The 71,114-nt window shown below is 48.1% G+C and overlaps 2 protein-coding genes and 1 pseudogene across 2 annotated transcripts; 2 read left to right on the forward strand and 1 right to left on the reverse strand.

The window, feature by feature from the left end:
* The first annotated feature begins 25,439 nt into the window (after window positions 1-25,439).
* LOC147600919 (inositol 1,4,5-trisphosphate receptor-interacting protein-like 1) lies at window positions 25,440-26,441 on the forward strand (annotated as a pseudogene).
* A 30,139-nt stretch (window positions 26,442-56,580) lies between these two features.
* On the forward strand, window positions 56,581-57,495 carry LOC147600920 (inositol 1,4,5-trisphosphate receptor-interacting protein-like 1). Its single transcript, XM_086746149.1, has 2 exons — window positions 56,581-56,813; window positions 56,889-57,495. The coding sequence occupies exons 1-2, from the start codon at window positions 56,581-56,583 to the stop codon at window positions 57,493-57,495; spliced, it is 840 nt and encodes a 279-aa protein (XP_086602275.1).
* A 6,886-nt stretch (window positions 57,496-64,381) lies between these two features.
* On the reverse strand, window positions 64,382-69,186 carry LOC147600921 (trypsin inhibitor ClTI-1-like). Its single transcript, XM_086747654.1, has 4 exons — window positions 69,138-69,186; window positions 68,737-68,774; window positions 67,942-68,051; window positions 64,382-64,457 (listed from the first exon to the last, which is right to left on the reverse strand). The coding sequence occupies exons 1-4, from the start codon at window positions 69,184-69,186 to the stop codon at window positions 64,382-64,384; spliced, it is 273 nt and encodes a 90-aa protein (XP_086603780.1).
* Between the last annotated feature and the right edge of the window lie 1,928 nt (window positions 69,187-71,114).

Below are 71,114 nucleotides of genomic sequence, written 5' to 3' on the forward strand. Positions count from 1 at the left end.
CCCCATGGGATGGACTCACCGACTGCTCTAGGTATGGGTAAACATGCGGTAATTTGTGTTAGATTCTGTAAATTGGCAAATCCCTTGATCAATCCTACCATCAAATTTTCCTCTTGGGATTTCTTTGGAAGGTATATCACCTGTTCGTCACCTGTCCCTTTTATCAATTCAGTTTGTGACTCAGTTACAACTTTTGACCAAACTCCCACCAACATTACTCCCCAGATTAGAATCCATTTTCCCAGAGTTTCAGGATAATACTTATGATTAGACATGTCTCAGAGTTAGTTTCAAAGTTTTAGGATCCCTATTTACAACTTGCCAAGGTGTTGGAGCCCTCTTTACTCGGGTATAATGAATCCGTGCATCAGATTCGGCGATCTTAACTGCAGTGAAAGTAGTCAAAAGTACTTGAAAGGGTCCTTTCCAACGTTCCTGGAGAGGTTCAGAAGTCCACGTCTTCACATAGACATAATCGCCTGGTTGGAAATCATGCACTGGATTCTCCAAAGACAGAGGTCTGTTCCAGAGAACCGCACTCCAAAGTGCGGTTAATCTTTTCCCTAAAGAAAGCAGATAAGTATAGACATCTTGTTTCCCTTTCAAATGCATATTCAAATTTGGCTCTGGAGATTCATAAGGTTTCCCATACAATAGCTCATAGGGACTAACTGATGTTCCACTTTTTGGTTGAACCCGAATTCGTAAAAGAGCCAATGGGAGCGCTTCGGGCCATTTCAAATTGGTTTCTTGACATATTTTACTAATTTGCCTTTTCATTGTTTGATTCATCCGCTCCACTTTTCCACTAGAGTGTGGTCTCCATGGTGTATGCAAATCCCAGGTAATTCCCAGAATTTTGCTAACACCTTGGACCACCTCTGCAAGAAAATGGGGACCTCTGTCAGAGGAGATTCCAATTGGTACTCCAAATCTCGGGATAATCTCTTGCAGCAACCATTTAATGACTTCTTTTGCCTGATTGGTGCAACAAGGAAAGGCTTCTGGCCATCCTGTAAAAGTATCAACCCCTACCAGAATGTACCGATACCCATTTTGTCGAGGCAATTCTGAAAAATCTATTTGCCAATAGTCTCCTGGCTCTGTTCCTGATTTTAATTTTCCCATTCGAACCTTTTTCTTTACTACTGGATTGTTTTGCAAGCATATCTCACATTTTGCAGTTGTCATCTTAGCCATCTCTAGCATCTTTAATGACAGTACTTGTCTCCTTAATAAAGGCACTAATGCCTCTGCTCCCCAGTGACATTCCTTATGTTTTGTCTGTATTATCTCCCTCATCAACAATGGCGGAATTATTACTTGGCCTGTTGCAGTAACCCACCGCCCTGCTAGATTTTTCTTAGCATTTAATAATTTTCCTAATTTCTCATCTTCTTCTGAATATTTAGGCCTTTCTTTTGGTAGTGTAACGGTTTTAGTAGGAATCACCGCCAATTGCCAGGCATTTCTTTTGGCTATATTTTTAGCTGTCCTGTCTGCTAGCCTGTTCCCTACAGCTTCTTTCGCACTTCCTGATTGATGTGCTTTACAGTGCATGATTGCTACTGCAGTCGGTTTTTGGACTGCTTGCAGCAGATGCAAGATTTCCTCTTTATATTTTAAATCTGATCCTTGCGAGGATAATAATCCTCTCTCTTTCCACAAAATTCCATGGACATGTACCACACCAAATGCGTACTTTGAATCAGTCCAGATGTTCACTCTCTTCCCTTTGCTTAATTCCAAGGCTTTGGTTAAAGCTACCAGTTCTGCTTTCTGAGCTGAGGTGGTGTTGGGTAAAGCATTTGCTTCTATAACAGATTTCTCAGTTGTTACCGCATATCCTGCGTAGCGAGTTCCGTTTTCGACAAAACTGCTACCGTCAGTGTACAATTCCCAGTCCGGATCGTCCAAAGGTACATCCTTCAGATCCTCCCTACTGGAATACACATATTCAATGGTAGCCAGGCAGTCGTGTTCCAGTTGTCCTTCTTCCTGTACTGAACTCAAAAAGACTGCAGGATTAATCAGGTTAGTGGTTTTCAATATTACATCATCCTGTTCCATCAAAACCACTTGATATTTTATCATTCTGCTCGGGGATAACCAATGACCCCCCTTTTGCTCCAACACTGATATCACCACGTGTGGTACATATACCACCATCGTTCTTCCCAAAGTCAATTTTCGAGCCTCCTGTATTAGCATCACAGTAGCTGCAACCGCTCTCAGACAAGCAGGCCAGCCTTTACTTACAAAGTCCAGTTGTTTGGAAAAATATCCCACTGGTCGTTTCCAACTTCCCACCTTCTGAGTCAGCACTCCCAAGGCGATATGTTGTCTTTCGTATACAAACAGCTGGAAGTCTTTGGTCAAATCCGGAAGTCCCAAGGCTGGTGCTGCCATCAAAGCTTGTTTTAAGCTTCGAAAGGCTCTTCGCTGGTCTGGACCCCATTCGAATGGTGGACCTTTAAGAGCTTCATATAATGGCTTAACCAGCAAACCATAGTTCATTATCCACAGCCGACACCACCCAGCCGTTCCCAAAAATGTTCTCAACTCGTGGGTATTCTTTGGCTCCGGAATACTGCAAATTGCTTCTTTGCGATCTGTCCCCAGTTGTCTTTGCCCTTGTGAAATTTCAAAACCCAGATATATTACAGTTTGTTTTGCTATCTGAGCTTTAGTCCTGGAAACTTTGTATCCGCTTAGCCCCAGAAAGTTTAAAAGGTCAACAGTTACCTTTATGCACGCTGGTCTTTCTTCCGTCACTATCAGTATGTCGTCTACATACCGTAGAAGTAGATGAGCAGGTTTAGGGCCATCCTGTTTCCACATCTCCAGTTCTTTCGCCAATTGGCTTCCAAAAATTGTTGGACTGTTCTTGAATCCTTGTGGTAATCTGGTCCATGTCAATTGTGTTCTTCGTCCTGTGTGGGGATTCTCCCACTCGAAAGCAAACAACTTTCGACTTTCTTCTTCCAAAGGTATGCAAAAGAAAGCATCTTTTAAATCAAGCACTGTAAACCATTGATAATTCTCTCCTAAAGCTGTTAGGAGTGTGTATGGGTTGGCTACCACAGGGTGTATATCTTTCACTATCTGATTTATTGCCCTCAAGTCCTGCACTAATCTGTATTCCCCAGATGGCTTTTTCACAGGTAAAATTGGGGTATTCTATTCAGATTCACATTCCTCCAAAATCCCATATTTCAAGAATTTATCAATTAATTTCTTTATCCCCAGTTTACCCTCAGTTTTAATTGGGTACTGCTTCAATCTTACTGGCTTCACATTCTCTTTTAAGTCCACTTTTACAGGTTGTGCTGCTTTAGACTTTCCAGGTACCTCTGTGTTCCAAACTACAGGCATTACAGCATCATCAACGTCTTTCGGAATTTCCTGAATTTGAACCTTTTCTTGAATCATTAATATTTCTCCTGCCTTTGACTCTGGTATCTTTAAAAAAATTTCTCCCCCTTCAAAAACTATTTGTGCATTTAATTCAGATAGCAAATCCCGACCCAGCAAGGGTATTGGGCATTCTGGCACATACAAAAATTCATGTGTAATTGCCAAACTTCAAACTAAGGGGTTGAAGGAATGGTCTATTTTCTTCTTTCCCTGTCGCTCCAACTATGGTTGTGGTTTTATTCCCTAGTTTCCCTTTACAAGTATTCAAAACAGAATACACAGCTCCAGTATCCACTAAGAATTCAACTTTACCATTTCCCAGCTTAATTACAACCAGAGGTTCAGCTGGGTTCCCCTCCGGTCCCCTTCAGTCATCTAAAACCATCATGTTCATAAGCCCTTGCTGATTTGCTTGCAGCTTTGGACATTCCCTTTTCCAGTGTCCCTTCTCTTTACAGTATGCACACTGATTTATTCCTAGAGGTGCATTAGATTCTCGTGTACCAGAGTTTCTAAAATTTCCTTTTCCCCGAACTCGTCCCCTCCCTGCTGCTGCGTTCCCTGTTAAAACAGCAATAAGCCTATAGTCTCTCACCCTTTTCCTCTGTTCTTCCTCTCTCTCCCTATTATTATAAACTTTCCACGCTGTTTCTAACATTTTAACCAAACTTCTCGAGTCCTCTCCCTCCAATTTTTGGAGCTTTCGTCTTATGTCAGGTTGTGACTGTGCCATAAAAATTAAAGCTAATTGTTGTTCTTCTGCCTCTGTTTCCAATTTTAAATCAGTATATTTTCTAGAGGCTTCTTTCAATCTTTCCATGAATGCAGAAGGCGACTCAGTTTTGTCTTGTTTTATTTCATATAATTTAGGCCAATTCAGGGCTTTTGGCATTGCATGTTTTACTCCATACAGTACCCATTTTTGGTAACGAGTTAGCCTTTCCCAATATACCGGGTCATTCGGATCCCACTGGGGGTCTGCCGAAGGAAAATTCTGTTCCAGTGTTCCTGAGAACGCTCCACCCACACCTGTCGCCTCTGCTTGTGCTTTTCCAACCTTTAAAACCATCTGCTTCTCCGTGCTATCCAACAAATTATCTAGTATCACTTGTAAATAATTCCAATCAGGATCCTGAGTTCTAACAATTGTTTCAACCACTCTCCCTACCTTTTCTGGGTGCTCTCTATAAACCCCTGCTGCCTGTTCCCATGCCATGAGATCTGTGATAGAAAATGGTGTTTTAACGTATACCGGTCCATTTACTCCCACTCCTTGCCTTAAGGGAGCCAGCATCTGGGTTTGCTGACAAGTTCGTCTAGACACCGGAGAATGAACTACTACCTCTGATATTTCATCAGTTTCCTCCCTTGTACTGTCCGGTTCTATTCGCCCTGACTCACTCCTTCCTTGTGAGGAGAGAGACTCCGCTCCCCCCCTTCCCGGTGGGGCTACATCTAAGTCTAATTCCATTTCATCCTCTTTTGGCACCGTACACCTAATGCACCTCTTCCCAATATCACAAGCTGAGCAACAACTCTTAGTTCTCTTAGTTTTCTGATTTTCTGAAGTTAATGCCATCACCAAATTATCTCGACTTATCAACTTACACTCATTCTGCCAATCTGTCCTTTGTCTCAAGTAAAAGAACAAATCCACATACGGCACCTCACTCCATTTACCCTCTCTTCTACAGAACAGCATTAACTGTAAAATAGTATTATAGCTCAAAGTCCCATTAACCGGCCACTTCTCCTGATCTTCTAGGACATATAAAGGCCACCAATGATTGCAATATTCAATCCTTTTACTCCTGCGTAAATCATCATGCAGCTCACTCCAATGTGCCAACAAACATCCTAACGGTGATGTTTTCGGTATCTTTTCATTAAGACTTCCCGTACTATTACTCTTACTCTTAAACAACTTAAACAAGGACATTATAACAAGTAATAAGTATAACGAATATAGCGAATATAGCAAATATAGCGAGGATAGCAAAGATAGCAAGTATAGCAAGTACAGCGAGTATAGCAAGTATACACGTGTATATATACCAGAGTACCAGGTGTTTCCAAAAACCAAATGCCGTATTCCATATATCAGTTACCGTGTTCCGAGACCAAATATGTATCAAATGCCAGATACCAAATAATGCAAATGACAATTGTCCCCAGATACACAAATGTCCAACCCAGCAATAGCTTTCGCTTATGACTTACGGGCAGACGCCTAGGCTCCCAAACCAAACGGGTACCCTCTGAGCCCCAACCCTGCGAAGCTTTCGCTGCGTCTTATGGGCAGGCTATCCAAATTCCAAATAAAAGAAGTGCCTTACCCTAATCCCAGGGGTCTTGCTTCGAGCCCTTCGGTCCGGGGATCGGAGGTTCTCCCCGAGAATCCCTCAGTGCGCGCTGGAGGTCCCGCGATCCCTCGGATCCGTCGAGGTTCAGAAGCGGTGTCCCACCTGGGTCGCCAAAACTGTTACCGAAATCCGGAACAAAACTCCTTAACAGCAATGAGAAGTTCAGAAGCAGGCACTTCTTTATTGCAGCGCTGGGCGCACGGGGGATCGCTCCACCTAGCGTGCGCACCCATTTGATCAACAGCACGGGTTAAATACACATTAATTATACATATTCATTAAATTCCAAGAAATAACAGGCATAAACATAAATTTTCTGAGAAACCATTACATCATTTCCCCACCCACTGGCGCATGCCCAGTCTTTTGAGTCGAGGGTCTTTTGGTGGTCTCGGTGGTCGTCAAAACGCCCCCTCCTCAAATTCGCTGGTCAGACTCCTCCTTGAAATCTCCATATATGGTCTTGAGAACAGGTCGCGATGCTCCTTGGTTTTCCTGGCTCCAAAGTGATGGCTCAGGGCCCATTTCTGCAGGTGGGGTTTGGGGGTGTTTGGGACTTACCGTTGTATTAAAGATACGCTAGGCTAGCTTCTAACAAATGTCTATTATAAGATCTCTAGGGTCCCACTCCCTATGCGGCTACAGTTCTACAATTAATAAAAATTATCTCATTAATCTCCCTTATTTCTATTGTCTCAATTCCCAGATCGAGATGGAAAGGGTAGGGGATTTCTAGCAGCAAATTGGTGTCAGTGGCAGTTTCCTTCTTTTAAAGTTATAATTTGTAATTACTGTAGATTCTTAACACTTCTATATTCTATGATTCATTTTTACTCCTAATATCTGCAACAAGATCAGCCTGGCTGCTTTTTCCTCAGTCGCACGACTGCCAGCTCATGGTGCTGCCCTCCTCCCACTCCTGCAGGTTCCAGCTGACAAGCCCCTCCAAGATGAACATCTGCACTGAGATGACCTTTGCAGTGCAGCAAGGCAGCTCAGTGTCCTACCTGAGCCTGGAGTAGGCAGAGGCCGCCTTCACCAGCAGCACAGCGCGGCCGGAGAGCTGCGCTGCTGTCGAGGTGCAGCTTTTCAGACCGAGGGCGACGCCACCCAGCAGGACAATTTGCACGTGCCAGGTCTGCAGCTCTGCGCCCACGTGCTGGTGGCCCGAGGCTTCTCCAGCCATGCCCGTGACCCTGAGGACCTGCTTTCCTCTCAGACGGACGGGACCCGGGTGACAGTTTCGCACACCAGGCCAGGCTGATCGCAGAGACTGCCTGGGGAGTCTGCGCCGCAGATGTGGACAAACGAGGCGTGGAGATGACGCTGCTCGAGAGGAGCTGAGCGTGACGGGAGTTTGGGGAGTCTGCCCTGGTTCAGCTGAAGATGCCATTGCAGCTGAGAGTGCTGTTAGCACGTATAAGGGGATGGGACCAGCCATCCCACTGGAAAGAACTGATGGGCCCTGTGGGCCCTTTATTTGATACATTGTAAATAACAATATAATTTTTATTGTAATGAAAATAAATGAATTTGTTTTAACCAACTCTCTGTGAGTGTGCCTGGAAAGCCCTTGAAAGTTCTAGCCAAGCCCACGCAGTGGCTGCTGGGGTCTCCAGGTAACGAGCACGCCTAGGAGACCACCTTAACCAATGGGGGCTGACCTGACCGTATCGGACCACAAGCCCTGGTTTCCCTTGGGTTGTAACTGGCGTCTGCTGGGAGACCCCTTTGAGGCAGCGTTCCTTGGAGCAGCGGCTCTCAATTGGAGACTCTCGCCTTGGATCAGGATGCCATCCAAGGAAACCCTCCAGAATTCAGTGTCCTTACCTCACAGAGGAGTGGTTGCACGTTTTAAGTCATCGTTCTAAGCTTACATTTGGTTAGTTACCAAATCTAGACGCGTAAGTCTGTAGGGCCAGATGGGATCTACCCAATGATACTGAGGGGGCTGGCAGAAGTGTTCACCAAGCCACTTTCCATCATTTATCAGCAATCTTGGCTGAGGTCTTAAAGGGCTTTTCCAACCTAAATGATTCTATAATTCTATGATTCTTATTAGATAAACTTAATGTTTGATGTGAGTTTCCATTCACAGTTATTTCACTACTGCTTTGTGCATTCTAGTTATATTTATGTCTCCTAATATATTGTGGGGCAACCGTATCCATCAGTTTACAGAACACCACCTATTCCGTTTAAAAAAAAAAAAAAAAATCCCCAGAAAGTCTTGGAATCTCATGTTATTGCAAAGCTGGTGTTTTAGAAATTTGCAGTGAGAAACAAGCTACTTGGAGTTTCCCAATGCTTTCCAGAAGGTAAGAGTATGCCTGCAGATAGCTATTGCAGGGCAGCCCCAAAGCTTCCCAAGAGACTCACTCTTCACTTTGACAGATGCTCTTCAAACAGAGTGAAGAGAGAGGGTTCACTCCAGGTGTCCATTTACAGACATCTGCGGCTTGCTGGGTGTCCAGAGGGTACTGGCAGGTAAGAAAAAGAGTTTCCAGGAAACTCAGGCCCTTCTGGGCCAGCAGTTTGAGGCTGCTGCAATATGCCCTAGAACCTACAGAGACACAGGACTATTCCTAGACAAGTTCAACATCTCAGTCCCAGCCCTATTCTCTGCTCCAGAGAGCCTCACAGTCGCATTTTTCATCCCCTTGGCCTCTGTCACTGGGAAAAATTGAAACAGAGTAGCTGAAGTAGGAACAGGTTTAGACCAACTCTAAATGCTTTTGCATCTAATGTGAGAAAGAGTAATTAAGAGCTGCTTAAAAGGTAAAATAAAACAAGTGTACCAGAATCTTATATAGTTTCTCGCCAGTTGACAAAAAAAAAGCACTTAAAACGTTAATTTTTCTGCAGTGTAAAGGTGAGACTGATTCACAGAAGAAGGCCACTTTTTCTCCTGAGGTCGTCTAGCTAAGAATGCTCTGTCCAGAAACCTGTGCTGCTTCTATGAACAGGGTTTGAAGCAACTGCTGCGTTACCAGCTAGACGGCCACAAAGCTAAGATGGAACTCAGTGCAATCCTATGCATGACAATGAATGCCACGGGTTCATCTATGAGATATCTGCCCACTGAATAATTTTTTTTTTTTACAAAATGATGTACTGCAGATTCCCTTCGAGCAAACACACTTGGATTCAATGATTAGGAAAAAAGCAAGTTAACTTTGCCAAGTAGGTGAGGTTGACTGTGTACCAAAGACACTAATAGTACAGATGGAAAGAAACAGCTTGTTCTGGTTTTATTTAGTGAGGGGGGGCTAAGGTGGCAGCTTCTGGGACAAGCTGCTCTAGAAGTGGTTCCCCTGTGTTCAGTGGACTCGGCCGGGCTTAGGGCGGACCCGCTGCTGGCTGAGGCCGAGCCAACTGGTAGCGGAACTTTCCGTGATAATGCCTCTGTGCTAATGTATTTAAGAAGGGGAAACCAGAAAAAAACATAGGAGAGAAGATGTGAAGACACTGAGCAGGGGCAGAGAGGGAGAGAGCCATGCACGTGAACATAGAGACTTAACGAATCATATTTTAGCTAGGAGCGTGTGCATGATATAGTCAACCAATTAGTAGAGAGCTTGCGCATGATACGGAATTAGAAGGGCTATATTAACCGGGATGTATCAACAATAAATCGGCATTTGCTTGATCATATTGGTTGTCAGCAGTGTCCTGCCGGCTGTCTTGCCAGCTAACCTCCCCGCACACACCGGAGCCGCGCTCCGGGGAAAGCAGGGCATCACACGGATACCGTCAAGCCAAGCCTTCAATTTAATGCTGTGCAACACAGGGTTAAATACCCGTACACCCGCTACGCACGCGAACGCACCCGCCCCCTGCGCCCATGAATCTATCCGTGCCTGCCACGCACCTGCCCCTGCACCCGTGGACTTATCCGTGCCCACCACGTACGTGGACGCACCTGCCCCCTGCGCCCATGGACCTATCCGCGCCTAGCGCGCGAATCACTGCAGACTGCCCCTCCTGCATACATGCAGCCCTGCTAACGTTACCCCACAGGGTCCGTTACTTCCGCGTCAACAGGTGACGCCCGAACAGGGACCCTCGGATCGGTGTTGGACATCCCGATGGAACCGAAGAAGGAAAGAAGAAAAGAGGGGGCGGAAGCCGGTCGAAGGCGAGTGCTGCCCCGGCACTCGGGAAGTCGCTGTAGCGCAAAAAGGTACAAAAGGTACGGAGGGAATCTCGTCTTGGCCAGGCGAGCGGCCGGGGAGGAGATGGGGTCCACACTGACCAAAGAGGAGTCAGCAGTGGTTAAGCTCCTCCAGCATATGCTCTCTATGAGAGGACTGAGGTATGACTCGGCCGTCCTAGAAGCTTTGCTGCAGTGGGCAAAGAAAAGGGAATCAATCTCCACAGTTGATGATGCTTTTGAACTCCCGACATGGGAAAAGATAGGAAAAGAGCTGTGGGATGAAATAAGTAAAGGATCAAAGGAGGCGAGCAAACTCTCCACCGTGTGGAGGCTAATTAACGAAACACTGATAAGCATGAAAGCCAAGCATTCAGTCGCCACATCTGCTTTTGCGGCCTTAACTCCAGCCGACGGGTCCACCTCCGCTACCAGCATGCTGTTCTCGGGTTTAACGAGCCCTGCTGCCGCCCCGGCTCGTGCTGAGGGTGGGGGGGGTTCGAGCCCCAGCAAGGACTCCAGGAAATGCAGCCACAGCCCCTATAACTATAGATATGTGGGCACCAGAGGGAAAAACTGCCAAAGGCTTTTCACCACCATCAGATGCACCACCGCCAGGCACCCCGCCACGCTGCGCCAGTGCAGGCTCAGAGTCACGAGCCTTTTCGCCGGCACCAACAGCTCCGGTTTATCCCCCGTTACCACCTTCTTCCCTACCACCGCGGCGTGAGGAAGAGGGGGATGAACATTCATCCGGCTTGAAGGACGCACAGCTGCAAGAGACGCTAAAAAGGCTGGAAGCCCTAGAGGTTCGCCTAGAAGCGTCGCTGGGAAACTTGTCAACTCCTTCGCCTGTGCCACATCGAGACCTGCCAGCGTCCAACCTATTCGTTCCGAATGGAGCATCGGGTGAGATCAGTCTTTTTGCACCTTTGCAAGGGATGCCGGCGGGAGGGGCCGGGGATCCGAATCCAACAGCGCGGTGGAAAGGGGTGATTTGAGATGTCGTGATAGAAGGAGAGCCTTTTCCCATGGCATTTCCAGTTGTGACCAGTAATACTGGGAGAAGTGTGTGGCAAGTATTAGACTGGAAAATACTGAAGGAACCTAAAAGTGCAGTTACTCAGTATGGGCTAAAATCATCATATACTCAATCTGTGTTGCAGCATATTTTTTTTGTCACAGTTGTTAGCTCCTTATGGTATTAGAATGATTGTCCCGATGCTTTTGCTACTGTCACAGCAGCTGCAGTTCTTTCAGTACTGGCAGGCTGCTTGTGATAGGGCACCTGCAACGCCTCGACAACAGGGTGATCCATTATTCGGGGTGCAAACTCAAATGCTGATGGGAGCGGGACCCTACACACGATCTGATTGGCAAGCGCAATTTGCTACCGAAGTGTTACAACTGGGCCAAGATTTGGCTTATAGAGCGCTTGCTAGGGTGCACGATGAAAAGTCCGGACCTGCCTTTACATCAGTAAGGCAAGGTCCCACAGAACCATATGGGAAATTTATTGATCGGTTGCACACTGCAATTATGGCTCACCCTGATCTGGATGATGACATGAAAGCAAAGTTCTTAGAATTGCTTGCCTTTAATAATGCTAATGAAAAAAAAAACCAAACAAAAAACAACTAAGAGAGCCCTTAGTGTGCTGCCAAAAGGATCTACTACAGGGCAACTGCTGGGAAGAGGGAGGGGTGGGGGGAGGTTGTCTTGTTCCTTTTTTCCTTATCCTGCTTTGGTTTTAGTGATGGTCTGTTTTGCTTGTAGCGGTGGCTTTAAGGATCCCTCCCTATTTTTGTCTTAAACCTCAGGTTTTAGTTTTCTTTTCTCCTATATGCCTGGGGCCACAGCCGCCGCCAGGCGCTCCCACCCCCCCGCCCCTGACATGGTTAACAGATACTCCTGTCTGAGTCAAGCTTTGTATAAGTGGAAGGACCCTTCCCTCTTATAACATGGGGGAAGGCATACGCTTATGTCTTTACAGGAGCAGTGAACAAGTGGATCCCTGTCTGTATCGTCTGCGGGTATTTCAGAACATGTTTGGTTGACCTGCCAGATACCGGTAGGACGGCAACTCTGTGTAAAACAGCAGCAGCCACGAGTGCTGAGTGCTAAAACTACAAAAGATGGAACTTTTTGGGATCAGTAAAGATGGACTTCTGTCTATTTTTTTTTTAACTATTCAAGAGCTAATGTTTCTAGAGGCGTAATGATTGTAAATGCTTTAAGATCTATACATTGCAACGACACAGCGTGACTTAATCATGCGAGCACATATCAAAATCCAGACAGCATGAAAGACCTAAACAAAGCATACCTAGCATTGAATCTGGTTGCCAAGATAATACAGAGTTTTGGAAACTAAGTAAAATTATTGCTGCTTCCGTCTTTACACCTGGGGTGGCAAGTGCCTAGGCGTTAACTACCCTAAATAAATTGGACTGTTGGCTTGCTAAGCAAATAAATACAACTGCATCGGCACTGTTAACGCTGTTAACTGATGTAGATTCTATATACTATGCTACTTTACAAAACAGAACCGCTGTTAGCCTGCAGAGCACATATTTTGACAGGCCTTGTTGCATGTGCTGGCCACGCATGCAGCAACGTCTAGTCAGGCCTTGTTGTATGCGCTGGCCACGCATGCAGCAACACCTGGTCAGTACTCTTTCACTGAATCTGCTGAGGGTATAAACAGCGGTGGCTCGGAGCTGGGGGGAGAGGACGGGCCCAGAGCACACGTTATTAACAGCAGGGGACGCCCTGAAGGTGCTGCGCCTGTCTCCCTTCTGTGCTCTGACCCGGCTGATAATCATCCTCTTGCTCAGCGGTGTCTTTGGCATAGTTGGGTTAGTAACAGAACAGATCAGCAATAGATTTTTTTTTATTATTAGCACAAAATCATGATTGTCAGGATTTTTATGGGCTTTGCTGCATGAATCTGCCTGATCATTCGGAATCTATTGACAAAAGTATTCAAAACTTGCAAAAAGGAGTACAAAAACAGCAACAAAGTGACGGTTTTGATATATTCAGAAATCTTTTGGTGACTTGATACAAGCTTGTTACTAATAGCTGTAGGATGCTTATTCATTCCTTTTATAGATGTATTTTGATCTATATTCTGTGTCTTAAAATGTGTGCAGACTTTAACAGATAAAGCGTTGAAACAAGCCTCTTCTCATAAACAAAGAAGGGGGAGATGTGGTATTTCGCTGAGCCAGTACGGTATCAGTGAAAGCACACCGACCTTGGGGGAGGAATGCAATCATGCTCTCAGGAAGAAAGCCATGGAATGAGAAGGGAAGCTTTAAGATACAAAACATTGTTAGCAGAATTTATGGCTTGTTTCAACAGAGGCCTGCAGAAAACTTGTCATTGCTCTTATAGATAAGAAAGTTACTGGAGTTGTTATATCTATAATAGTAGAAAAATGTTATAGTAGAAAATTACTAGAAGGTAGTGAAACTTAGCTTTGCTTCGTAATCATGAATATGTATAACGTGTGATCAGTAATTTTATTAACTAAGCTTGTGTGTGGCATAACTGGGTGGTTGCTGTCCTTGGTTAAAATCGGAATTGTGATACTAGGCATCATACTAGGCATAATCATTAACATACCATGCTTGCAAAAAATTATTAACAACTCAATACAGACAATCTGGCACAAAAAAAAAAAAAAAAACCAAAAAAACCCCAAACAACCATGAACCTAGTTGATATTGTAGTAAAATAAGGTCAGGAGTACCAAAAAGGGCTATAGGAGGACCATGTTATTTTGGAAAATTGATAGTGTTTGCTCCACCTATGAGAACATTACGGAATCATACGCGAGCAAGAAGATAGCTAAAAGTATTGACTCCCCATTGTGACAGCAATGTAACCCTGTTGGGGACAGCTGAGCGGATAGCATTATCTTTATTTGTTCCTTGGGCAGCAACTGCAGAAACTTTAGCTAACTTAAATAAATTAGCTTGTTGGGCACAAAAGCAAATGAATTTAACCTCTAGCATGTTATCAGGATTATTAGAAGACATGGATAGCATGCGTCATGATATTTTTGCAGAATCTAGCAGCCATTTATTTTTTGTTATTAGCGCATGGACATGGATGTGAGGATTTTGAAGGGATGTGCTGCATGAATGTTTCTGATCACTCTAAGTCAATACACTGTCAGTTGGCAGAGTTATGATGCAACATGCATGCAATACAAGTGGAAATCAGGTTAACAGACTGGTTGAAATCCTTGGGGGTCACAGGCTGGCTAAAAGATTTGATAGTTTATGGGTTGGTATTATTGACGGGTTTGCTGTTGACACTGATGATTTTGGGGTATATTTTAAAATGCTTTGTGAAAGCTATGGAACGTATGATGAAAGTGGGTCTGGATTGTTCAAAACAAAAAGGGGGATTTATTGGATACCTGGAGTACCAGGGGCACTTAGTGACCAATCCAGACTGAATGGAATTGTTATGTTTGTGAGCAGTGGGCCTCAAGGACATCACTGAAGCTGCTTGTGAGAAAGTACTGAAGCCACCTGTGAGAAAATAATGAGGCCGCCTGTGAGAAAGTAATGAAGCTTCCTGTGAGAAAGTAAACGAAGCAACCTTGAGAAGAAGGAAAACAGCTGGCATACGTGACTGGGGGCTGAACGTGAAGCAGGGTGCAGGTGGAGAGAGCCATGCGCATGAACATAGAGACTTAACGAATCATATTTTAGCTAGGAGCGTGTGCATGATATAGTTAACCAATTAGTAGAGAGCTTGCGCATGATACGGAATTAGAAGGGCTATATTAACCGGGATGTATCAAAAATACATCAGCATTTGCTTGATCATATTGGTCGTCAGCAGTGTCCGTTTCTTCTGCGTCAACAGGCGGCCTGTAACAGACCCCCACCGTAACGTGGCCCATGGGTGGGACCCCACACTGGAGCAGGAGAGGAATGTGAGGAGTTGTTCCCCCGACGATGAAGCAGCGGCGTATAACAACACGTGATGAACTGACCGCAACCCCCATTCCCTCTTCCCCCCTGTGCTGCTCGGGGGGCGGGGGAAGGTGGTAGAGATAATGTGAAGCCCGGGAAGAGGGAGGGGTGGGGGCAGGTTATCTTGTTCTCGGTCTCATTGTCCTGCTGTTTTTTAGCAATCAGTGAATAGTTTTCCCCGAGTCCAGTCTGCTTTGCCCCTAACGGTAACTTTAAGGATTTCTCCCTGTCCTTATCTGAAACCTGGAGCCTTTGTTCTCATATTATCTCTGCCTATTCTCTTGGAGTGTGGGGGGGAGTGAGAGAGAGAAGGCGTAGTCTGGTCCTGACCAGGGCTAAACTACGACAGCACCTTAACCAATGGGGGCCGTCTGCCTGCTTTGTCAAGAGAGTCCCTGTGAGCTCCCTGCTGCCGGATGGGTTTGTACTGGGTGTGATGGCCAGGAGCCACTGAGCTGGGCGGTGGGGACAAGGGCTGGGGCTGTGACAGCACAGAGGAGGGGCCAGGGGGTTTCTAACCCCGAGGGAGAGGCGAGCCCCTCAGGGCAGGGCACGGCACCACCCTCGGGACTGGGGACAGAGGTGCTCAGGGCTCCCTGTGGTGGCAGTGCCCAGAGAGGCCCTGGGGATGCGTCAGGACGCTGTTGTGTGTCAGCGATGGGGCCTCAGGAGGCTCCGCTCTGGTGTCCCTTGCCCTTTCACGGGGCACAGCCCAGCCAGGGGCTGGTCATCAGGGCGGCTTGGGCAGGATGGGCCCCATGCTGGCTCCAGCCAGGGCCCGCGGCCCCTTCAAGCCTGTTGCCAGCAGTGCCCAAAGGCTGTGTGGGAAGAGCCTGTGGCTCCCATCCCTACAGTGCTTGCAAACCCTGCCCTGTCTCCCTCCCACCTCTCCTACGGGCCCCCAGCTCCAGGCAGCTCCTGCCCCACTGCCCCGGTCCCGTGCTCCCTGCCACCCAGCCCTGCTGAGCCCCTTTTTCTCCTGCCTCCTCCAGGCCATGGCTGCCGGACTTGGCCTCCTCGTGATTCATAGAATGGTTAGAGTTGGAAGGGACCTTCAAAGGTCATCTAGTCCAACCCCCCTGCAAGGAGCAGGGACATCCCCGACTAGATCAGGTGGCTCAGAGCCTCATCCAGCCTGGCCTTGAACGTTTCCAGGGATGGGGCCTCCACCACCTTTCTGGGCAACCTGTTCCAGTGTTCTATAACTCGCATCGTAAAAAATTTTTTCCTAATTTCTAATCTAAATCTAGCCCCCTCTATTTTAAAAACATTACTCCTTGTCTTATTGCAACAGGCCCTACTAAACAGCCTTTCCCAATTTTACTTGTAGGCCCCCTTGAGGTACTGGAAGACCGCTATCAGTTCTCCCTGGAGCCTCCTCTTCTCCAGGCTGAACAGCCCCAAATCTCTCAGCCTGTCCTCATAAGAGAGGTGCTCCAGCCCTTTTATCATCTTTGTGGCCCTCCTCTGGACCTTGTCCAACTGGTCCATGTCCTTCTTGTGTTGGGGGCTCCAGAACTGGACACAGTCCTCCAGGTGGGGTCTCACCAGGGCAGAGTAGAGGGGGAGAATCACCTCCCTCGACCTGCTGGCCACTCTCCTCTTGATGCAGCCCAGGATGCGGTTGGCCTTCTGGGCCGCAAGGGTGCATTGCCTGCTCATGTTGAGCTTCTCATCCACCACCACTCCCAAGTCCTTCTCCTCAGGGCTGCTCTCAATCCATTCCCCGCCCAGCCTGTATTTGTGCCTGGGATTGCCATGACCCAGGTGCAGGACCTTGCACTTGGCCTGGTTGAACTTCATGAGGTTGGCATAGACCCACCTCTCCAGCCTGTCAAGGTCCCTCCGGATGGCATCCCTCCCTTCCAGCGTGTCGACGGCACCACACAACTTGGTGTCATTGGCAAACTTGCTGAGGGTGCACTCTACCCCACTGTCCATGTCACCGACAAAGGTGTTGAACAGGGCCGGGCCCAACACGGATCCCTGAGGGACGCCACTCGTGACCGGTCTCCACTTGGACATTGAGCCGTTGACCACCACTCTCTGAGTGCGGCCATCCAGCCAACTCCTTATCCACCGAGCGGTCCGTCCATCAAACCCATGTCTCTAGTTTAGAGAGAAGGATGTCATGCGGGACAGCGTCAAAAGCTTTGCACAAGTCCAGGTAGATGATGTCTGTTGCTCGTCCCTTGTCCACAGATGCCGTCACCCCGTCATAGAAGGCCACCAAATTGGTCAGGCACGACCTGCCCTTGGTGAAGCCATGTTGGCTGTCACCAACCACCTCCTTGCTCTCCATGTGCCTTAGCATGGTTTCCAGGAGGATCTGCTCCATGACCTTGCCAGGCACAGAGGTGAGGCTGACCGGCCTGTAGTTACCCGGGTCTTCCTTATTCCCCTTTTTAAAAATGGGGGTTATGTTCCCTCTCTTCCAGTCATCGGGGACCTCACCAGACTGCCACGACTTCTCAAATACGATGGCCAGTGGCTTGGCAACTTCATCTGCCAGTTCCCTCAGGACCCGCGGATGGATCTCATTAGGTCCCATGGACTTGTGCACCTTTAGGTTCCTCAGATGATCCCAAACCTGCTCTTCGAGTACAGTGGGCGGTTCTTCATCCTCGCAGTCCCTGCTTGCACCTTCTACAGCTTGGGTGGTGGGACAAGAACTCTTGTCGGTGAAGACTGAGGCAAAAAAGTCATTGAGAACCTCAGCCTTCTCCATGTCCTGGGTAACCAGGACACCAGTTCCCTTCCGGAGGGGGCCTACATTTTCCCTGGACTTTCTTTTGTCCCCTACGTACCTATAAAAGCTCTTCTTGTTGCATTTTATATCCCTGGCCAGATTCAGTTCTGCCAGGGCTTTGGCCTTCCTTACCTTATCCCTGGCGACTCACACAGCCTCTTTGTAGTCCTCCCAGGCTACCTGTCTCCGTTTCCACCCTCTATAGGCCTCCGTTTTTACTTTCAGTTGGTCCAGGAGCTCCTTGTCATCCACGCATTCCAGGAACCTCCTGGACTGCCTGTGCCGTGCCGTGCTGTCTCTCCAACAGATGTCAGGGTGGTTGAAGTCCCCCATGAGAACCAGGGCCTGTGACCGTGAGGCTGCTCCTATCTGCCTATAGAGCACTTCATCTGCTCTGTCCTCCTGGCCAGGCGGCCTGTAACAGACCCCCACCGTAACGTCCCCTGTCCGTCCCCATCCTCTAATCTTGACCCATAAGGTCAGCTCCTCCTCCATCCCCAAGCGGAGCTCCACACACTCCAGCCGGTTGCTGACGTAGAGAGCGACACCCCCTCCTCGTCTCCCCTTCCTGTCCTTTCTAAAAAGCCTATACCCTTCCATGTTGACGCTCCAGTCGTATGTGTCATCCCACCACGTCTCCGTGATGCCAACGAGGTCATAGCCCTGCTCGTGTGCAAGCATCTCCAGCTCTTCCTGTTTATTCCCCATGCTGCGTGCATTGGTATAGAGACACTTCAGCTGGGCCCCCGACAAAGCCGACTTGCTGGCTGGAGCGACAGGGGTGCTACTGCACCGCAGTTTAGGTTCATTTGCACTTTTCTGTGATCCCTCCTCAGCTTCTGGACCCTCGGTGCTGGCACTGGCGCCATGCTGACAGCAGTGGGCTGAACTGTGCTCCCCCTCCCCCAGCAACACTAGTTTAAAGCCCTCCGGATGAGCCTGGCAAGCCTTTGTCCAAGCACACTCTTCCCCCTCTTGGTTAGGTGCACGCCATCCGCCCCTAGCAGCCCGGGCTTCTCAAAGCACGCCCCGTGATCTAGATACCCAAAGCCCTGGCTGTAGCACCACTCCCTGAGCCACGAGCTAACCTGCCAGATACGTCTGGCCCTTTCAGGTCCCTGCCCTTCGACCGCGAGGACCGATGAGAATACCACCTGTGCCCCAGAGCCTTTGACTGTTGAACCCAGAGCCCTGAAATCCCTTTGGATGTTTTTTAGACTGCCAGCTGTGTCGCTGGCCCCCACATGAAACACCAGCAGTGGATAATAGTCTGTGGGCCGTATGAGGCTAGGTAGTCTCTCGGTGACATCCCTGATACGAGCCCCCGGGAGACAGCATACCTCCCGAGAGATCGCATTGGGGCAGCAGATGGGTGCCTCCGTACCTGTCAGGAGGGAGTCACCCACTACTACCACGCGTCTCTTTTTCTTGGTAGCGCTAGTTATTACACGAGCCGGGCGCACTACCTCGCACGGCTCCCGTGCCTCCCCCGAGGTGCTGGGTCTTACTTCTTCAGTCTGCAGAGCAGCACAGCGGTTCTGCAGGGGCACCTCGGGGTTCTGGGGAAGCTGCTTCTTCCTCCTGCTGCGCCTTGCCCTTGCAGCTTTCCATTCAGTGGCATCTTCTGCCTGCTTGCTTACCTCGTGTGTCACTGCGGGGGGGGGTGATTGGTTCACTGGGTGCTGCGGTTCCGGTGCAGACTGTGCCTGGAGCCAAGTATCCAGCTCCCTCTCAGCCTCCCTGATGTCCCGCAGCCTCCTGACCGCCTCCTGCAGCTCCGCCACCTGCCGCAGGAGCTCCTCCACCCGGGCACACCTTCTGCAGCCAGGGCTGCCGCCTGCCCCTGCCCCGGGAGTAGGGTCCAGGCACTGCCTGCAGCCCGAGCTCTGCACCGCAGCCTCCCCCCTCGGCTGCTCCGTCTGCACGGAGGCATCGACCGCCGCAGGGGGTGCCGGTGCAGACCTCCCGGCCGGAGGCGCGGCCTTTGTTCTCAGGCGGGTGTTGGCCATGTCGCGCTGAGCGGCGTGAATCACCAAGTGCCCCGGGGCAGCGCCCTCGCTGAGCGCCCTTCCTGCCGCGCCGCGCCCTGCTCGCCCGTCCTGTTCGCCGCGCTCCGGGTCGCCGGCGCTCCCCAGGCCCTGCTTTATCCGGGGAGCGGGGCCGGGCCGCCGGTGCCCCCTGGCTCCGCCCACGTCTCGTCAGCCGCTCTCGCGCGAGCTGCGGGCTCCTGGCGCCTCGCTCCGCTTCCCGCTGAGCTTCCCTGCCTCGGGAATTCCCTGGCTGCGCTGCGCCGTGCCGCGCCGCTGCGAATCGGGCCGACTTCGAAGCTGTTGCCTCGGCGGTGATTGTGCTGGCCATCCAGCACGGGCTGAAGGGCCATCATCAGATGGATGTGGCCACGGCCCAGCGGATGCAGCAGCGTGAGGAGTATCTGCGTGAGGACATGACTCGGCTGCTGGAGGAGATGGAGCAGAGCAACTGCACGTGGGAAGACTGGCTCCTCCGGTCTGTGTTGCAGCACTGGCCGCTTTTGACCACGGCAGGAGACGTGGTCCTGCGCGCTGAGATCTGCTGGCTGGCCAGGGAAGTGAACTTTGCCTCTGTCAGCTGCAGTGAGCAGGACAGCTCCAGCAGCGAGGAGGCGGAGGAGAAGGAGGAAGTTGAGCAGGACGAGGAAGACCTCAGTGGTGTCAAGTCTTTGGCTTGTGCATCGCCAGTGCAGGGCCTTCCTGAGACATGCAAGGTGCTGAAGAAGCTGGTGGGCGACCTCCTTGGAATGTGCCAAGTGGTTTCCAAGAGGACTTTGATGCCGCAGATGCAGGCAGCCGTTGGGATGGATGACAGCTATGAAACCTGGCGCATCCAGGAGGACAGCATCTCCTAGCGCCTGCTGGTGTTCCTGCGGCCACCCCCTGGGCACTCTTTCAGCCTGGAGCCGGCCACCACGGGGCAGCTGCCAGCAAGGCGCTGCAGCGTGCGTGTGGGGCTGGAGTGCATGTGCTGGAGGGAGCAGCTGCTGGGGGACAGTTTGTGCTTTCTCCACCACCCCGAGGACAAGCTGCTGACGGATCAGAGCTCGTACCTCCTGCGTACCCTCTGCACGTGCTCCTACTTAGACGTGGAGAAGATCGCCTGCTGGGCCCAAGGGCTGGTGAGATCAGCCTGGCTGCTTTTTCCTCAGTCGCACGACTGCCAGCTCATGGTGCTGCCCTCCTCCCACTCCTGCAGGTTCCAGCTGACAAGCCCCTCCAAGATGAACATCTGCACTGAGGTGACCTTTGCAGTGCAGCAAGGCAGCTCAGTGTCCTACCTGAGCCTGGAGTAGGCAGAGGCCGCCTTCACCAGCAGCACAGCGCGGCCGGAGAGCTGCGCTGCTGTCGAGGTGCAGCTTTTCAGACCGAGGGCGAGGCCACCCAGCAGGACAATTTGCACGTCCCAGGTCTGCAGCTCTGCGCCCACGTGCTGGTGGCCCCAGGCTTCTCCAGCCATGCCCGTGACCCTGAGGACCTGCTTTCCTCTCAGACGGACGGGGCCAAGGCGACAGTTTCGCACACTGGGCCAGGCTGATCGCAGAGACTGCCTGGGCAGTCTGCGCCGCAGATGTGGACAAACGAGGCGTGGAGATGACGCTGCTCGAGAGGAGCTGAGCGTAACGGGAGTTTGGGGAGTCTGCCCTGGTCCAGCTGAAGATGCCATTGCAGCTGAGAGTGCTGTTAGCACGTATAAGGGGATGGGACCAGCCATCCCACTGGAAAGAACTGATGGTCCCTGTGGGCCCCTTATTTGATACATTGTAAATAACAATATAATTTTTATTGTAATGAAAATAAATGAATTTGTTTTAACCAACTCTCTGTGAGTGTGCCTGGAAAGCCCTTGAAAGTTCTAGCCAAGCCCACGCAGTGGCTGCTGGGGTCTCCAGGTAACGAGCACGCCTAGGAGACCACCTTAACCAATGGGGCTGACCTGACCGTATCGGACCACAAGCCCTGGTTTCCCTTGGGTTGTAACTGGCGTCTGCTGGGAGACCCCTTTGAGGCAGCGTTCCTTGGAGCAGCGGCTCTCAATTGGAGACTCTGCCCTTGGATCAGGATGCCATCCAAGGAAACCCTCCAGAATTCAGTGTCCTTACCTCACAGAGGAGTGGCTGCACGTTTTAAGTCATCGTTCTAAGCTTACATTTGGTTAGTTACCAAATCTAGACGCGTAAGTCTGTAGGGCCAGATGGGATCTACCCAATGATACTGAGGGGGCTGGCAGAAGTGTTCACCAAGCCACTTTCCATCATTTATCAGCAATCTTGGCTGAGGTCTTAAAGGGCTTTTCCAACCTGAATGATTCTATAATTCTATGATTCTTATTAGATAAACTTAATGATTGATGTGAGTTTCCATTCACAGTTATTTCACTACTGCTTTGTGCATTCTAGTTATATTTATGTCTCCTAATATATTGTGGGGCAACCGTATCCATCAGTTTACAGAACACCACCGATTCCATTTAAAAAAAAAAAAAAAAAAATCCCCAGAAAGTCTTGGAATCTCATGTTATTGCAAAGCTGGTGTTTTAGAAATTTGCAGTGAGAAACAAGCTACTTGGAGTTTCCCAATGCTTTCCAGAAGGTAAGAGTATGCCTGCAGATAGCTATTGCAGAGCAGCCCCAAAGCTTCCTAAGAGACTCACTCTTCACTTTGACAGATGCTCTTCAAACAGAGTGAAGAGAGAGGGTTCACTCCAGGTGTCCATTTACAGACATCTGCGGCTTGCTGGGTGTCCAGAGGGTACTGGCAGGTAAGAAAAAGAGTTTCCAGGAAACTCAGGCCCTTCTGGGCCAGCAGTTTGAGGCTGCTGCAATATGCCATAGAACCTACAGAGACACAGGACTATTCCTAGACAAGTTCAACATCTCAGTCCCAGCCCTATTCTCTGCTCCAGAGAGCCTCACAGTCGCATTTTTCATCCCCTTGGCCTCTGTCACTGGGAAAAATTGAAACAGAGTAGCTGAAGTAGGAACAGGTTTAGATCAACTCTAAATGCTTTTGCATCTAATGTGAGAAAGAGTAATTAAGAGCTGCTTAAAAGGTAAAATAAAACAAGTGTACCAGAATCTTATATAGTTTCTCACCAGTTGACAAATATAAAGCACTTAAAACGTTAATTTTTCTGCAGTGTAAAGGTGAGATTGATTCACAGAAGAAGGTCACTTTTTGTCCTGAGGTCGTCTAGCTAAGAATGCTCTGTCCAGAAACCTGTGCTGCTTCTATGAACAGGGTTTGAAGCAACTGCTGCGTGACCAGCTAGACGATCATAAAGCTAAGATGGAACTCAGCGCAATCCTATGCATGACAATGAATGCCACGGGTTCATCTATGAGATATCTTGTCGGAGTGGGGGACGGACCCGGAGTAACGACGCGATCTCAATATGAGTATGATCGTTCTCCTTTATTTCACGTGGTTACATGTCTTATATAGAAGATAACTGAGAGCACGCGCTCCTAGCTAAAATATGATTCGTTAAGTCTCTATGTTCACGCGCACGGCTCTCTCCACCTGCACCCTGCTTCACGTTCAGCCCCCAGTCACGTATGCCAGCTGTTTTCCTTCTTCTCAAGGTTGCTTCGTTTACTTTCTCACAGGTGGCTTCAGTACTTTCTCACAAGCAGGTTCAGTGATGTCCTTGAGGCCTGCTGCTCACAAACATAACAATTCCATTCGGTCTCGATTGTTCACTAAGTGCCCCTGGTACTCCAGGTATCCAACAATATCTGCCCACTGAATAATTTTTTTTTTTTACAAAATGATGTACTGCAGATTCTCTTCGAGCAAACACACTTGGATTCAATGATTAGGAAAAAAGCAAGTTAACTTTGCCAAGTAGGTGAGGTTGACTGTGTACCAAAGACACCAATAGTACAGATGGAAAGAAACAGCTTGTTCTGGTTTTATTTAGTGAGGGGGGGCTAAGGTGGCAGCTTCTGGAACAAGCTGCTCTAGAAGTGGTTCCCCTTTCTTCAGTGGACTCGGCCGGGCCTAGGGTGGACCTGCTGCTGGCTGAGGCCGAGCCACCTGGTAGCAGAATGTTGCGTGATAATGCCTCTGTGCTAATGTATTTAAGAGGGGGAAACCAGAAAAAAAAATAGGAGAGAAGATGTGAAGATGCTGAGCAGGGGCAGAGACGGGGAAGCGCGAGCCTTGTGGGCCTTGCAGGCCTCAGCCTCTGGTCTGCCGCCGGGCGGCTGTGTGGGCCCGACTCAGCCCGGCCCGGCTGCAAGAAGTGGAGAGGAGATGAGACGTGAAGAGATGCTGAGAGGCTTCTGCCTGCCTGTGGTGAAGAATTTTTGTGGTGAGAGGAACGGCTGCAGCCGGCAAGGTCAGTGAAGAAGGAGGGGCAGGAGTAATGCGGCTCCTGGCAGAGGTTCCCCTGCAGCCCACATTGGTGCAGCCCATGGTGGAGCAGGCTGTCCCCCTGCAGCCCATGGAGGTCCATGGAGGAGCAGAGATCTACCTGCAGCCCGTGAAGGACCCCACGTCGGTGTAGGTGGAGGCCTGAAGGAGGCTGTGGCCCGTGGAGGGCCCGCTGGGGCAGCCGTTCTGGAGGGAGTGCACCCCGTGGAAGAGAGAACCCATGCCGGAGCAGTTTCACGAAGGACTGTGGCCCGTGGGAGGGGCCCCACGCTGGAGCAGGAGAGGAATGTGAGGAGTTCTTCCCCCGACGATGAAGCAGTGGCATATAACAACGCCTGATGAACTGACCGTAACCCCAATTCCCTCTTCCCCCCTGTGCTGCTCCGGGGGCGGGGGAAGGTGGTAGAGATAATGTGAAGCCCGGGAAGAGGGAGGGGTGGGGGCAGGTTATCTTGTTCTCGGGCTCATCGTCCTGCTGTTTTTTAGCAATCAGTGAATAGTTTTCCCCGAGTCGAGTCTCTTTTGCCCGTAAGGGTAACTTTAAGAATTTCTCCCTGTCCTTATCTGAAACCTGGAGCCTTTGTTCTCATATTATCTCTGCCTATTCTCTTGGAGTGTGGGGGGGAGTGAGAGAGAGAAGGCGTAGTCTGGTCCTGACCAGGGCCAAACTACGACAGCACCTTAACCAATGGGAGCCGTCTGCCTGCTTTGTCAAGAGAGTCCCTGTGAGCTCCCTGCTGCCGGATGGGTTTGTACTGGGTGTGATGGCCAGGAGCCACTGAGCTGGGCGGTGGGGACAAAGGCTGGGGGCTGCCGTCTGGGTGATGCTGTTGTGGTGGCTGTGACAGCACAGAGGAGGGGCCAGGGGGTTTCTAACCCCGAGGGAGAGGCGAGCCCCTCAGGGCAGGGCACGGCACCACCCTCGGGGCTGGGGACAGAGGTGCTTGGGTCTCCCTGTGGTGGCAGTGCCCAGAGAAGCCCTGTGGATGTGTCAGGACGCTGTTGTGTGTCAGCGATGGGGCCTCAGGAGGCTCCGCTCTGGTGTCCCTTGCCCTTTCTCGGGGCACAGCCCAGCCAGGGGCTGGTCATCAGGGCGGCTTGGGCAGGACGGGCCCCATGCTGGCTCCAGCCAGGGCCCGCGGCCCCTTCAAGCCTGTTGCCAGCAGTGCCCAAAGGCTGTGTGGGAAGAGCCTGTGGCTCCCATCCCTACAGTGCTTGCAAACCCTGCCCTTGCTCCCTCCCACCTCTCCTACGGGCCCCCAGCTCCAGGCAGCTCCTGCCCCACTGGCCCGGTCCCGTGCTCCCTGCCACCCAGCCCTGCCGAGCCCCTTTTTCTCCTGCCTCCTCCAGGCCATGGCTGCCGGACTTGGCCTCCTTGTGATTGTGCTGGCCATCCAGCATGGGCTGAAGAGCCATCATCAGAAAGACGTGGCCACGGCCCAGCAGATGCAGCAGCGTGAGGAGTATCTGCGTGAGGAGATGACTCAGCTGCTGGAGGAGATGGAGCAGAGCAACTGCACGTGGGAAGACTGGCTCCTCCGGTCTGTGTTGCAGCACCGGCTGCTTTTGACCACGGCAGGAGCCATGGTCCTGCTCACTGAGATCTGCTGGCTGGCCAGGGAAGTGAACTTTGCCTCTGTCAGCTGCAGTGAGCAGGACAGCTCCAGCAGCGAGGAGGCGGAGGAGAAGGAGGAAGATGAGGAGGAAGACCTCAGTGGTGTCAAGTCTTTGGCTTGTGCATCGCCAGTGCAGGGCCTGCCTGAGACGTGCAGGGTGCTGAAGAAGCTGGTGGGCGACCTCCTTGGAACGTGCCAAGTGGTTTCCAAGAGGACTTTGATGCCGCAGATGCAGCCAGCTGTTGGGATGGATGACAGCTATGAAACCTGGCGCATCCATGAGGACAGCATCTCCTAGCGCCTGCTGGTGTTCCTGCGGCCACCCCCCGGGCACTCTTTCAGCCTGGAGCCGGCCACCTCGGGGCAGCTGCCAGCAAGGCGCTGCAGCGTGCGTGTGGGGCTGGAGTGCATGTGCTGGAGGGAGCAGCTGCTGGGGGACAGTTTGTGCTTTCTCCACCATCCCGAGGACAAGCTGCGGACGGATCAGAGCTCGTACCTCCTGCGTACCCTCTGCACGTGCTCCTACTTAGACGTGGAGAAGATCGCCTGCTGGGCCCAAGGGCTGGTGAGATCAGCCTGGCTGCTTTTTCCTCAGTCGCACGACTGCCAGCTCATGGTGCTGCCCTCCTCCCACTCCTGCAGGTTCCAGCTGACAAGCCCCTCCAAGATGAACATCTGCACTGAGGTGACCTTTGCAGTGCAGCAAGGCAGCTCAGTGTCCTACCTGAGCCTGGAGTAGGCAGAGGCCGCCTTCACCAGCAGCACAGCGCGGCCGGAGACCTGCGCTGCTGTTGAGGTGCAGCTTTTCAGACCGAGGGCGAGGCCACCCAGCAGGACAATTTGCACGTCCCAGGTCTGCAGCTCTGCGCCCACGTGCTGGTGGCCCCAGGCTTCTCCAGCCATGCCCGTGACCCTGAGGACCTGCTTTCCTCTCAGACGGACGGGGCCAAGGCGACAGTTTCGCACACTGGGCCAGGCTGATCGCAGAGACTGCCTGGGGAGTCTGCGCCGCAGATGTGGACAAACGAGGCGTGGAGATGACGCTGCTCGAGAGGAGCTGAGCGTGACGGGAGTTTGGGGAGTCTCCCTTGGTCCAGCTGAAGATGCCATTGCAGCTGAGAGTGCTGTTAGCACGTATAAGGGGATGGGACCAGCCATCCCACTGGAAAGAACTGATGGGCCCTGTGGGCCCCTTATTTGATACATTGTAAATAACAATATAATTTTTATTGTAATGAAAATAAATGAATTTGTTTTAACCAACTCTCTGTGAGTGTGCCTGGAAAGCCCTTGAAAGTTCTAGCCAAGCCCACGCAGTGGCTGCTGGGGTCTCCAGGTAACGAGCACGCCTAGGAGACCACCTTAACCAATGGGGCTGACCTGACCGTATCGGACCACAAGCCCTGGTTTCCCTTGGGTTGTAACTGGCGTCTGCTGGGAGACCCCTTTGAGGCAGCGTTCCTTGGAGCAGCGGCTCTCAATTGGAGACTCTGCCCTTGGATCAGGATGCCATCCAAGGAAACCCTCCAGAATTCAGTGTCCTTACCTCACAGAGGAGTGGCTGCACGTTTTAAGTCATCGTTCTAAGCTTACATTTGGTTAGTTACCAAATCTAGACGCGTAAGTCTGTAGGGCCAGATGGGATCTACCCAATGATACTGAGGGGGCTGGCAGAAGTGTTCACCAAGCCACTTTCCATCATTTATCAGCAATCTTGGCTGAGGTCTTAAAGGGCTTTTCCAACCTGAATGATTCTATAATTCTATGATTCTTATTAGATAAACTTAATGATTGATGTGAGTTTCCATTCACAGTTATTTCACTACTGCTTTGTGCATTCTAGTTATATTTATGTCTCCTAATATATTGTGGGGCAACCGTATCCATCAGTTTACAGAACACCACCGATTCCATTTAAAAAAAAAAAAAAAAAAATCCCCAGAAAGTCTTGGAATCTCATGTTATTGCAAAGCTGGTGTTTTAGAAATTTGCAGTGAGAAACAAGCTACTTGGAGTTTCCCAATGCTTTCCAGAAGGTAAGAGTATGCCTGCAGATAGCTATTGCAGAGCAGCCCCAAAGCTTCCCAAGAGACTCACTCTTCACTTTGACAGATGCTCTTCAAACAGAGTGAAGAGAGAGGGTTCACTCCAGGTGTCCATTTACAGACATCTGCGGCTTGCTGGGTGTCCAGAGCGTACTGGCAGGTAAGAAAAAGAGTTTCCAGGAAACTCAGGCCCTTCTGGGCCAGCAGTTTGAGGCTGCTGCAATATGCCCTAGAACCTACAGAGACACAGGACTATTCCTAGACAAGTTCAACATCTCAGTCCCAGCCCTATTCTCTGCTCCAGAGAGCCTCACAGTCGCATTTTTCATTCCCTTGGCCTCTGTCACTGGGAAAACTGGAACAGAGTAGCTTAAGTAGGAACATGCTTTTGCATCTAATGTGAGAAAGAGTAATTAAGAGCTGCTTAAAAGGTAAAATAAAACAAATGTACCAGAATCTTATATAATTTCTCACCAGTTGACAAAAAAAAAGCACTTAAAACGTTAATTTTTCTGCAGTGTAAAGGTGAGATTGATTCACAGAAGAAGGTCACTTTTTCTCCTGAGGTCGTCTAGCTAAGAATGCTCTGTCCAGAAACCTGTGCTGCTTCTATGAACAGGGTTTGAAGCAACTGCTGCGTGACCAGCTGGACGATCATAAAGCTAAGATGGAACTCAGTGCAATCTTATGCATGACAATGAATGCCACGGGCTCATCTATGAGATATCTGCCCACTGAATAATTTAATTTTTTTTTAACAAAACGATGTATTGCAGATTGTCTTCGAGCAAACACACTTGGATTCAATGATTAGGAAAAAAGCAAGTTAACTTTGCCAAGTAGGTGAGGTTGACTGTGTACCAAAGACACTAATAGTACAGATGGAAAGAAACAGCTTGTTCTGGTTTTATTTAGTGAGGGGGGGCTAAGGTGGCAGCTTCTGGAACAAGCTGCTCTAGAAGTGGTTCCCCTTTGTTCAGTGGACTCGGCCGAGCCTAGGGCGGACCCGCTGCTGGCCAAGGCTGAACCAACTGGTAGCAGAATGTTCTGTGATAATGCCTCTGTGCTAATGTATTTAAGAAGGGGAAACCAGAAAAAAAAAATAGGAGAGAAGATGTGAAGATGCTGAGCAGGGGCAGAGAGGGGGAGGCGCGAGCCTTGTGGGCATTGCAGGCCTCAGCCTCTGGCCTCCCGCCGGGCGGCTGTGTGGGCCCGACTCAGCCCGGCCCGGCTGCAAGAAGTGGAGAGGATATGAGATGTGAAGAGATGCTGAGAGGCGTCTGCCTGCCTGTGGTGAAGAATTTTTGTGGTGAGAGGAACGGCTGCAGACGCCAAGGTCAGTGAAGACGGAGGGGCAGGAGTAATTCGGCTCCTGACCAGAATTCCCCTGCAGCCTGTGGATCAGCCCACGTTTGTGCAGCCCATGGTGAGGCAGTCTGTTCCCCTGCAGCCTGTGGTGATGACCGTGGTGGAGCAGGCTGTCCCCCTGCAGCCCATGGAGGTCCACAGAGGGGCAGAGATCCACCTGCAGCCCATGGAGGACCCCACGTCGGTGTAGGTGGAGGCCTGAAGGAGGCTGTGGCCCGTGGAGGGCCCGCTGGGGCAGCCGTTCTGGAGGGAGTGCACCCCGTGGAAGAGAGGACCCACGCCGGAGCAGTTTCACGAAGGACTGTGGCCCTCGGGTGGGACCCCACCCTGGAGCAGGGGAGGAATGTGAGGAGTTCTTCCCCCAACGCCAAAGCAGCGGCGTATAACAACGCGTGATGAACTGACTGCAACCCCCATTCCCTCTTCCCCCCTGTGCCGCTCGGGGGGCGGGGGAAGGTGGTAGAGATAATGTGAAGCCCGGGAAGAGGGAGGGGTGGGGGCAGGTTATCTTGTTCTCGGTCTCATTATCCTGCGGTGTTTTTAGCAATAAAAGTAGTTTTCCCCGAGTCGAGACTGTTTTGCCCGTAATGGTGACTTTAAGGATTTCTCCCTGTCCTTATCTGAAACCTGGAGCCTTTTTTGTTACATTGCCTCTCCCTATTCTCTCGAAGGGTGCGGGGGTGAGAGAGATACTGCGTAGTCTGGCCCCTACTGAGGCTGAACTACGACACAGCTCCTAACACAACGTTTATGCATACAAACGATTATTAATAAGAAGTCTTTCTTACATCCGCACTGAGATCACAAAATAAAAAGTGCTTTAAAAGAAAGCAAATGCTGCCGCCTAGGGAGCAAGATGAAATCCACAAATTTAAGGCCTTCATGCTGACTTGTCTCCCACAGGATTCAGACCATAGCTCCCTGTTAGACCTCTCCTTTCTGCAGCTTTAGATAGGTGCTCTCCCATAGACAAGGGTTTTCAACAGCCAGCAATATTTTTTAAGCCTTAAATGTATCAATGGAATCGTGGTGGGTTTGATACATTTCTGTCACACCCAGGAGTACTTCAGGATCCTCAGTCCTGAAAGACTGCTAGCAATTCAGGGAGGGTTGTTACCGCCTCTGGTTGAGAAAACCTGCAAATCCTCAAAAGAGTGACTGAAGCAAAGGGGCTGAGCACATCCAAATTGCCCACAACTAAGCTGGGAGCTGGAGTCCAGCTGTCCCAGAAAACACACCTGCAGTGTCTGCTGGGCAACAGTGTGTGGAGACCAGGAAACATTTTTTTTTACCTACATTTCCTGGACAATTTTATTTTAAAAAATATTTCCACAGGAGGAAGAGTTGGGAATTTAATCCATTAAAAAAGCTCTTCTTGTAGCTCAACCAGGAACAAAATAATTCATATCTACCCTTCATTAGCAAAAGCCAATAAGACATCTTATGACCTTCATTTGACCTAGATGGATGGCTGCACATTCTCCTCCCAGTCAGATCAAGACTGTGCTGATCCTGGGGAGCTATAAAATACCATAAAATCCTAATCAAATAAAATATTATCCGCCCATCAGATAGAAAAGAGATCCTTTCATACCTTGTCTCACGATCTGTTTCACTAGCTGTCGTTCAGCTAGTATAATCCCTTGTGAGCCTCATGCAGATACAATAAGCTAATGAGAATGCTTGTCGTAAGGTTTACTGATGTCTGAAGGTTACAGTAACATCCTTCTGAGTTACTGATTTTAAATAGTTCATAAATGCCATGAGTAGATGCCAGTCAACACTTTGAGCAATCAAAGTGAGATATGGATTTTAATGTCTCTGATAAATCAAACATGGTGGTCACCAAGCATTGGTGACTTGTCCTGTACTAGTCAACTTTTAATTTCAAGGAGTCTGGGATTTTATCAATTCCTGTCAGAGCCAGGCATGGCATGACTCAATGCTATACACCAGTCTCTCTGGCAAGGAGAAATACATCTCTTTGCTCCAGCTAGAAATGTATGTTTAAACAGTTTGAAGAACAGCAAGAAGTATAAAGCACCATTTAAAATGAAACAAGAGAGAGCAAAAGGAAAGTTGGGCAACATAGCTACAGCAACAAACTTTCAGACCTGTTCCATCCAAAAAACACTTTGCCCGGAGGGTGAATAACAGTAAGCCACCTGAAAATAAAAGTCTAATGAAAATAAATTTATAAAAATAAGGAGATTCTGGGCAACTCCTGCTTTCAATTATTCTGTTTATTTATTACAATAAGAAGAACAATATAAAAAGTTTAACAGAAACATAATCTCAAGAGAAAAGAAGTACTTGGTTTTGTGGAAAAGTTAATGCCGCCCACTCCAGGGAGCTCTGGGTACCAAGATGGAGAGGGCTGCTAGATGCAGTTCAGTGTGTCTGTGGCCTCAGCACCTGGGTACTTCACTGGGCTCTGAGCCTGCCCCATCACCTTGCCCTCCAAGTAACACACTCCGGAAACAGGAAGCATGGGAACACAGTCTGGCTTCAAAAACCTCATTTCTGAGTGACTTCCCTGAGCAGCAAAGGCTAGAGTTGCCAGCAGTGAAACCATTAGTTGGATGATGACTTTGGGAACAATTAGATTGTTGTTCAAATTTTGGGCAACTAGAGCACGTGGAAGTCATCAGTGTTGACCCACTGTAGCCACTGATGCAAGACCCACAGGCTGTCTTTCACTCTTTGCCACTTAATTTTGCTGCTTTAGCAATCTGCCATCTAGACAACTTCCTACCACACCTGTAGGTAAAATGGACCTCTAACAGCACCACCGCAGGCAATCGCATTAAATCGCATACTGAAATTCTGAGACATCAACTTTTTGATCTAGAGAGGTTCATAAATGCCAAATTGCAGTACAACACTGGATTTTTGGGTTTTGGTTTTTTTTTAGTTTGGGAAAGGATACAATTATGTTTTACATTCAGCTCTGGAAGGATCCAGTTGACAGCACTGAGGGTCATTTATTTGTGAACATTTATACAGCTAACAGGACTGGAGTTGTTAAAGTTCCCTTGTAAGCACAATTAGTTATCAAAATAGAAATACAAACAGAAACAGCTTATTGTTTCCATCCACTTGCTAATTCATAGCATAGGACACAAGTGCTTTGGCATTTGGCACAATTTGAAGAAGTAAAAATTTCTAGTTCTGGATGTGGAAATGACAGCTGGGAGCACACAGGAACTTTCTCAAATGGATTTGCCACCAATAGAGAAATTGATTTTCCCTCCACAACTGATACCTTGTTGGGAGGCTCCGGTTAGCTTTCTTTTCTGTCCACATACTCCTGTCTCCACATGACAGCTTTAGCCTAAACTTCCAGCCCTCCTGTTGTGCCACACATGACATCCCACCGTCAATGATTAGCCTTTGCATGAAAGAGATGAAAGCAGGCATGTACTGGGAGACAAGGATAGCTTTGACCCTTTAAAGGAACCCTTTAAAGACGGAAGCATTTTTGTTTTTCAAAACCAAAGTCACTGACCTGTAAATGTTCATCAGGCATGAAGTGTGCTGTACATCTCTGCCTGTGCTGCCACTGCCCAGCAAAGCCTGACACAGGCATTGTCCGGGGCCGAGGCTAGAGCAGGCGCCACTTGGCTTGGATCAAAGGTAGAAGCCAAGGTTGTGTGCCCCCTGCCCGTGCCTCCAGCACTCCAAAACAGCCCTTACTTGGGGCAGGAGCAGAGGGTGCCCAGGTCACTGCCCTCGGCTGGCAGAACCTGCAGGCAGGGAGCCAGGGGCAGAGGCTTGGTACGTCAGGCTGCCATCACCAGGCTTTGTTAGCCGCCACAGGAAACCCCTCCGGTGGCTCCCCAGGATCTCAGATCCTCCCAGGAACAACAAGCAGCTGCTGCTGCCAGCACTGCCCACAGTGGAGGTGCTGGGGCCTCCCAGGTTTGCTGTGGGAGTGACACCGGGTACCCATTCATTTCCTTCTCCAAAAAACTGACCTACTGGTATACAGTCAGGACATCTCTTTCTTACCCTATGATCTATCTTGCATGAGAAAATAAATTGCGGTTCAAGTTATAAGTGTATTATGGCTATGTTTATAAACACTTTTTAATACAGGAACAGTATTTTGTTTAAACAGGCAAACTTATTTATTAAGACAGGCTACACAGAAAGTACATTCAAGGCATTGTTGCCATTTGGACTGCCTACATCTGTCTCATTTTCTTGACAGTTGGCTGGCATATTCCGTTCTTGAAAATCTAGACATCCTTCTTATTTTCACTGCAAGTAGAACAAAAATATTTTAGAAGAGAAGCACTAGACTTGGATTTAACAGAGGCATTTCATAAAGAGGACTCGCTCATGTCTTTCTATGTGTTCAGTTACATGCAGCGATGCATTTAATTGCACCACTTATGGCAAACACTACTGCAAAGTAACTGTGATGCAAAGATTTATGAATCATACACACAGAGCAAGTAACTTACCAGAGACAGCCTCACTTCAGGCTTTGTTACTTGTAAAAACCTGATAAAGCCATCTGCAAATCTGAGAAGTATCAAACCACATGGCAAATCCCGCCATGAGGACTGTGTCCATTACAAAGCACTTAGGCAAGTCAAATGTCACAGTCTCTGAAGTGGGAACCAGTTCTAATGCTTACAAAATTTCCCCCTTTCACTTGGGAATTCAGTGGGAACAGTATGCACCCTGATGCATCTCTGCATCCCAGGCTTCACCAAAATTTGAGGGTGTGGTTCTCTGAATGCTGGAATTTTCTTTAAGGAAATTTTAGCCAAGTCTCCCTTAGTTTGGGAACATCAGATTTTTTTCTTTAAGTCCCATACATGGTACTTTGGGGTGCTCCAGTTACAAATCTCAGTTTACCAAGCAAGTACAGATACAAAAAGAAAGTGATAGAATCCAAACTGCCCTAGATCTTCAGTTTGCTTCCCTATCTTAATAGAATCAAGCTGGTTTACTCCTCATGAAAATCAAGAGGCTTGCAATTACCCAAAAGCAGGGACAATCTGTACTAATAGTGGTATCAAGGATCTTTTAACCAGAAGGTAGTGGAGCAGATTAGAAATATGAAAGGAAAAATCAAGCTCAGGGGATGTGAAACAGATGTAAAGATGTAAGGAAAAGTTCTGGCAGAAGGACAGCCCTTACACTAAACCCTGCAGCGGCAGCTTAAGCTGCTGCATCTGTTTCCAAAGATGTGCCTGTAGTGCTGCCAGACTAGGTTTAAACTAAGATCAGCTGTTGTCACTGCTACTGGACACAAAGTGGGGAAGAGATGGGAATTGCATTCTAGCACCCATTTTAAAATGGGTTAGATCTAAGCTTTAAAAATAATAAAAAAAAGGTAGGGATGAAGATCAGCTTTGGTCTTACAGTTAACATGGTGCATTGCAGAACCAGGATGGGCAAGGTTGTGCTGCAGCTTTGCTCCAAGTGTTTTATCCTTGTTGTGTTCATGCCAAGTCAAACACTATAGAACAACAACTCCAGACTGAACTAGAAAGCTACTGAGTATGGCAGCTACTGAATTATTAAAGGAAAAAAAATCAGGATAGTATTTGATCACCTTGTGCTCCTTCAGATCAAAATGCATGTTTCTGAGCATGTAAGATACTAGCAAAAAAGATGGTTAAGACAAAAATCTACCTTGTGTGTGTAACTGGATTAAAGCCCACGTTTCACAGAAAACATGTACATTATGTCTCATACTAATAAGATGTAAGGCCCATCATGGATTACTTAAGGAATTGAGTGAAAATAAACAGATTTGCCTGGAGAACCCTTTGTGCTATGTGCAGTGCTGTATCAGGAATCTGCCATGCACCCATCTGGAATGGAGGGATCATGCCTAAAGATCAAAACGTCCTAGAAATGTAAGGTTGGATCTCAAAGCCCATCATTCTGCTCTGAGAAAGGATCAAATACACTGAGATGCTCTCCTGTCTATATTTCCACAACAATGATTTGCACTCTCTATGTGTGATACTTAGCACTTCTCTTTGACTTCTATTGTACTGATTTCAGTCCATTTCTCCAGATCCCTGGGAATTTTGATACTGTCCTGCACAGATCATTGTATCTCTTGCTATTTTGCAAATTTTTATTGTCTTGTTTTGGATATCCAATTCATTACAAAAATACTGAATTATGTACCACACCTAAAGGAAATACCACTTTATAGCTCTTTCCAGTTTGACTGTAAAACGCTGATCACTGCTTTTAAACCACAGCATTTCAAAGTGCTGTGACTTCATTCTTTAACAATTTCAGCTAAATAACTATTTGTCTTCTTATGTGAACATCAAGGGGAGCTATGTAAAATACTTTACTCATGTCATGGAGCCACACTTTTGTTGCTTCCTACTCTGCTAAAAAAGTTCCTACTCTTGCCAAAAAAAACTAAATCTCACAGATTTGGTTGGATTATTTCTGACAAATCTGTATCGGCTTTGCTTAATCTGTTTTTTACCTCTGGCTGTCTACAAGTCAGTCTCTTAGTAACTCACTCCAACATCGTCCTAGGCAGCAAAGATGGGTAGGCTTCTAATAGGTAACATGCCAGCACCTCTTTTTGCCCCTTTTCACAGATTATACTGTGTGTGCAATCTGTGCAACACACAAAACCCACATTGATTCCCTGGGTTTTTTTTCCAGATTGTAGGCTTAGCAATTCTCTTTGCAATTTGTCATTTGCTTGGATAGTTTGTGATGTATTCTCGTGAAAATGCTACCAAACTCTGCAGATCTGCATACCTTTAAACGTACTTTGACACCTTCTTCAAAATATTATTTCTTTATGTGTTCTTTGATACCTTTGATACTTTCCTTATTCTGGCCTATGTTTCCTCTGTCTTGGCAATTTGAATTTTGTAAATTATCTAGTCTCAATTCATCTTTCCCTCAGCCCAAAGTCAGGAATATATTTCAGACTTCCCTTTCTTGAGATCTGTCTATTTGTAATTTTGTAAATGCCTGTCACTGCTGTTGTGCTACTTCCACTTCCTCCCTCTGCTGGAAACAGAAATCCTGTTATTTCATTTATATAAATTCCTTTCACCATCCAATTCAATTCATTAGCAGTTCCTCTCAGTTTGTACTGGGAGGATGCTCTATAGATGTTTCCAGTCCATCGTAATGGGGGGTAACAATGCTCATTAAGTACTGATTTTGTATGTTTTCAATTTGTTTTAAAAAATGATTAAATTATTAAAGAATAAAATACGCTCTCTCAAATATTAGGAGATCCTTTTCTTGATTTTTAAACAATCTGAATGGCTAAGTAGTATTTTCTCCTAACATCTGGCATTCTTACTGTTCTCTGTGAAAGGAAATATAGGAGACTGGATCTTGAATGTAAACATTATGGAATAAAATCTGCATTTTGGGTGAGATCTTTCATGTTTTCTGATGGGGAGTGTGGAAGAGTCCAGCATTTTATTTAATGGCAACATGGTACTGCATGAACATGACAGGCAACACTCCTCTGAGATGCTTCTCCTTAAGAACTACAAAAGCAAATATTCAATACTCCCAGCTAACTGAAACCAACCTAAGCCGTTTACAGGTACCATGATAAAAGCTGTTGCAAGGGATTGACTGTTGAGAAGACACTGGTAAAACTGCAGTTTAACAGAGTGTGAACGATGCAAAGCCAATAACCTATCAGTTAATTGGGATGTGTGGGTGAATATTTTGCTTGCATATAGGGAAGGGAAAGTTAGGATGTCAGTTAAGTGACTACCTGTTTGAAAGGCAGAGCATACACTCGTTTGAGTAGGTCTCTCCATCGGTCCCACAAACTGGACGGTACTGCCTTGTACATCCAGACACATTATACTTGTGGCAGGCAAGCTGGGGAAGATAGGTACATAAGAAGTCTAAGATAATCTGTTTGAAACAGGCCTCTTGGGCCCTTTCAGATCAGCAGCTTCTGATCTGAGAACTTCTGAAGAATACTGGCACACTTATGCACAGAAAGGAGCGCTCAACAGGAGTTGGCACGGCGTTATCAAGTGCCACATTATCTTTCACGTTCTTATGGGAATTTATCACTTGCGGCTTGGCTTCTACTGCCTAGCATGGCTTCAGCTGTGGTGTCAGGACATAAGCGTGCTAGAAAACACAGCTCCTTCTGACATCTTAACGTCAGAGGGATGGACGGACGGCGAGTCCTTGCAAGGGGCAACCACAGATTGAGCTGGTAAGAGGTGGGAATCGCCAAGGCACGTGTGCTACTGCCCCCAGCAGGCGGGGGGTGGGAACAGCCCCGGGTCTCTCAGCTGTTGGGCATCTCCTGGGGCTGAGCAGGGGTCCCCGAGGGGCGGCCTGCCTCTGGAGGTTTCACCTGCCGTTACCCTCCTCCTCGGGAGGAGCCAGGCCACCCCTCCGGGACCCCTGCTCTGCCCCGCAGCTCTGGAGCCAGGGCCAGGCACTCCTGCCCGGCGTCAGGCCCGGGGCCCTGGGGAAGGGGCCGCCCTGCGCCCGGAGGCCGGGTGGGATCGTCCTTCTCGGGGCCGGCGGGGCGGGCTGCACTCACCGGGAAGCTGGCAACGGCGTCGGAGTAGGAGAGGAGCCCTGTAGAGAACAACTGGCGTTAACGGCGCACGGTCCCGCTTGGATTCCCCCCGCCCCACCCCCCCCGCTTCGCTCCCGGGACCAGCCGGTGTCCGTTACCGGTCCCGGCACCCCCCGACCAGCCGGTGTCCGGCACCGTCCTGTGCCGGTTCCCCACCCTGCCGCCGGATGGCTCATGCCCGTCACCGGCCTAGATTCCGCGCCCGCGCCCCCTAAGCCGGCCAGTGCCCGGTACCGCTTCAGATTTCCTCTTCCTTGCGGATGGGACCGGACGGAGCACGGTACCGACCCGCTTCCCCAGGACCGGCTCGGTCCCCCCGCCTCCCCCAGACCTCCACTGCCCCGGCGCCGTGCGCCCGATACCGGCGAGAACGGCGGGGAGCAGCACCAGGACCGGTGTCGGCACCGCCATGTTCGCCAACGGAGTAACGGCCACAGGCGGGCGCGAGGCGAGGAGAGCGCGGGGGCGCAACGGCCGCGGCGGAGCGCGAGGGGCGCAGCGGGCGGGAGCGCGGGGCGCTGGGGCTGGCGAGCGAGTCCGGGCCGGCCCCGAGCTGTAGGTCCCCGTGGGGTCGCTCATCGCCCCCCCCCACCCCCCCCCGCCGCCATTTCCACGGGGAACCCCCAGCATTTCCAGTGGCTGGCAACTGCTGATGCAGAAGCCTTCCCGGCACCACGCTCACAGGATGAAAAGCTTTAAACTCAGGGCCGTGTGGGGCAGCAGCCGAGTGAATGGTGGGTGCCCGGCTGAAATTTCAGCCTTCCCCGGGCCTCCCTCTTTGACTTCGTCTCGACAGAGTTGCCCTTTGATTGCAGAGTGTCTTGGGCAAGAGTAGGAGGATGGAAAACAGGCATGCAGTGCCGTGTGGCTCTTAAGGTCGTTGCCCCCGTCTCGTCATAAAGTGACATGAGGGGGCTTGTGCTGAGCTGTGCGTGCGTTCCTGCCATGAGGAAGAGAAAACCGATGCAGCCCCAGCAGTAAAGCCAACCTGCCTGCATTTGCAGTCGTGGGAATGCAGGCCAGCGGCGGCTGGAAAAGCTTGTCACAGTGTCCTGCCTGGGCGTCTGGGCAGCACGGCTCTCCAAAGAGTATCTCATCTGTTAGCCGCTGATGAGAGTGGTTGGCTTTGCAGAGCCCGGGGGCTAGCTTTACGCAGAGTCTGGCTCTGGAATTGTTTTTATGCAGTTTCCTAAAATCTAGGGTATGGGCTCCTTGTAAAACGTCCTACACTTGTGTATATGAGAGGAATTTAGACCTGTCAAGGATTTTGATACGTCCAATATGAGTACATACGCAGGCATCACACACATCCTTGTCTCTGTGTCAGCCTCCGGGTCCTTCCAAGCACAGCTTTTCTTCATCTTGAGTCACATTTGGGATGTGTATGCAGCAATGATCTATCCTGTCTCTTAAGTATCCGCACACTCCATGTTCTTTGAGTAAAAGCATATCCAGAGCCATCCTATTCTGTAAAGTCATTTTGGAAGTGGTCTGTAATTGTAGATTTAGATCTCTAAATCCTTTTCTTGTCACATTAGCCAATTTCTCCACCTGCCCTGTTAGTTGGTATAACCATTCTCGATTTCTATATACGGCCAAAGGGGTTAACAAGGATTCTAGGGCCCAACCAATTCTGACTCCAGTACTGGGTTCATTCCATTCATCATCACCTTCTTCCGATCTTTTTACTCGTTTTATCCTCAAATTTTCTAAGGGTCCTTTAAAAGGAGCCTTTTTCCAAAGCGGGCATAATGTTGGCATTCTTAAAGTAATTTGCTTTACCTTTCCATCCATAGGTAAATGAGTCGTCCAGGTTCCATCACTCATTGCCCAAACTAAGTGTCCTGGGCTTCGAATGGTAGCTCTCCTGCAACTAAAGAACGTTCCCCTTTTTGGTTTAAATGTTTCTGTCAATTGGAGGTCATTTCTAAGTCCTCTACACAGACAACCATATTTCAGGGCTGCGGCTAAAGGGGGAATCTCCTGAATTGCTACGTCTTTAGTACTACAATCGTATATTTTCTCACATTTCCACCAGGACACTTGACTTTCCTTTTCTCGTCACGTGGTCCCTTTGTCATTTACTAGTGGCCAGGTTGTAAAGATTGAGCCATCCCAAGTAAAACACCAAGAAGTTTTGGCCATATATTGGAATCGAGATAGTATGGACATTGTCCATATTGAGTCCCAACTAATTGTTTCTTTTGCATCACATTTCCATTCCTTAATCGATCGAGTTATATTTCTTGCCATCAAACTGTCATTAATAGGAGGAGGATTCATTAATTTCTCACAATCTGCCCCATGTTCCAAATTAGTCAGATTCATCGTTAGAATTCCCCATGGGATGGACTCACCGACTGCTCTAGGTATGGGTAAACATGCGGTAATTTGTGTTAGATTCTGTAAATTGGCAAATCCCTTGATCAATCCTACCATCAAATTTTCCTCTTGGGATTTCTTTGGAAGGTATATCACCTGTTCGTCACCTGTCCCTTTTATCAATTCAGTTTGTGACTCAGTTACAACTTTTGACCAAACTCCCACCAACATTACTCCCCAGATTAGAATCCATTTTCCCAGAGTTTCAGGATAATACTTATGATTAGACATGTCTCAGAGTTAGTTTCAAAGTTTTAGGATCCCTATTTACAACTTGCCAAGGTGTTGGAGCCCTCTTTACTCGGGTATAATGAATCCGTGCATCAGATTCGGCGATCTTAACTGCAGTGAAAGTAGTCAAAAGTACTTGAAAGGGTCCTTTCCAACGTTCCTGGAGAGGTTCAGAAGTCCACGTCTTCACATAGACATAATCGCCTGGTTGGAAATCATGCACTGGATTCTCCAAAGACAGAGGTCTGTTCCAGAGAACCGCACTCCAAAGTGCGGTTAATCTTTTCCCTAAAGAAAGCAGATAAGTATAGACATCTTGTTTCCCTTTCAAATGCATATTCAAATTTGGCTCTGGAGATTCATAAGGTTTCCCATACAATAGCTCATAGGGACTAACTGATGTTCCACTTTTTGGTTGAACCCGAATTCGTAAAAGAGCCAATGGGAGCGCTTCGGGCCATTTCAAATTGGTTTCTTGACATATTTTACTAATTTGCCTTTTCATTGTTTGATTCATCCGCTCCACTTTTCCACTAGAGTGTGGTCTCCATGGTGTATGCAAATCCCAGGTAATTCCCAGAATTTTGCTAACACCTTGGACCACCTCTGCAAGAAAATGGGGACCTCTGTCAGAGGAGATTCCAATTGGTACTCCAAATCTCGGGATAATCTCTTGCAGCAACCATTTAATGACTTCTTTTGCCTGATTGGTGCGACAAGGAAAGGCTTCTGGCCATCCTGTAAAAGTATCAACCCCTACCAGAATGTACCGATACCCATTTTGTCGAGGCAATTCTGAAAAATCTATTTGCCAATAGTCTCCTGGCTCTGTTCCTGATTTTAATTTTCCCATTCGAACCTTTTTCTTTACTACTGGATTGTTTTGCAAGCATATCTCACATTTTGCAGTTGTCATCTTAGCCATCTCTAGCATCTTTAATGACAGTACTTGTCTCCTTAATAAAGGCACTAATGCCTCTGCTCCCCAGTGACATTCCTTATGTTTTGTCTGTATTATCTCCCTCATCAACAATGGCGGAATTATTACTTGGCCTGTTGCAGTAACCCACCGCCCTGCTAGATTTTTCTTAGCATTTAATAATTTTCCTAATTTCTCATCTTCTTCTGAATATTTAGGCCTTTCTTTTGGTAGTGTAACGGTTTTAGTAGGAATCACCGCCAACTGCCAGGCATTTCTTTTGGCTATATTTTTAGCTGTCCTGTCTGCTAGCCTGTTCCCTACAGCTTCTTTCGCACTTCCTGATTGATGTGCTTTACAGTGCATGATTGCTACTGCAGTCGGTTTTTGGACTGCTTGCAGCAGATGCAAGATTTCCTCTTTATATTTTAAATCTGATCCTTGCGAGGATAATAATCCTCTCTCTTTCCACAAAATTCCATGGACACGTACCACACCAAATGCGTACTTTGAATCAGTCCAGATGTTCACTCTCTTCCCTTTGCTTAATTCCAAGGCTTTGGTTAAAGCTACCAGTTCTGCTTTCTGAGCTGAGGTGGTGTTGGGTAAAGCATTTGCTTCTATAACAGATTTCTCAGTTGTTACCGCATATCCTGCGTAGCGAGTTCCGTTTTCGACAAAACTGCTACCGTCAGTGTACAATTCCCAGTCCGGATCGTCCAAAGGTACATCCTTCAGATCCTCCCTACTGGAATACACATATTCAATGGTAGCCAGGCAGTCGTGTTCCAGTTGTCCTTCTTCCTGTACTGAACTCAAAAAGACTGCAGGATTAATCAGGTTAGTGGTTTTCAATATTACATCATCCTGTTCCATCAAAACCACTTGATATTTTATCATTCTGCTCGGGGATAACCAATGACCCCCCTTTTGCTCCAACACTGATATCACCACGTGTGGTACATATACCACCATCGTTCTTCCCAAAGTCAATTTTCGAGCCTCCTGTATTAGCATCACAGTAGCTGCAACCGCTCTCAGACAAGCAGGCCAGCCTTTACTTACAAAGTCCAGTTGTTTGGAAAAATATCCCACTGGTCGTTTCCAACTTCCCACCTTCTGAGTCAGCACTCCCAAGGCGATATGTTGTCTTTCGTATACAAACAGCTGGAAGTCTTTGGTCAAATCCGGAAGTCCCAAGGCTGGTGCTGCCATCAAAGCTTGTTTTAAGCTTCGAAAGGCTCTTCGCTGGTCTGGACCCCATTCGAATGGTGGACCTTTAAGAGCTTCATATAATGGCTTAACCAGCAAACCATAGTTCATTATCCACAGCCGACACCACCCAGCCGTTCCCAAAAATGTTCTCAACTCGTGGGTATTCTTTGGCTCCGGAATACTGCAAATTGCTTCTTTGCGATCTGTCCCCAGTTGTCTTTGCCCTTGTGAAATTTCAAAACCCAGATATATTACAGTTTGTTTTGCTATCTGAGCTTTAGTCCTGGAAACTTTGTATCCGCTTAGCCCCAGAAAGTTTAAAAGGTCAACAGTTACCTTTATGCACGCTGGTCTTTCTTCTGTCACTATCAGTATGTCGTCTACATACCGTAGAAGTAGATGAGCAGGTTTAGGGCCATCCTGTTTCCACATCTCCAGTTCTTTCGCCAATTGGCTTCCAAAAATTGTTGGACTGTTCTTGAATCCTTGTGGTAATCTGGTCCATGTCAATTGTGTTCTTCGTCCTGTGTGGGGATTCTCCCACTCGAAAGCAAACAACTTTCGACTTTCTTCTTCCAAAGGTATGCAAAAGAAAGCGTCTTTTAAATCAAGCACTGTAAACCATTGATAATTCTCTCCTAAAGCTGTTAGGAGTGTGTATGGGTTGGCTACCACAGGGTGTATATCTTTCACTATCTGATTTATTGCCCTCAAGTCCTGCACTAATCTGTATTCCCCAGATGGCTTTTTCACAGGTAAAATTGGGGTATTCTATTCAGATTCACATTCCTCCAAAATCCCATATTTCAAGAATTTATCAATTAATTTCTTTATCCCCAGTTTACCCTCAGTTTTAATTGGGTACTGCTTCAATCTTACTGGCTTCACATTCTCTTTTAAGTCCACTTTTACAGGTTGTGCTGCTTTAGACTTTCCAGGTACCTCTGTGTTCCAAACTACAGGCATTACAGCATCATCAACGTCTTTCGGAATTTCCTGAATTTGAACCTTTTCTTGAATCATTAATATTTCTCCTGCCTTTGACTCTGGTATCTTTAAAAAAATTTCTCCCCCTTCAAAAACTATTTGTGCATTTAATTCAGATAGCAAATCCCGACCCAGCAAGGGTATTGGGCATTCTGGCACATACAAAAATTCATGTGTAATTGCCAAACTTCAAACTAAGGGGTTGAAGGAATGGTCTATTTTCTTCTTTCCCTGTCGCTCCAACTATGGTTGTGGTTTTATTCCCTAGTTTCCCTTTACAAGTATTCAAAACAGAATACACAGCTCCAGTATCCACTAAGAATTCAACTTTACCATTTCCCAGCTTAATTACAACCAGAGGTTCAGCTGGGTTCCCCTCCGGTCCCCTTCAGTCATCTAAAACCATCATGTTCATAACCCCTTGCTGATTTGCTTGCAGCTTTGGACATTCCCTTTTCCAGTGTCCCTTCTCTTTACAGTATGCACACTGATTTATTCCTAGAGGTGCATTAGATTCTCGTGTACCAGAGTTTCTAAAATTTCCTTTTCCCCGAACTCGTCCCCTCCCTGCTGCTGCGTTCCCTGTTAAAACAGCAATAAGCCTATAGTCTCTCACCCTTTTCCTCTGTTCTTCCTCTCTCTCCCTATTATTATAAACTTTCCACGCTGTTTCTAACATTTTAACCAAACTTCTCGAGTCCTCTCCCTCCAATTTTTGGAGCTTTCGTCTTATGTCAGGTTATGACTGTGCCATAAAAATTAAAGCTAATTGTTGTTCTTCTGCCTCTGTTTCCAATTTTAAATCAGTATATTTTCTAGAGGCTTCTTTCAATCTTTCCATGAATGCAGAAGGCGACTCAGTTTTGTCTTGTTTTATTTCATATAATTTAGGCCAATTCAGGGCTTTTGGCATTGCATGTTTTACTCCATACAGTACCCATTTTTGGTAACGAGTTAGCCTTTCCCAATATACCGGGTCATTCGGATCCCACTGGGGGTCTGCCGAAGGAAAATTCTGTTCCAGTGTTCCTGAGAACGCTCCACCCACACCTGTCGCCTCTGCTTGTGCTTTTCCAACCTTTAAAACCATCTGCTTCTCCGTGCTATCCAACAAATTATCTAGTATCACTTGTAAATAATTCCAATCAGGATCCTGAGTTCTAACAATTGTTTCAACCACTCTCCCTACCTTTTCTGGGTGCTCTCTATAAACCCCTGCTGCCTGTTTCCATGCCATGAGATCTGTGATAGAAAATGGTGTTTTAACGTATACCGGTCCATTTACTCCCACTCCTTGCCTTAAGGGAGCCAGCATCTGGGTTTGCTGACAAGTTCGTCTAGACACCGGAGTATGAACTACTACCTCTGATATTTCATCAGTTTCCTCCCTTGTACTGTCCGGTTCTATTCGCCCTGACTCACTCCTTCCTTGTGAGGAGAGAGACTCCGCTCCCCCCCTTCCCGGTGGGGCTACATCTAAGTCTAATTCCATTTCATCCTCTTTTGGCACCGTACACCTAATGCACCTCTTCCCAATATCACAAGCTGAGCAACAACTCTTAGTTCTCTTAGTTTTCTGATTTTCTGAAGTTAATGCCATCACCAAATTATCTCGACTTATCAACTTACACTCATTCTGCCAATCTGTCCTTTGTCTCAAGTAAAAGAACAAATCCACATACGGCACCTCACTCCATTTACCCTCTCTTCTACAGAACAGCATTAACTGTAAAATAGTATTATAGCTCAAAGTCCCATTAACCGGCCACTTCTCCTGATCTTCTAGGACATATAAAGGCCACCAATGATTGCAATATTCAATCCTTTTACTCCTGCGTAAATCATCATGCAGCTCACTCCAATGTGCCAACAAACATCCTAACGGTGATGTTTTCGGTATCTTTTCATTAAGACTTCCCGTACTATTACTCTTACTCTTAAACAACTTAAACAAGGACATTATAACAAGTAATAAGTGTAACGAATATAGCGAATATAGCAAATATAGCGAGGATAGCAAAGATAGCAAGTATAGCAAGTACAGCGAGTATAGCAAGTATACACGTGTATATATACCAGAGTACCAGGTGTTTCCAAAAACCAAATGCCGTATTCCATATATCAGTTACCGTGTTCCGAGACCAAATATGTATCAAATGCCAGATACCAAATAATGCAAATGACAATTGTCCCCAGATACACAAATGTCCAACCCAGCAATAGCTTTCGCTTATGACTTACGGGCAGACGCCTAGGCTCCCAAACCAAACGGGTACCCTCTGAGCCCCAACCCTGCGAAGCTTTCGCTGCGTCTTATGGGCAGGCTATCCAAATTCCAAATAAAAGAAGTGCCTTACCCTAATCCCAGGGGTCTTGCTTCGAGCCCTTCGGTCCGGGGATCGGAGGTTCTCCCCGAGAATCCCTCAGTGCGCGCTGGAGGTCCCGCGATCCCTCGGATCCGTCGAGGTTCAGAAGCGGTGTCCCACCTGGGTCGCCAAAACTGTTACCGAAATCCGGAACAAAACTCCTTAACAGCAATGAGAAGTTCAGAAGCAGGCACTTCTTTATTGCAGCGCTGGGCGCACGGGGGATCGCTCCACCTAGCGTGCGCACCCATTTGATCAACAGCACGGGTTAAATACACATTAATTATACATATGCATTAAATTCCAAGAAATAACAGGCATAAACATAAATTTTCTGAGAAACCATTACATCATTTCCCCACCCACTGGCGCATGCCCAGTCTTTTGAGTCGAGGGTCTTTTGGTGGTCTCGGTGGTCGTCAAAACGCCCCCTCCTCAAATTCGCTGGTCAGACTCCTCCTTGAAATCTCCATATATGGTCTTGAGAACAGGTCGCGGTGCTCCTTGGTTTTCCTGGCTCCAGAGTGATGGCTCAGGGCCCATTTCTGCAGGTGGGGTTTGGGGGTGTTTGGGACTTACCGTTGTATTAAAGATACGCTAGGCTAGCTTCTAACAAATGTCTATTATAAGATCTCTAGGGTCCCACTCCCTATGCGGCTACAGTTCTACAATTAATAAAAATTATCTCATTAATCTCCCTTATTTCTATTGTCTCAATTCCCAGATCGAGATGGAAACGGTAGGGGATTTCTAGCAGCAAATTGGTGTCAGTGGCAGTTTCCTTCTTTTAAAGTTATAATTTGTAATTACTGTAGATTCTTAACACTTCTATATTCTATGATTCATTTTTACTCCTAATATCTGCAACAAGATCAGCCTGGCTGCTTTTTCCTCAGTCGCACGACTGCCAGCTCATGGTGCTGCCCTCCTCCCACTCCTGCAGGTTCCAGCTGACAAGCCCCTCCAAGATGAACATCTGCACTGAGGTGACCTTTGCAGTGCAGCAAGGCAGCTCAGTGTCCTACCTGAGCCTGGAGTAGGCAGAGGCCGCCTTCACCAGCAGCACAGCGCGGCCGGAGAGCTGCGCTGCTGTCGAGGTGCAGCTTTTCAGACCGAGGGCGACGCCACCCAGCAGGACAATTTGCACGTGCCAGGTCTGCAGCTCTGCGCCCACGTGCTGGTGGCCCCAGGCTTCTCCAGCCATGCCCGTGACCCTGAGGACCTGCTTTCCTCTCAGACGGACGGGACCCGGGTGACAGTTTCGCACACCGGGCCAGGCTGATCGCAGAGACTGCCTGGGGAGTCTGCGCCGCAGATGTGGACAAACGAGGCGTGGAGATGACGCTGCTCGAGAGGAGCTGAGCGTGACGGGAGTTTGGGGAGTCTGCCCTGGTTCAGCTGAAGATGCCATTGCAGCTGAGAGTGCTGTTAGCACGTATAAGGGGATGGGACCAGCCATCCCACTGGAAAGAACTGATGGGCCCTGTGGGCCCTTTATTTGATACATTGTAAATAACAATATAATTTTTATTGTAATGAAAATAAATGAATTTGTTTTAACCAACTCTCTGTGAGTGTGCCTGGAAAGCCCTTGAAAGTTCTAGCCAAGCCCACGCAGTGGCTGCTGGGGTCTCCAGGTAACGAGCACGCCTAGGAGACCACCTTAACCAATGGGGGCTGACCTGACCGTATCGGACCACAAGCCCTGGTTTCCCTTGGGTTGTAACTGGCGTCTGCTGGGAGACCCCTTTGAGGCAGCGTTCCTTGGAGCAGCGGCTCTCAATTGGAGACTCTCGCCTTGGATCAGGATGCCATCCAAGGAAACCCTCCAGAATACAGTGTCCTTACCTCACAGAGGAGTGGTTGCACGTTTTAAGTCATCGTTCTAAGCTTACATTTGGTTAGTTACCAAATCTAGACGCGTAAGTCTGTAGGGCCAGATGGGATCTACCCAATGATACTGAGGGGGCTGGCAGAAGTGTTCACCAAGCCACTTTCCATCATTTATCAGCAATCTTGGCTGAGGTCTTAAAGGGCTTTTCCAACCTAAATGATTCTATAATTCTATGATTCTTATTAGATAAACTTAATGTTTGATGTGAGTTTCCATTCACAGTTATTTCACTACTGCTTTGTGCATTCTAGTTATATTTATGTCTCCTAATATATTGTGGGGCAACCGTATCCATCAGTTTACAGAACACCACCTATTCCGTTTAAAAAAAAAAAAAAAAAATCCCCAGAAAGTCTTGGAATCTCATGTTATTGCAAAGCTTGTGTTTTAGAAATTTGCAGTGAGAAACAAGCTACTTGGAGTTTCCCAATGCTTTCCAGAAGGTAAGAGTATGCCTGCAGATAGCTATTGCAGGGCAGCCCCAAAGCTTCCCAAGAGACTCACTCTTCACTTTGACAGATGCTCTTCAAACAGAGTGAAGAGAGAGGGTTCACTCCAGGTGTCCATTTACAGACATCTGCGGCTTGCTGGGTGTCCAGAGGGTACTGGCAGGTAAGAAAAAGAGTTTCCAGGAAACTCAGGCCCTTCTGGGCCAGCAGTTTGAGGCTGCTGCAATATGCCATAGAACCTACAGAGACACAGGACTATTCCTAGACAAGTTCAACATCTCAGTCCCAGCCCTATTCTCTGCTCCAGAGAGCCTCACAGTCGCATTTTTCATCCCCTTGGCCTCTGTCACTGGGAAAAATTGAAACAGAGTAGCTGAAGTAGGAACAGGTTTAGACCAACTCTAAATGCTTTTGCATCTAATGTGAGAAAGAGTAATTAAGAGCTGCTTAAAAGGTAAAATAAAACAAGTGTACCAGAATCTTATATAGTTTCTCGCCAGTTGACAAAAAAAAAGCACTTAAAACGTTAATTTTTCTGCAGTGTAAAGGTGAGATTGATTCACAGAAGAAGGCCACTTTTTCTCCTGAGGTCGTCTAGCTAAGAATGCTCTGTCCAGAAACCTGTGCTGCTTCTATGAACAGGGTTTGAAGCAACTGCTGCGTTACCAGCTAGACGGCCACAAAGCTAAGATGGAACTCAGTGCAATCCTATGCATGACAATGAATGCCACGGGTTCATCTATGAGATATCTGCCCACTGAATAATTTTTTTTTTTTACAAAATGATGTACTGCAGATTCTCTTCGAGCAAACACCCTTGGATTCAATGATTAGGAAAAAAGCAAGTTAACTTTGCCAAGTAGGTGAGGTTGACTGTGTACCAAAGACACTAATAGTACAGATGGAAAGAAACAGCTTGTTCTGGTTTTATTTAGTGAGGGGGGGCTAAGGTGGCAGCTTCTGGAACAAGCTGCTCTAGAAGTGGTTCCCCTTTCTTCAGTGGACTCGGCCGGGCTTAGGGCGGACCCGCTGCTGGCTGAGGCCGAGCCAACTGGTAGCGGAACTTTCCGTGATAATGCCTCTGTGCTAATGTATTTAAGAAGGGGAAACCAGAAAAAAAAATAGGAGAGAAGATGTGAAGACACTGAGCAGGGGCAGAGAGGGAGAGAGCCATGCGTGTGAACATAGAGACTTAACGAATCATATTTTAGCTAGGAGCGTGTGCATGATATAGTCAACCAATTAGTAGAGAGCTTGCGCATGATACGGAATTAGAAGGGCTATATTAACCGGGATGTATCAACAATAAATCGGCATTTGCTTGATCATATTGGTCGTCAGCAGTGTCCTGCTGGCTGTCTTGCCAGCTAACCTCCCCGCACACACCGGAGCCGTGCTCCGGGGAAAGCAGGGCATCACACGGATACCGTCAAGCCAAGCCTTCAATTTAATGCTGCGCAACACAGGGTTAAATACCCGTACACCCGCTACGCACGCGAACGCACCCGCCCCCTGCGCCCATGAATCTATCCGTGCCTGCCACGCACCTGCCCCTGCACCCGTGGACTTATCCGTGCCCACCACGTACGTGGACGCACCTGCCCCCTGCGCCCATGGACCTATCCGCGCCTAGCGCGCGAATCACTGCAGACTGCCCCTCCTGCATACATGCAGCCCTGCTAACGTTACCCCACAGGGTCCGTTACTTCCGCGTCAACAGGTGACGCCCGAACAGGGACCCTCGGATCGGTGTTGGACATCCCGATGGAACCGAAGAAGGAAAGAAGAAAAGAGGGGGCGGAAGCCGGTCGAAGGTGAGTGCTGCCCCGGCACTCGGGAAGTCGCTGTAGCGCAAAAAGGTACAAAAGGTACGGAGGGAATCTCGTCTTGGCCAGGCGAGCGGCCGGGGAGGAGATGGGGTCCACACTGACCAAAGAGGAGTCAGCAGTGGTTAAGCTCCTCCAGCATATGCTCTCTATGAGAGGACTGAGGTATGACTCGGCCGTCCTAGAAGCTTTGCTGCAGTGGGCAAAGAAAAGGGAATCAATCTCCACAGTTGATGATGCTTTTGAACTCCCGACATGGGAAAAGATAGGAAAAGAGCTGTGGGATGAAATAAGTAAAGGATCAAAGGAGGCGAGCAAACTCTCCACCGTGTGGAGGCTAATTAACGAAACACTGATAAGCATGAAAGCTAAGCATTCAGTCGCCACATCTGCTTTTGCGGCCTTAACTCCAGCCGACGGGTCCACCTCCGCTACCAGCATGCTGTTCTCGGGTTTAACGAGCCCTGCCGCCGCCCCGGCTCGTGCTGAGGGTGGGGGGGGTTCGAGCCCCAGCAAGGACTCCAGGAAATGCAGCCACAGCCCCTATAACTATAGATATGTGGGCACCAGAGGGAAAAACTGCCAAAGGCTTTTCACCACCATCAGATGCACCACCGCCAGGCACCCCGCCACGCTGCGCCAGTGCAGGCTCAGAGTCACGAGCCTTTTCGCCGGCACCAACAGCTCCGGTTTATCCCCCGTTACCACCTTCTTCCCTACCACCGCGGCGTGAGGAAGAGGGGGATGAACATTCATCCGGCTTGAAGGACGCACAGCTGCAAGAGACGCTAAAAAGGCTGGAAGCCCTAGAGGTTCGCCTAGAAGCGTCGCTGGGAAACTTGTCAACTCCTTTGCCTGTGCCACATCGAGACCTGCCAGCGTCCAACCTATTCGTTCCGAATGGAGCATCGGGTGAGATCAGTCTTTTTGCACCTTTGCAAGGGATGCCGGCGGGAGGGGCCGGGGATCCGAATCCAACAGCGCGGTGGAAAGGGGTGATTTGAGATGTCGTGATAGAAGGAGAGCCTTTTCCCATGGCATTTCCAGTTGTGACCAGTAATACTGGGAGAAGTGTGTGGCAAGTATTAGACTGGAAAATACTGAAGGAACCTAAAAGTGCAGTTACTCAGTATGGGCTAAAATCATCATATACTCAATCTGTGTTGCAGCATATTTTTTTTGTCACAGTTGTTAGCTCCTTATGGTATTAGAATGATTGTCCCGATGCTTTTGCTACTGTCACAGCAGCTGCAGTTCTTTCAGTACTGGCAGGCTGCTTGTGATAGGGCACCTGCAACGCCTCGACAACAGGGTGATCCATTATTCGGGGTGCAAACTCAAATGCTGATGGGAGCGGGACCCTACACACGATCTGATTGGCAAGCGCAATTTGCTACCGAAGTGTTACAACTGGGCCAAGATTTGGCTTATAGAGCGCTTGCTAGGGTGCACGATGAAAAGTCCGGACCTGCCTTTACATCAGTAAGGCAAGGTCCCACAGAACCATATGGGAAATTTATTGATCGGTTGCACACTGCAATTATGGCTCACCCTGATCTGGATGATGACATGAAAGCAAAGTTCTTAGAATTGCTTGCCTTTAATAATGCTAATGAAAAAAAAAAACCAAACAAAAAACAACTAAGAGAGCCCTTAGTGTGCTGCCAAAAGGATCTACTACAGGGCAACTGCTGGGAAGAGGGAGGGGTGGGGGGAGGTTGTCTTGTTCCTTTTTTCCTTATCCTGCTTTGGTTTTAGTGATGGTCTGTTTTGCTTGTAGCGGTGGCTTTAAGGATCCCTCCCTATTTTTGTCTTAAACCTCAGGTTTTAGTTTTCTTTTCTCCTATATGCCTGGGGCCACAGCCGCCGCCAGGCGCTCCCACCCCCCCGCCCCTGACATGGTTAACAGATACTCCTGTCTGAGTCAAGCTTTGTATAAGTGGAAGGACCCTTCCCTCTTATAACATGGGGGAAGGCATACGCTTATGTCTTTACAGGAGCAGTGAACAAGTGGATCCCTGTCTGTATCGTCTGCGGGTATTTCAGAACATGTTTGGTTGACCTGCCAGATACCGGTAGGACGGCAACTCTGTGTAAAACAGCAGCAGCCACGAGTGCTGAGTGCTAAAACTACAAAAGATGGAACTTTTTGGGATCAGTAAAGATGGACTTCTGTCTATTTTTTTTTTAACTATTCAAGAGCTAATGTTTCTAGAGGCGTAATGATTGTAAATGCTTTAAGATCTATACATTGCAACGACACAGCGTGACTTAATCATGCGAGCACATATCAAAATCCAGACAGCATGAAAGACCTAAACAAAGCATACCTAGCATTGAATCTGGTTGCCAAGATAATACAGAGTTTTGGAAACTAAGTAAAATTATTGCTGCTTCCGTCTTTACACCTGGGGTGGCAAGTGCCTAGGCGTTAACTACCCTAAATAAATTGGACTGTTGGCTTGCTAAGCAAATAAATACAACTGCATCGGCACTGTTAACGCTGTTAACTGATGTAGATTCTATATACTATGCTACTTTACAAAACAGAACCGCTGTTAGCCTGCAGAGCACATATTTTGACAGGCCTTGTTGCATGTGCTGGCCACGCATGCAGCAACGTCTAGTCAGGCCTTGTTGTATGCGCTGGCCACGCATGCAGCAACACCTGGTCAGTACTCTTTCACTGAATCTGCTGAGGGTATAAACAGCGGTGGCTCGGAGCTGGGGGGAGAGGACGGGCCCAGAGCACACGTTATTAACAGCAGGGGACGCCCTGAAGGTGCTGCGCCTGTCTCCCTTCTCTGCTCTGACCCGGCTGATAATCATCCTCTTGCTCAGCGGTGTCTTTGGCATAGTTGGGTTAGTAACAGAACAGATCAGCAATAGATTTTTTTTTATTATTAGCACAAAATCATGATTGTCAGGATTTTGATGGGCTTTGCTGCATGAATCTGTCTGATCATTCGGAATCTATTGACAAAAGTATTCAAAACTTGCAAAAAGGAGTACAAAAACAGCAACAAAGTGACGGTTTTGATATATTCAGAAATCTTTTGGTGACTTGATACAAGCTTGTTACTAATAGCTGTAGGATGCTTATTCATTCCTTTTATAGATGTATTTTGATCTATATTCTGTGTCTTAAAATGTGTGCAGACTTTAACAGATAAAGCGTTGAAACAAGCCTCTTCTCATAAACAAAGAAGGGGGAGATGTGGTATTTCGCTGAGCCAGTACGGTATCAGTGAAAGCACACCGACCTTGGGGGAGGAATGCAATCATGCTCTCAGGAAGAAAGCCATGGAATGAGAAGGGAAGCTTTAAGATACAAAACATTGTTAGCAGAATTTATGGCTTGTTTCAACAGAGGCCTGCAGAAAACTTGTCATTGCTCTTATAGATAAGAAAGTTACTGGAGTTGTTATATCTATAATAGTAGAAAAATGTTATAGTAGAAAATTACTAGAAGGTAGTGAAACTTAGCTTTGCTTCGTAATCATGAATATGTATAACGTGTGATCAGTAATTTTATTAACTAAGCTTGTGTGTGGCATAACTGGGTGGTTGCTGTCCTTGGTTAAAATCGGAATTGTGATACTAGGCATCATACTAGGCATAATCATTAACATACCATGCTTGCAAAAAATTATTAACAACTCAATACAGACAATCTGGCACACAAAAAAAAAAAAAAACCAAAAAAACCCCAAACAACCATGAACCTAGTTGATATTGTAGTAAAATAAGGTCAGGAGTACCAAAAAGGGCTATAGGAGGACAATGTTATTTTGGAAAATTGATAGTGTTTGCTCCACCTATGAGAACATTACGGAATCATACGCGAGCAAGAAGATAGCTAAAAGTATTGACTCCCCATTGTGACAGCAATGTAACCCTGTTGGGGACAGCTGAGCGGATAGCATTATCTTTATTTGTTCCTTGGGCAGCAACTGCAGAAACTTTAGCTAACTTAAATAAATTAGCTTGTTGGGCACAAAAGCAAATGAATTTAACCTCTAGCATGTTATCAGGATTATTAGAAGACATGGATAGCATGCGTCATGATATTTTTGCAGAATCTAGCAGCCATTTATTTTTTGTTATTAGCGCATGGACATGGATGTGAGGATTTTGAAGGGATGTGCTGCATGAATGTTTCTGATCACTCTAAGTCAATACACTGTCAGTTGGCAGAGTTATGATGCAACATGCATGCAATACAAGTGGAAAGCAGGATAACAGACTGGTTGAAATCCTTGGGGGTCACAGGCTGGCTAAAAGATTTGATAGTTTATGGGTTGGTATTATTGACGGGTTTGCTGTTGACACTGATGATTTTGGGGTATATTTTAAAATGCTTTGTGAAAGCTATGGAACGTATGATGAAAGTGGGTCTGGATTGTTCAAAACAAAAAGGGGGATTTATTGGATACCTGGAGTACCAGGGGCACTTAGTGCCAATCCAGACTGAATGGAATTGTTATGTTTGTGAGCAGCGGGCCTCAAGGACATCACTGAAGCTGCTTGTGAGAAAGTACTGAAGCCACCTGTGAGAAAATAATGAGGCCGCCTGTGAGAAAGTAATGAAGCCTCCTGTGAGAAAGTAAACGAAGCAACCTTGAGAAGAAGGAAAACAGCTGGCATACGTGACTGGGGGCTGAACGTGAAGCAGGGTGCAGGTGGAGAGAGCCATGCGCATGAACATAGAGACTTAACGAATCATATTTTAGCTAGGAGCGTGTGCATGATATAGTTAACCAATTAGTAGAGAGCTTGCGCATGATACGGAATTAGAAGGGCTATATTAACCGGGATGTATCAACAATAAATCGACATTTGCTTGATCATATTGGTCGTCAGCAGTGTCCGTTTCTTCTGCGTCAACAGGCGGCCTGTAACAGACCCCCACCGTAACGTGGCCCATGGGTGGGACCCCACACTGGAGCAGGAGAGGAATGTGAGGAGTTGTTCCCCCGACGATGAAGCAGCGGCGTATAACAACACGTGATGAACTGACCGCAACCCCCATTCCCTCTTCCCCCCTGTGCTGCTCGGGGGGCGGGGGAAGGTGGTAGAGATAATGTGAAGCCCGGGAAGAGGGAGGGGTGGGGGCAGGTTATCTTGTTCTCGGTCTCATTGTCCTGCTGTTTTTTAGCAATCAGTGAATAGTTTTCCCCGAGTCCAGTCTGCTTTGCCCCTAACGGTAACTTTAAGGATTTCTCCCTGTCCTTATCTGAAACCTGGAGCCTTTGTTCTCATATTATCTCTGCCTATTCTCTTGGAGTGTGGGGGGGAGTGAGAGAGAGAAGGCGTAGTCTGGTCCTGACCAGGGCTAAACTACGACAGCACCTTAACCAATGGGGGCCGTCTGCCTGCTTTGTCAAGAGAGTCCCTGTGAGCTCCCTGCTGCCGGATGGGTTTGTACTGGGTGTGATGGCCAGGAGCCACTGAGCTGGGCGGTGGGGACAAGGGCTGGGGCCTGCCGTCTGGGTGATGCTGTTCTGGTGGCTGTGAGAGCACAGAGGAGGGGCCAGGGGGTTTCTAACCCCGAGGGAGAGGCGAGCCACTCAGGGCAGGGCACGGCACCACCCTCGGGACTGGGGACAGAGGTGCTCGGGTCTCCCTGCGGTGGCAGTGCCCAGAGAGGCTCTGGGGATGCGTCAGGACGCTGTTGTGTGGCGGGGATGGGGCCTGTGGTGTCCCTTGCCCTTTCTCGGGGCACAGCCCAGCCAGGGGCTGGTCATCAGGGCGGCTTGGGCAGGACGGGCCCCATGCTGGCTCCAGCCAGGGCCCGCGGCCCCTTCAAGCCTGTTGCCAGCAGTGCCCAAACGCCGTCTGGGAAGAGCCTGTGGCTCCCATCCCTGCAGTGCTTGCAAACCCTGCCCTTGTTCCCTCCCACCTCTCCTACGGGCCCCCAGCTCCAGGCAGCTCCTGCCCCACTGCCCCGGTCCCGTGCTCCCTGCCACCCAGCCCTGCTGAGCCCCTTTTTCTCCTGCTGAGAGAAGGTGTTAAAAAAACCTTAGTAGAGATGGCATTGTTCAATTATTGCTGTGCATGCTAACACAAATGATCCTCTGCTTTGCTAATTAGCTATTGTGAAAACTACCTAAGGGGAGGGGAAGTCTTGCCTTCCTCACAAGGACAGTCCATGATAAGAACTGAGGGGCCTTGCTTTGTGCCCTGAAGCAGAAGTCCTGCACTTCCTCACAAGGACAGTTCCTGATAAGAACTGGGGAGCCTCCTTCAAGAACCAGCTAAAAGCGACCAAATGACTCATTGGGACTAATTTTAATACAAAGCCGGGATAGCTCATACATATGTATAGGCGTGTTTTAAAACTTCATGTGTATGTAACACTGGGTTGTATAAATTCAAAGTGAGTTGCCTCGTCAGCCGCGCACGGTTTTGGCGGGACTACCCCCCCCACCGCGTGCTGCCCGGCGCTGAATAAACATACCCACTTTACAATCTTATAGATTGTGGAGTCCGTTTTCCGCACGTCACCGCCTCCTCCAGGCCATGGCTGCCGGACTTGGCCTCCTTGTGATTGTGCTGGCCACCCAGCATGGGCTGAAGGGCCATCATCAGATAGATGTGGCCACGGCCCAGCGGATGCAGCAGCGTGAGGAGCATCTGCGTGAGAAGATGATTCAGCTGCTGGAGGAGATGGAGCAGAGCAACTCCACGTGGGAAGACTGGCTCCTCCGGTCTGTGTTGCAGCACCGGCTGCTTTTGACCATGGCAGGAGCCGTGATCCTGCTCGCTGAGATCTGCTGGCTGGCCAGGGAAGTGAACTTTGCCTCTGTCAGCTGCAGTGAGCAGGACAGCTCCAGCAGCGAGGAGGCGGAGGAGAAGGAGGAAGATGAGGAGGAGGAGGAAGACCTCAGTGGTGTCAAGACTTTGGCTTGTGCATCGCCAGTGCAGGGCCTGCCTGAGACGTGCAGGGTGCTGAAGAAGCTGGTGGGCGACCTCCTCGATATATGCCAAGTGGTTTCCAAGAGGACTTTGATGCCGCAGATGCAGCCAGCCGTTGGGATGGATGACACCTATGAAACCTGGTGCATCCACGAGGACAGCATCTCCTACCGCCTGCTGGTGTTCCTGCGGCCACCCCCCGGGCACTCTTTCAGCCTGGAGCCGGCCACCTCGGGGCAGCTGCCAGCAAGGCGCTGCAGCGTGCGTGTGGGGCTGGAGTGCATGTGCTGGAGGGAGCAGCTGCTGGGGGACAGTTTGTGCTTTCTCCACCATCCCGAGGACAAGCTGCGGACGGATCGGAGCTCGTACCTCCTGCGTACCCTCTGCACATGCTCCTACTTAGACGTGGAGAAGATCGCCTGCTGGGCCCAAGGGCTGGTGAGATCAGCCTGGCTGCTTTTTCCTCAGTCGCACGACTGCCAGCTCATGGTGCTGCCCTCCTCCCACTCCTGCAGGTTCCAGCTGACAAGCCCCTCCAAGATGAACATCTGCACTGAGATGACTTTTGCAGTGCAGCAAGGCAGCTCAGTGTCCTACCTGAGCCTGGAGTAGGCAGAGGCAGCCTTCACCAGCAGCACAGCGCGGCCGGAGAGCTGCGCTGCTGTCGAGGTGCAGCTTTTCAGACCGAGGGCGAGGCCACCCAGCAGGACAATTTGCACGTGCCAGGTCTGCAGCTCTGCGCCCACGTGCTGGTGGCCCCAGGCTTCTCCAGCCATGCCCGTGACCCTGAGGACCTGCTTTCCTCTCAGACGGACGGGGCCCGGGCGACAGTTTCGCACACTGGGCCAGGCTGATCGCAGAGACTGCCTGGGGAGTCTGCGCCGCAGATGTGGACAAACGAGGCGTGGAGATGACGCTGCTCGAGAGGAGCTGAGCGTGACGGGAGTTTGGGGAGTCTGCCCTGGTCCAGTTGAAGATGCCATTGCAGCTGAGAGTGCTGTTAGCACGTATAAGGGGATGGGACCAGCCATCCCACTGGAAAGAACTGATGGGCCCTGTGGGCCCTTTATTTGATACATTGTAAATAACAATATAATTTTTATTGTAATGAAAATAAATGAATTTGTTTTAACCAACTCTCTGTGAGTGTGCCTGGAAAGCCCTTGAAAGTTCTAGCCAAGCCCACGCAGTGGCTGCTGGGGTCTCCAGGTAACGAGCACGCCTAGGAGACCACCTTAACCAATGGGGGCTGACCTGACCGTATCGGACCACAAGCCCTGGTTTCACTTGGGTTGTAACTGGCGTCTGCTGGGAGATCCCTTTGAGGCAGCGTTCCTTGGAGCAGTGGCTCTCAATTGGAGACTCTCGCCTTGGATCAGGATGCCATCCAAGGAAACCCTCCAGAATTCAGTGTCCTTACCTCACAGAGGAGTGGTTACACGTTTTAAGTCATCGTTCTAAGCTTACATTTGGTTAGTTACCAAATCTAGACGCGTAAGTCTGTAGGGCCAGATGGGATCTACCCAATGATACTGAGGGGGCTGGCAGAAGTGTTCACCAAGCCACTTTCCATCACTTATCAGCAATCTTGGCTGAGGTCTTAAAGGGCTTTTCCAACCTGAATGATTCTATAATTCTATGATTCTTATTAGATAAACTTAATGTTTGATGTGAGTTTCCATTCACAGTTATTTCACTACTGCTTTGTGCATTCTTGTTATTCTTATGTCTCCTAATATATTGTGGGGCAACCATATCCATCAATTTACAGAACACCACAAATTCCATTTAAAAAAAAAAAAATCCCCAGAAAGTCTTGGAATCTCATGTTTTTGCAAAGCTGGTGTTTTAGAAATTTGCAGTGAGAAACAAGCTACTTGGAGTTTCCCAATGCTTTCCAGAAGGTAAGAGTATGCCTGCAGATAGCTATTGCAGAGCAGCCCCAAAGCTTCCTAAGAGACTCACTCTTCACTTTGACAGATGCTCTTCAAACAGAGTGAAGAGAGAGGGTTCACTCCAGGTGTCCATTTACAGACATCTGCGGCTTGCTGGGTGTCCAGAGTAGTGGAAGGGTACTGGCAGGTAAGAAAAAGAGTTTCCAGGAAACTCAGGCCCTTCTGGGCCAGCAGTTTGAGGCTGCTGCAATATGCCCTAGAACCTACAGAGACACAGGACTATTCCTAGACAAGTTCAACATCTCAGTCCCAGCCCTATTCTCTGCTCCAGAGAGCCTCACAGTCGCATTTTTCATCCCCTTGGCCTCTGTCACTGGGAAAAATTGAAACAGAGTAGCTGAAGTAGGAACAGGTTTAGATCAACTCTAAATGCTTTTGCATCTAATGTGAGAAAGAGTAATTAAGAGCTGCTTAAAAGGTAAAATAAAACAAGTGTACCAGAATCTTATATAGTTTCTGACCAGTTGACAAAAAAAGCACTTAAAACGTTAATTTTTCTGCAGTGTAAAGGTGAGATTGATTCACAGAAGAAGGTCACTTTTTTCTCCTGAGGTCGTCTAGCTAAGAATGCTCTGTCCAGAAACCTGTGCTGCTTCTATGAACAGGGTTTGAAGCAACTGCTGCGTGACCAGCTGGACGATCATAAAGCTAAGATGGAACTCAGTGCAATCCTATGCATGCCAATGAATGCCACAGGTTCATCTATGAGATATCTGCCCACTGAATAATTTAAATTTTTTTTAACAAAACGATGTATTGCAGATTCTCTTCGAGCAAACATACTTGGATTCAATGATTAGGAAAAAAGCAAGTTAACTTTGCCAAGTAGGTGAGGTTGACTGTGTACCAAAGACACTAATAGTACAGATGGAAAGAAACAGCTTGTTCTGGTTTTATTTAGTGAGGGGGGGCTAAGGTGGCAGCTTCTGGAACAAGCTGCTCTAGAAGTGGTTCCCCTTTCTTCAGTGGACTCGGCCGGGCCTAGGGCGGACCCGCTGCTGGCCGAGGCCGAGCCAACTGGTAGCGGAACGTTCCGTGATAATGCCTCTGTGCTAATGTGTTTAAGAAGGGGAAACCAGAAAAAAAAATATAGGAGAGAAGATGTGAAGATGCTGAGCAGGGGCAGAGACGGGGAAGCGCGAGCCTTGTGGGCATTGCAGGCCTCAGCCTCTGGTCTCCCGCCGGGCGGCCGACTGGGCCCGACTCAGCCCGGCCCGGCTGCAAGAAGTGGAGAGGAGATGAGATGTGAAGAGATGCTGAGAGGCGTCTGCCTGCCTGTGGTGAAGAATTTTTGTGGTGAGAGGAACGGCTGCAGCCGGCAAGGTCATTGAAGAAGGAGGGGCAGGAGTAATGCGGCTCCTGACCAGAATTCCCCTGCAGCCTGTGGATCAGCCCACGTTTGTGCAGCCCATGGTGAGGCAGTCTGTTCCCCTGCAGCCTGTGGTGATGACCGTGGTGGAGCAGGTTGTCCCCCTGTAGCCCATGGAGGTCCACAGAGGGGCAGAGATCCACCTGCAGCCCGTGGAGGACCCCACGTCGGTGTAGGTGGAGGCCTGAAGGAGGCTGTGGCCCGTGGAGGGCCCGCTGGGGCAGGCGTTCTGGAGGGAGTGCACCCCGTGGAAGAGAGGACCCACGCCGGAGCAGTTTCACGAAGGACTGTGGCCCTCGGGTGGGACCCCACCCTGGAGCAGGGGAGGAATGTGAGGAGTTCTTCCCCCAACGCCAAAGCAGCGGCATGTATCAACGCCTGATGAACTGACGTAACCCCCATTCCCTCTTCCCCCCTGTGCCGCTCGGGGGGCGGGGGAAGGTGGTAGAGATAATGTGAAGCCCGGGAAGAGGGAGGGGTGGGGGCAGGTTATCTTGTTCTCGGTCTCATTATCCTGCGGTGTTTTTAGCAATAAAAGTAGTTTTCCCCGTGTCGAGACTGTTTTGCCCGTAATGGTGACTTTAAGGATTTCTCCCTGTCCTTATCTGAAACCTGGAGCCTTTTTTGTTACATTGCCTCTCCCTATTCTCTCGAAGGGTGCGGGGGTGAGAGAGATACTGCGTAGTCTGGCCCCTACTGAGGCTGAACTACGACACAGCTCCTAACACAACGTTTATGCATACAAACGATTATTAATAAGAAGTCTTTCTTACATCCGCACTGAGATCACAAAATAAAAAGTGCTTTAAAAGAAAGCAAATGCTGCCGCCTAGGGAGCAAGATGAAATCCACAAATTTAAGGCCTTCATGCTGACTTGTCTCCCACAGGATTCAGACCATAGCTCCCTGTTAGACCTCTCCTTTCTGCAGCTTTAGATAGGTGCTCTCCCATAGACAAGGGTTTTCAACAGCCAGCAATATTTTTTAAGCCTTAAATGTATCAATGGAATCGTGGTGGGTTTGATACATTTCTGTCACACCCAGGAGTACTTCAGGATCCTCAGTCCTGAAAGACTCTGCTAGCAATTCAGGGAGGGTTGTTACCGCCTCTGGTTGAGAAAACCTGCAAATCCTCAAAAGAGTGACTGAAGCAAAGGGGCTGAGCACATCCAAATTGCCCACAACTAAGCTGGGAGCTGGAGTCCAGCTGTCCCAGAAAACACACCTGCAGTGTCTGCTGGGCAACAGTGTGTGGAGACCAGGAAACATTTTTTTTTACCTACATTTCCTGGACAATTTTATTTTAAAAAATATTTCCACAGGAGGAAGAGTTGGGAATTTAATCCATTAAAAAAGCTCTTCTTGTAGCTCAACCAGGAACAAAATAATTCATATCTACCCTTCATTAGCAAAAGCCAATAAGACATCTTATGACCTTCATTTGACCTAGATGGATGGCTGCACATTCTCCTCCCAGTCAGATCAAGACTGTGCTGATCCTGGGGAGCTATAAAATACCATAAAATCCTAATCAAATAAAATATTATCCGCCCATCAGATAGAAAAGAGATCCTTTCATACCTTGTCTCACGATCTGTTTCACTAGCTGTCGTTCAGCTGGTATAATCCCTTGTGAGCCTCATGCAGATACAATAAGCTAATGAGAATGCTTGTCGTAAGGTTTACTGATGTCTGAAGGTTACAGTAACATCCTTCTGAGTTACTGATTTTAAATAGTTCATAAATGCCATGAGTAGATGCCAGTCAACACTTTGAGCAATCAAAGTGAGATATGGATTTTAATGTCTCTGATAAATCAAACATGGTGGTCACCAAGCATTGGTGACTTGTCCTGTACTAGTCAACTTTTAATTTCAAGGAGTCTGGGATTTTATCAATTCCTGTCAGAGCCAGGCATGGCATGACTCAATGCTCTACACCAGTCTCTCTGGCAAGGAGAAATACATCTCTTTGCTCCAGCTAGAAATGTATGTTTAAACAGTTTGAAGAACAGCAAGAAGTATAAAGCACCATTTAAAATGAAACAAGAGAGAGCAAAAGGAAAGTTGGGCAACATAGCTACAGCAACAAACTTTCAGACCTGTTCCATCCAAAAAACACTTTGCCCGGAGGGTGAATAACAGTAAGCCACCTGAAAATAAAAGTCTAATGAAAATAAATTTATAAAAATAAGGAGATTCTGGGCAACTCCTGCTTTCAATTATTCTGTTTATTTATTACAATAAGAAGAACAATATAAAAAGTTTAACAGAAACATAATCTCAAGAGAAAAGAAGTACTTGGTTTTGTGGAAAAGTTAATGCCGCCCACTCCAGGGAGCTCTGGGTACCAAGATGGAGAGGGCTGCTAGATGCAGTTCAGTGTGTCTGTGGCCTCAGCACCTGGGTACTTCACTGGGCTCTGAGCCTGCCCCATCACCTTGCCCTCCAAGTAACACACTCCGGAAACAGGAAGCATGGGAACACAGTCTGGCTTCAAAAACCTCATTTCTGAGTGACTTCCCTGAGCAGCAAAGGCTAGAGTTGCCAGCAGTGAAACCATTAGTTGGATGATGACTTTGGGAACAATTAGATTGTTGTTCAAATTTTGGGCAACTAGAGCACGTGGAAGTCATCAGTGTTGACCCACTGTAGCCACTGATGCAAGACCCACAGGCTGTCTTTCACTCTTTGCCACTTAATTTTGCTGCTTTAGCAATCTGCCATCTAGACAACTTCCTACCACACCTGTAGGTAAAATGGACCTCTAACAGCACCACCGCAGGCAATCGCATTAAATCGCATACTGAAATTCTGAGACATCAACTTTTTGATCTAGAGAGGTTCATAAATGCCAAATTGCAGTACAACACTGGGTTTTTGGGTTTTGGTTTTTTTTTAGTTTGGGAAAGGATACAATTATGTTTTACATTCAGCTCTGGAAGGATCCAGTTGACAGCACTGAGGGTCATTTATTTGTGAACATTTATACAGCTAACAGGACTGGAGTTGTTAAAGTTCCCTTGTAAGCACAATTAGTTATCAAAATAGAAATACAAACAGAAACAGCTTATTGTTTCCATCCACTTGCTAATTCATAGCATAGGACACAAGTGCTTTGGCATTTGGCACAATTTGAAGAAGTAAAAATTTCTAGTTCTGGATGTGGAAATGACAGCTGGGAGCACACAGGAACTTTCTCAAATGGATTTGCCACCAATAGAGAAATTGATTTTCCCTCCACAACTGATACCTTGTTGGGAGGCTCCGGTTATCTTTCTTTTCTGTCCACATACTCCTGTCTCCACATGACAGCTTTAGCCTAAACTTCCAGCCCTCCTGTTGTGCCACACATGACATCCCACCGTCAATGATTAGCCTTTGCATGAAAGAGATGAAAGCAGGCACGTACTGGGAGACAAGGATAGCTTTGACCCTTTAAAGGAACCCTTTAAAGACGGAAGCATTTTTGTTTTTCAAAACCAAAGTCACTGACCTGTAAATGTTCATCAGGCATGAAGTGTGCTGTACATCTCTGCCTGTGCTGCCACTGCCCAGCAAAGCCTGACACAGGCATTGTCCGGGGCCGAGGCTAGAGCAGGCGCCACTTGGCTTGGATCAAAGGTAGAAGCCAAGGTTGCGTGCCCCCTGCCCGTGCCTCCAGCACTCCAAAACAGCCCTTACTTGGGGCAGGAGCAGAGGGTGCCCAGGTCACTGCCCTCGGCTGGCAGAACCTGCAGGCAGGGAGCCAGGGGCAGAGGCTTGGTACGTCAGGCTGCCATCACCAGGCTTTGTTAGCCGCCACAGGAAACCCCTCCGGTGGCTCCCCAGGATCTCAGATCCTCCCAGGAACAACAAGCAGCTGCTGCTGCCAGCACTGCCCACAGTGGAGGTGCTGGGGCCTCCCAGGTTTGCTGTGGGAGTGACACCGGGTACCCATTCATTTCCTTCTCCAAAAAACTGACCTACTGGTATACAGTCAGGACATCTCTTTCTTACCCTATGATCTATCTTGCATGAGAAAATAAATTGCGGTTCAAGTTATAAGTGTATTATGGCTATGTTTATAAACACTTTTTAATACAGGAACAGTATTTTGTTTAAACAGGCAAACTTATTTATTAAGACAGGCTACACAGAAAGTACATTCAAGGCATTGTTGCCATTTGGACTGCCTACATCTGTCTCATTTTCTTGACAGTTGGCTGGCATATTCCGTTCTTGAAAATCTGGACATCCTTCTTATTTTCACTGCAAGTAGAACAAAAATATTTTAGAAGAGAAGCACTAGACTTGGATTTAACAGAGGCATTTCATAAAGAGGACTCGCTCATGTCTTTCTATGTGTTCAGTTACATGCAGCGATGCATTTAATTGCACCACTTATGGCAAACACTACTGCAAAGTAACTGTGATGCAAAGATTTATGAATCATACACACAGAGCAAGTAACTTACCAGAGACAGCCTCACTTCAGGCTTTGTTACTTGTAAAAACCTGATAAAGCCATCTGCAAATCTGAGAAGTATCAAACCACATGGCAAATCCCGCCATGAGGACTGTGTCCATTACAAAGCACTTAGGCAAGTCAAATGTCACAGTCTCTGAAGTGGGAACCAGTTCTACTGCTTACAAAATTTCCCCCTTTCACTTGGGAATTCAGTGGGAACAGTATGCACCCTGATGCATCTCTGCATCCCAGGCTTCACCAAAATTTGAGGGTGTGGTTCTCTGAATGCTGGAATTTTCTTTAAGGAAATTTTAGCCAAGTCTCCCTTAGTTTGGGAACATCAGATTTTTTTCTTTAAGTCCCATACATGGTACTTTGGGGTGCTCCAGTTACAAATCTCAGTTTACCAAGCAAGTACAGATACAAAAAGAAAGTGATAGAATCCAAACTGCCCTAGATCTTCAGTTTGCTTCCCTATCTTAATAGAATCAAGCTGGTTTACTCCTCATGAAAATCAAGAGGCTTGCAATTACCCAAAAGCAGGGACAATCTGTACTAATAGTGGTATCAAGGATCTTTTAACCAGAAGGTAGTGGAGCAGATTAGAAATATGAAAGGAAAAATCAAGCTCAGGGGATGTGAAACAGATGTAAAGATGTAAGGAAAAGTTCTGGCAGAAGGACAGCCCTTACACTAAACCCTGCAGAGGCAGCTTAAGCTGCTGCATCTGTTTCCAAAGACGTGCCTGTAGTGCTGCCAGACTAGGTTTAAACTAAGATCAGCTGTTGTCACTGCTACTGGACACAAAGTGGGGAAGAGATGGGAATTGCATTCTAGCACCCATTTTAAAATGGGTTAGATCTAAGCTTTAAAAATAATAAAAAAAAGGTAGGGATGAAGATCAGCTTTGGTCTTACAGTTAACATGGTGCATTGCAGAACCAGGATGGGCAAGGTTGTGCTGCAGCTTTGCTCCAAGTGTTTTATCCTTGTTGTGTTCATGCCAAGTCAAACACTATAGAACAACAACTCCAGACTGAACTAGAAAGCTACTGAGTATGGCAGCTACTGAATTATTAAAGGAAAAAAAATCAGGATAGTATTTGATCACCTTGTGCTCCTTCAGATCAAAATGCATGTTTCTGAGCATGTAAGATACTAGCAAAAAAGATGGTTAAGACAAAAATCTACCTTGTGTGTGTAACTGGATTAAAGCCCACGTTTCACAGAAAACATGTACATTATGTCTCATACTAATAAGATGTAAGGCCCATCATGGATTACTTAAGGAATTGAGTGAAAATAAACAGATTTGCCTGGAGAACCCTTTGTGCTATGTGCAGTGCTGTATCAGGAATCTGCCATGCACCCATCTGGAATGGAGGGATCATGCCTAAAGATCAAAACGTCCTAGAAATGTAAGGTTGGATCTCAAAGCCCATCATTCTGCTCTGAGAAAGGATCAAATACACTGAGATGCTCTCCTGTCTATATTTCCACAACAATGATTTGCACTCTCTATGTGTGATACTTAGCACTTCTCTTTGACTTCTATTGTACCGATTTCAGTCCATTTCTCCAGATCCCTGGGAATTTTGATACTGTCCTGCACAGATCATTGTATCTCTTGCTATTTTGCAAATTTTTATTGTCTTGTTTTGGATATCCAATTCATTACAAAAATACTGAATTATGTACCACACCTAAAGGAAATACCACTTTATAGCTCTTTCCAGTTTGACTGTAAAACGCTGATCACTGCTTTTAAACCACAGCATTTCAAAGTGCTGTGACTTCATTCTTTAACAATTTCAGCTAAATAACTATTTGTCTTCTTATGTGAACATCAAGGGGAGCTATGTAAAATACTTTACTCATGTCATGGAGCCACACTTTTGTTGCTTCCTACTCTGCTAAAAAAGTTCCTACTCTTGCCAAAAAAAACTAAATCTCACAGATTTGGTTGGATTATTTCTGACAAATCTGTATCGGCTTTGCTTAATCTGTTTTTTACCTCTGGCTGTCTACAAGTCAGTCTCTTAGTAACTCACTCCAACGTCGTCCTAGGCAGCAAAGATGGGTAGGCTTCTAATAGGTAACATGCCAGCACCTCTTTTTGCCCCTTTTCACAGATTATACTGTGTGTGCAATCTGTGCAACACACAAAACCCACATTGATTCCCTGGGTTTTTTTTCCAGATTGTAGGCTTAGCAATTCTCTTTGCAATTTGTCATTTGCTTGGATAGTTTGTGATGTATTCTCGTGAAAATGCTACCAAACTCTGCAGATCTGCATACCTTTAAACGTACTTTGACACCTTCTTCAAAATATTATTTCTTTATGTGTTCTTTGATACCTTTGATACTTTCCTTATTCTGGCCTATGTTTCCTCTGTCTTGGCAATTTGAATTTTGTAAATTATCTAGTCTCAATTAATCTTTCCCTCAGCCCAATGTCAGGAATATATTTCAGACTTCCCTTTCTTGAGATCTGTCTATTTGTAATTTTGTAAATGCCTGTCACTGCTGTTGTGCTACTTCCACTTCCTCCCTCTGCTGGAAACAGAAATCCTGTTATTTCATTTATATAAATTCCTTTCACCATCCAATTCAATTCATTAGCAGTTCCTCTCAGTTTGTACTGGGAGGATGCTCTATAGATGTTTCCAGTCCATCGTAATGGGGGGTAACAATGCTCATTAAGTACTGCTTTTGTATGTTTTCAATTTGTTTTAAAAAATGATTAAATTATTAAAGAATAAAATACGCTCTCTCAAATATTAGGAGATCCTTTTCTTGATTTTTAAACAATCTGAATGGCTAAGTAGTATTTTCTCCTAACATCTGGCATTCTTACTGTTCTCTGTGAAAGGAAATATAGGAGACTGGATCTTGAATGTAAACATTATGGAATAAAATCTGCATTTTGGGTGAGATCTTTCATGTTTTCTGATGGGGAGTGTGGAAGAGTCCAGCATTTTATTTAATGGCAACATGGTACTGCATGAACATGACAGGCAACACTCCTCTGAGATGCTTCTCCTTAAGAACTACAAAAGCAAATATTCAATACTCCCAGCTAACTGAAACCAACCTAAGCCGTTTACAGGTACCATGATAAAAGCTGTTGCAAGGGATTGACTGTTGAGAAGACACTGGTAAAACTGCAGTTTAACAGAGTGTGAACGATGCAAAGCCAATAACCTATCAGTTAATTGGGATGTGTGGGTGAATATTTTGCTTGCATATAGGGAAGGGAAAGTTAGGATGTCAGTTAAGTGACTACCTGTTTGAAAGGCAGAGCATACACTCGTTTGAGTAGGTCTCTCCATCGGTCCCACAAACTGGACGGTACTGCCTTGTACATCCAGACACATTATACTTGTGGCAGGCAGGCTGGGGAAGATAGGTACATAAGAAGTCTAAGATAATCTGTTTGAAACAGGCCTCTTGGGCCCTTTCAGATCAGCAGCTTCTGATCTGAGAACTTCTGAAGAATACTGGCACACTTATGCACAGAAAGGAGCGCTCAACAGGAGTTGGCACGGCGTTATCAAGTGCCACATTATCTTTCACGTTCTTATGGGAATTTATCACTTGCGGCTTGGCTTCTACTGCCTAGCATGGCTTCAGCTGTGGTGTCAGGACATAAGCGTGCTAGAAAACACAGCTCCTTCTGACATCTTAACGTCAGAGGGATGGACGGACGGCGAGTCCTTGCAAAGGGCAACCACAGATTGAGCTGGTAAGAGGTGGGAATCGCCAAGGCACGTGTGCTACTGCCCCCAGCAGGCGGGGGGTGGGAACAGCCCCGGGTCTCTCAGCTGTTGGGCATCTCCTGGGGCTGAGCAGGGGTCCCCGAGGGGCGGCCTGGCTCTGGAGGTTTCACCTGCCGTTACCCTCCTCCTCGGGAGGAGCCAGGCCACCCCTCCGGGACCCCTGCTCTGCCCCGCAGCTCTGGAGCCAGGGCCAGGCACTCCTGCCTGGCGTCAGGCCCGGGGCCCTGGGGAAGGGGCCGCCCTGCGCCCGGAGGCCGGGTGGGATCGTCCTTCTCGGGGCCGGCGGGGCGGGCTGCACTCACCGGGAAGCTGGCAACGGCGTCGGAGTAGGAGAGGAGCCCTGTAGAGAACAACTGGCGTTAACGGCGCACGGTCCCGCTTGGATTCCCCCCGCCCCACCCCCCCCGCTTCGCTCCCGGGACCAGCCGGTGTCCGTTACCGGTCCCGGCACCCCCCGACCAGCCGGTGTCCGGCACCGTCCTGTGCCGGTTCCCCACCCTGCCGCCGGATGGCTCATGCCCGTCACCGGCCTAGATTCCGCGCCCGCGCCCCCTAAGCCGGCCAGTGCCCGGTACCGCTTCAGATTTCCTCTTCCTTGCGGATGGGACCGGACGGAGCACGGTACCGACCCGCTTCCCCAGGACCGGCTCGGTCCCCCCGCCTCCCCCAGACCTCCACTGCCCCGGCGCCGTGCGCCCGATACCGGCGAGAACGGCGGGGAGCAGCACCAGGACCGGTGTCGGCACCGCCATGTTCGCCAACGGAGTAACGGCCACAGGCGGGCGCGAGGCGAGGAGAGCGCGGGGGCGCAACGGCCGCGGCGGAGCGCGAGGGGCGCAGCGGGCGGGAGCGCGGGGCGCTGGGGCTGGCGAGCGAGTCCGGGCCGGCCCCGAGCTGTAGGTCCCCGTGGGGTCGCTCATCGCCCCCCCCCACCCCCCCCGCGGCCATTTCCACGGGGAACCCCCAGCATTTCCAGTGGCTGGCAACTGCTGATGCAGAAGCCTTCCCGGCACCACGCTCACAGGATGAAAAGCTTTAAACTCAGGGCCGTGTGGGGCAGCAGCCGAGTGAATGGTGGGTGCCCGGCTGAAATTTCAGCCTTCCCCGGGCCTCCCTCTTTGACTTCGTCTCGACAGAGTTGCCCTTTGATTGCAGAGTGTCTTGGGCAAGAGTAGGAGGATGGAAAACAGGCATGCAGTGCCGTGTGGCTCTTAAGGTCGTTGCCCCCGTCTCGTCATAAAGTGACATGAGGGGGCTTGTGCTGAGCTGTGCGTGCGTTCCTGCCATGAGGAAGAGAAAACCGATGCAGCCCCAGCAGTAAAGCCAACCTGCCTGCATTTGCAGTCGTGGGAATGCAGGCCAGCGGCGGCTGGAAAAGCTTGTCACAGTGTCCTGCCTGGGCGTCTGGGCAGCACGGCTCTCCAAAGAGTATCTCATCTGTTAGCCGCTGATGAGAGTGGTTGGCTTTGCAGAGCCCGGGGGCTAGCTTTACGCAGAGTCTGGCTCTGGAATTGTTTTTATGCAGTTTCCTAAAATCTAGGGTATGGGCTCCTTGTAAAACGTCCTACACTTGTGTATATGAGAGGAATTTAGACCTGTCAAGGATTTTGATACGTCCAATATGAGTACATACGCAGGCATCACACACATCCTTGTCTCTGTGTCAGCCTCCGGGTCCTTCCAAGCACAGCTTTTCTTCATCTTGAGTCACATTTGGGATGTGTATGCAGCAATGATCTATCCTGTCTCTTAAGTATCCGCACACTCCATGTTCTTTGAGTAAAAGCATATCCAGAGCCATCCTATTCTGTAAAGTCATTTTGGAAGTGGCCTGTAATTGTAGATTTAGATCTCTAAATCCTTTTCTTGTCACATTAGCCAATTTCTCCACCTGCCCTGTTAGTTGGTATAACCATTCTCGATTTCTATATATGGCCAAAGGGGTTAACAAGGATTCTAGGGCCCAACCAATTCTGACTCCAGTACTGGGTTCATTCCATTCATCATCACCTTCTTCCGATCTTTTTACTCGTTTTATCCTCAAATTTTCTAAGGGTCCTTTAAAAGGAGCCTTTTTCCAAAGCGGGCATAATGTTGGCATTCTTAAAGTAATTTGCTTTACCTTTCCATCCATAGGTAAATGAGTCGTCCAGGTTCCATCACTCATTGCCCAAACTAAGTGTCCTGGGCTTCGAATGGTAGCTCTCCTGCAACTAAAGAACGTTCCCCTTTTTGGTTTAAATGTTTCTGTCAATTGGAGGTCATTTCTAAGTCCTCTACACAGACAACCATATTTCAGGGCTGCGGCTAAAGGGGGAATCTCCTGAATTGCTACGTCTTTAGTACTACAATCGTATATTTTCTCACATTTCCACCAGGACACTTGACTTTCCTTTTCTCGTCATGTGGTCCCTTTGTCATTTGCTAGTGGCCAGGTTGTAAAGATTGAGCCATCCCAAGTAAAACACCAAGAAGTTTTGGCCATATATTGGAATCGAGATAGTATGGACATTGTCCATATTGAGTCCCAACTAATTGTTTCTTTTGCATCACATTTCCATTCCTTAATCGATCGAGTTATATTTCTTGCCATCAAACTGTCATTAATAGGAGGAGGATTCATTAATTTCTCACAATCTGCCCCATGTTCCAAATTAGTCAGATTCATCGTTAGAATTCC

Source organism: Chlamydotis macqueenii, chromosome 4, assembly GCF_036417535.1.
Source record: "Chlamydotis macqueenii isolate bChlMac1 chromosome 4, bChlMac1.mat, whole genome shotgun sequence".
Lineage (NCBI taxonomy): Eukaryota > Metazoa > Chordata > Aves > Otidiformes > Otididae > Chlamydotis > Chlamydotis macqueenii.

Coding starts and splice junctions, on each gene's coding strand:
- LOC147600920 (XM_086746149.1), top strand. CDS start 56,581: ATGCAGCAGCGTGAGGAGCATCTGCGTGAGAAGATGATTCAGCTGCTG. Junction 56,814..56,888: donor AGCTCCAGCAGCGAGGAGGC/GGAGGAGAAGGA, acceptor TGCATCGCCAGT/GCAGGGCCTGCCTGAGACGT.
- LOC147600921 (XM_086747654.1), bottom strand. CDS start 69,186: ATGGCGGTGCCGACACCGGTCCTGGTGCTGCTCCCCGCCGTTCTCGCC. Junction 68,775..69,137: donor GCTCCCCGCCGTTCTCGCCG/GTATCGGGCGCA, acceptor TGTTCTCTACAG/GGCTCCTCTCCTACTCCGAC. Junction 68,052..68,736: donor ACGCCGTTGCCAGCTTCCCG/GTGAGTGCAGCC, acceptor TATCTTCCCCAG/CCTGCCTGCCACAAGTATAA.